At 41.1% G+C, this 60,948-nt stretch overlaps 1 protein-coding gene across 1 annotated transcript; it reads left to right on the top strand.

Moving 5' to 3' along the window:
* Positions 1-570: 570 nt before the first annotated feature.
* nuak1b (NUAK family, SNF1-like kinase, 1b) lies at positions 571-32,178 on the top strand. The gene is made up of 7 exons (XM_062993517.1): positions 571-1,621; positions 12,305-12,425; positions 20,045-20,196; positions 23,372-23,437; positions 23,531-23,650; positions 26,574-26,706; positions 28,042-32,178. Exons 1-7 carry the CDS (start codon positions 1,388-1,390, stop codon positions 29,088-29,090), a joined length of 1,875 nt encoding a protein of 624 aa, XP_062849587.1. The 5' UTR covers positions 571-1,387; the 3' UTR covers positions 29,091-32,178.
* Positions 32,179-60,948: the final 28,770 nt, after the last annotated feature.

Raw genomic sequence — 60,948 nt, 5'->3', positions numbered from 1 at the left:
AGGAAAGTGTGATGGAAAAGCGACCAAGCATTTTCTTTAAATGTTTAATTGTTTACTAGTGATGGGAATTTCTGGACCACATTTGGATTGGAGGTCCAGATTTGATAATCACTGCCACAGGGGTTTTTACAGAAGGAAAAAACATTAAGAATGCTAGCTGGAACCTTTTTAGGGGTTTTCCTTCTGACCTATTTCGAGTGTGAGTTCGACACCACAGAGAAAAACTGTCTTGTGGATTTTTAGCGTCAAGTGTGTTGACAAGTGTGAGGAAAAAACCATTTAGGGTGCTGGATGGAAACTTATTCTATGTGTTTAACTCGAATTTTTCATCTCACGTGTGTATTTGGGTGATTTAGGACGAGGCCCTTTGTCTTTGCTAAAAAGGTAAGCGCTCACTCGTGCGCGCGAGAGAAGCCCAAAACTACAACAAGACAGTGCGGACTACAAAAGAAGGCACGAGCGCAAATCCCGCCTCTCCTGTTCTTTAAATAGCGTAGAGACGGGTGGAGGAGAGCAGCCAGTTATACTGACAGAGAAAGAGAGATAGCGAGAGAAAAGACCAGGCAGGCGCTGTAATATGGCCATATTGAAGAGAGCGCTGCAGCTGTTTGGACCCTCCGCCACCTCACTTCAGTTATGGAGCGCCTCACGCACCGCAGCCGGACACCAACGCGAGCCGCCGACAGAATGAGACTAAACCGCAGTGTAGCCGCCGGTCCCGGCCATGCTTCACCTTCTGCTCTCAATGACGATTTAGCTTATTATTTCTGCTTTGGGTTTTTGCTGAATTCGAGCAATACGTTTGAGGCAATGCGTCGTCACAGGTAAACAAAAGATAGGGACGGAGGCCATGGTCAGATACGGCAAACGGACAGACACTAGAGGCTTGGTTATTTTTATTAGGAGAATAGATATATGGTCAGTGTGTGAGAGTGGATTGTATATGAGTAGGTTAGACTAGAAATAGACACTGGACTGTATACGTCCATAATTATTAGAAATATCATATTCATAATTTTCTATTCAGATTAATTAGTGTTTATTGTAATATGCCTAGTTACATGTATGTGGTATACCAGTTTACACACAATACCCCATACATTCATAATTGTCCAATATGGCTCATATCTTTTTAGCCCAGTAATAGCTTCAGAGAACCCTGATTACTTACCTTACCTCTAGGTAGACACCTTGGCGACAATGAGGCAAGTGAGCCATCACTGACAATCATAGGCTGCATTTTATATGTTAACCTATACCTTTCATATTTATTTATTTATTTATTGATCATTATAGGCTCTTATAACCAGGCCTATTAGTATTACAACCTATTATTAATATTCCAGAACTAGCTATTTAGATAAAATAGTTTGAAAACTGTTATCTGATGTCCTGTGAGGACATGGAGGTCGGAGCCGAGTGCTCTGGGGAGAAGCAGAGAGCAGGTCAGCTCAATTCGGCTTCTCCTCCGGCGGCGAGCAGCGTGGGTCAGCTCGGCTCAGGCGTCAAGAAACACCAGCACAAACACAACCTGAAACACCGCTACGAGCTGCTGGAGACGCTGGGCAGAGGCACCTATGGAAAAGTGAAGAAAGCCATCGAGAGGCATTCAGGCAGAGTGGTGAGCTATGTCTTTTTTTCTTAAACAGTGGTCAACTTAGGTAGCAGCCCAGCACAGCTTGTGATCAGCCCTGCTCAGAAACAACATACCTTATGAATCATATCATGGTCAATGGCGCAATCGGTGTGGTGTCGCCTGGATCCACTGGTCAGGGTGCAGGTACATCACTCACTCCTTCACACCTATGTGGATAACATGCCAAACTTCTCACATACAGTAACTGGACATTAAGGTCAGGTCTTCAGGACCAGTGTCGCATAGACAGCGGATTGGCTGATCGAAATTGTCCCCTAGAGGGAATAGTTTAGTGTGTAATGCTCTTTGATGGACTGATGCTCGGTCCAGATGGTGCCAGACCCACTGCATCACTGATCAGAATACATGAATTGTTAATGTTTATTAAATAAATGATTTATTGAATTCATTTTATTGGAGGTAATTAAGATGTTGGGTACCATGTCCAAAATAAGTAAGTGGAAGTGTTAAGACTCCTTTACTCACATTTGCTTAAAGGTAATCTTTTGAGCAATTTAATATTTAATCTGCTGAGCCACTACACAACTACTACCTAGTCATATCTATAGCTGTAGCTGATCATTGTTTACTTGTAGTCCAGTCATACAAATCATAGAAATTCATAAATATGGCTATATTTATATGTATTTGTATTGCATACCAAATCACATTCTCCCATTTTCATGGCATTTAGCAGACGATTTTATCCAAAGCATCTTACAATTTTTTTTTACTGAATACAAAGCAATTGATGGTTAATGGCCCAGCAGTGGCAACTTGTTAGTGGTGGGGATTGAACCAGCAACCTTCTGACTATTCTGACTATTTCAGTATTTCAATAATGTTTTAAGGCTATACTCATGAAAAAGGTGCACAACAGCTGGTAGAATCAAGTGTTGTGTTTTTCTTCTCCTGGGACATGTGCCCCACACCACATGCCTGATGACACTCTTTCACGAGCATGCACTTGATGTAACCAGCGCTTTGGCGTGTGCTCTGCCAGCTGTTTCCTAATCCCTTCTTGGTAAAACGAATGCCCCTTTAATAGTCTCGGGACCATGACTCTGCTGTAGTGGTGCCATCGGCACTTAAATGTTTTTGTGTTCTTAGAAATAGAATCTGATTAAACTGAGAATAGGTCTCTAATCTGCAAATCCATTAGGACTGACTCAGTGCTGATTGTACGGTAAATGGGTATTTGGGGCTGTGGGTCAGGAACATGTGCCATCTGTGTTCTTGTGCACAGTGGCTATTCTCCCATATGGTCTATGTGATCAAATAATAAAAGGTATGTGAGTACAACCTAGTTGTTCTGTTGACCTCTGGCATAGTGACCCCAATCTTAGAACCACGTTAGGGATGGAATGGCATGCAGATTTGCATTGATATACTTGGTTGTTTTTTTTCCCCAGGTGGTAGATGTCTGTGTGTGTTTGTGTGTGCACATTCTCCTGGCAGGTTTGTGCTCAGTTCCTGGCAAATTCCCTCTGGAATTAGAGCACTCGAGACTTATTGATTTTTGAAAGCATTGTCATTGTAGGACTGTCTAGTTATAGATAAGTGTTTGTACTGCACTATAGTAAAATCATTACAGTCATCCAAAACGCATGGTGAAGTAGAGTAAGGTTATTGTTCATACAGGACTTCAAATGCTTATTGTCTAATCATTAAAAGCAGACCAGATGTGGCATATGAATAAGGTTTAGCTATATGGCATGGCCCTAATTCAGTATGCTGATTTAAGGTATTTTGTAAGATTACATGACTACTTCTGGAATTTTGCTTTTAGCTAAACCTTTGACCTTACGGTAGACTCAAACAACAGTTTGCTCACAAAAGAGCTGATATTGAGAACAGACTATTATTTGCAGACTATGCTGAAAAGTCAGCTGATAAAAAGGTAGCAACTTGACATAACAAGCCATGTCTGTGTAGATGCCCAGCCAGCCAATAGCACTGGTTCTGGTTCTGCGTGGTACAATGTCTTATTAGCAGTCATATTGCAAAATATTTAATAAGATTTATGCTTTCAAATAATAATCAATGTAAAAAATGCAATAAACAGAGATGGAGTAAGGCAAAATGACTGCTCGATATAGATGGTAATAAAAGCAAGAAGAATATGAGTTGCATTTATGGTGTTCAGCAGATGCTTTTATTCAAAGCCACATACAGTTGTGACTGATTACAATCAGGGGCCCAACAGTGCCAACTTGGCAGTGGTGGGGCCTGAACCACTGACCTTTAGATTACTAATCAAAAGCTTCAAAGCTTGTAGCTCTCACTTATTCACACACACCATATTGACTTTATAGTGTGATGATAATTGTTGAGTTTATTCCTCTGGGTGGTGTGTGTGTTGGAAAGTCACACATTTCCTTGGAGCACATGTCACATATATAGCATGTTGTGGTGCTTTAAAATATTTCCAGAATGCCCTTTACCCTGCTCTGGTTGTGCACTCTGTTTGTTTTACTGCCTGTCTATTGCCGTCTGCTACAGATCCTTTCTGCCAAACACACTCACACAGCACACTCGGGCAGTGGTATGTTTTTAAGCCCAGTGCTAGGACCAAGTTTGTGTCAAGTAAACTGCTATCAGATAATAAAGCTAAATTTAAACCTCATATATACTGTACAAACGCCCCTTTCTCCTGAACAGCTCTAGGGTTTTTTTCTCTTTTTTGGCAGGAGTAGTTGAGTTACAAAATAAGTGGTGATTGTGTTTATTAATCACCCTTCTAAAGCCTAACATGTACAGTATTTTTTTGTTTTACTTTCACTATTGGCCAAACGTAGGGTCAGACATCATTTATCAATTTGTTGTTCTGCTGCTTGAGGATACGAAATGAAAAACAGATATGCATTGTTCTTGTATGTGTATTTGTCAGCCTGTGGGCTGTCATCCAGACAAGGAGTTATTTGTCTAACAGTTATTACTCACAGCTCTGCATTCCTTCTATATCTCTCAAGGACTAAAAAGCAACATACCACTATCACCTTCTTCCCAATTTCTTCTATTTCTGCATATTTGTCACACTGATTTATTTTAGCTTATCAAACTCCTTTTAATATTAGACTAATATAACCCAAGTAGACACAAAATGCTTGTTTTTAAATGATTCATTGAAGGACAAATGCTGTTCAGCCCTACCTGGCACCCTGTGAAAAAGTAATTGCACTTGTAGTGACCAATCAGTTAACCAAACTACCAAACTGACAGTTGGGTTGAGTTTCACCACCCACACCCTGGCATAATTATTGGCAGACCTGTTGAATCTAAAGAAAAAGAAGATATACTTTATTTGTCATATATACAGATACAGTTGTACAGTACAATGAAATTCTTTCTTCGCATATCCCAGCTTGTTGGAAGCTGGGGTCAGAGCGCAGGGTCAGCCATCATACGGCGCCCCTGGAGCAGACAGGGTTAAGGGTCTTGCTCAAGGACCAACAGTGAATGCATAGCAGAGCCTGGATTTGAACCGCCAATATTCCGGTTGATAGCCCAAAGCTCTACCCACTAGGCTACCACTGTCCCTAAACATCACTTATATAGAACCTGTCTGGACAGTTGTGGCCTAGCGGTTAAGGCCATTGCCAGGTTGCCACTGTTGGGCCCTTGAGCAAGGCCCTTAACCCTCAATTGCTTAGACAATAAACTGTCACAGTATTGTAAGTCACATTGGATAAAAGCATCTGCTAAATGCTGAAAATGTAAATGTCTGCCAGTGTCAAGCAGGCTAGAAGGTCTCAAAAAGCACACATTCTAGAGAAATTTAAATACAGTTAAACAAAGTCTCCAAGTCTGGAAAGGCTTTGGGGCTCCAGTAAATCACAGTGAGATACTATAAAAAGAAACAATATAACAGTTTTGGGGTATTTTGCTTTGACTGCCGGCTTGTCTTTACATTCTTTTACTTATCTATTTGTGTGTGTGGCTGTTTTGCCACAGTATTGCTTTACCTTGGTTAAGTATCCTTCATGTTGAGTTTATCTTTTACAACCTGGCATGTGTGGGGCTTAACCTACAATGGGTAAAGTTTACAGTGGTAGTTACACCTCTAGTGATTTGGGGAAACTTGGCCCACAGCTCTATGACCTCAGTGGTTGACAGGATCTCTTAACAGCGTGACTTTTCCATGTTGCTGATAAGTATAGTTCTGGAAGGGTGTGTGCTTTCAGATGATGCATTTTTAAATCAGACAGCTAAGTTTGACAAAGCGTTGAACTTTCATTCCTCACTTTTAATGACACACCAGGCTGCAATGACTGCAAATCATGCTGGTGTGAGTGTGCAGGCTCAGACTGGTACCATTTCCATGACCATTGACCTTACAGGAATGTATTTATTATCTTTAGTGCGTAGACCAAAAATAGCTTTTGCATAGTTTGCACCCAAGCAAGTGTGTTGTACTTCCAGTGCCTCGGATATACACTGATCAGCCATAACATTAAAACCACCTCCTTGTTTCTATACTCACTGTCCATTTTATCAGCTCCACTTTTACATTTACTGACTGTAGTCCATCTGTTTCTCTACATATCTTTTTAACCTGCTTTCACCCTGACCACCACAGAGCAGGTATTATTTAGGTGGTGGATTATTCTCAGCACTGCAGTGACACTGACATGGTGGTGGTGTGTTAGTGTGTGTTGTGCTGGTATGAGTGGACCAGACACAGCAGCGCTGCTGGAATTTTTAAATACCGTGTCCACTCACTGTCCACTCTATTAGACACTCCTACCTAGTTGGTCCACCTTGTAGATGTAAAGTCAGAGACGATGGCTCATCTATTGCTGCTGTTTGAGTTGGTCATCTTGTAGACCTACATCAGTGTCGCAGGGCGCTGTTGGCTGGATGTTTTTGGTTGGTGGACTATTCTCAGTCCAGCAGTGACCGTGAGGTGTTTAAAAACTCCAGCAGCGCTGCTGTGTCTTATCCACTCATACCAGCACAACACACACTAACACACCACCACCATGTCAGTGTCACTGCAGTGCTGAGAATGATCCACCACCCAAATAATACCTACTCTGTAATGGGAGAGTCCTGACCATTGAAGAACAGGGTGAAATAGGGCTAACAAAGCATGCAGAATAACCGATGGACTACAGTCAGTAATTGTAGAACTACAAAGTGCTCCTGTATGGTAAGTGGAGCTGATAAAATGGACAGTGAGTGTAGACACAAGAAGGTGGTTTTAATGTTATGGCTGATCGGTGTATATTCACCTACATGAAGTATAATGTGCTGGTATGTATTGATTTAGAGCTCTGAAATGTTGGCACTGGAACTCATTCTGTTATTAATAGGCAGGTATTAATGAAGTACAGTTCATGTGATCTGTCTTATGTCCGTTCATATGAGCCTGAGAAGCATGCAGTTCTTTGCATCTGCTGGTATGCTGATCAGGATTGGCCATGTGTGTATGTGTTTTTTCAGGAGATGGTGAAAAAAGGTTGTGCTGACAGCATGGCTGAAGCTGAATTGGGACACATGAAAGGGCATCTTGCTGAGGAAATGAAAATGTCACGGAAAATTAATATCATATAGTAGGCCTAAGACCGAGAGAGAAAAAAGCAGCTCTGTGGACCATGGAATTCCATCACTGTTGAGTTAGGGCTGATATCTTTTATTATTATTATTTTTAAAGAGCTATTCTTAAACAAACTATGGCTGGGCTAAAAAAGCAAATCATAAAGTTGTTACAAGAACAACAAGCAGGCTTATCAACTGTGAGGTATTGGAAGACTGACCAGCTCTAACTGGTATCTACCCATGTACACATACTGTATATTGAGTCCTACTCTTTTTTATTTTTATGATTTATCACTGCTTTTTCCTGGGCAGGGTTTCAGTGCAGTAACATACCCTGGACTAAAATATACTAATCCATGGCAGGTCATTGACCATCCGCCCCCTGAGACATAGCCAATCATGTCTTATGTAGACGCCTCGTCGGCCAATAACATCATTGGCGCTAATAACTCTGAACTGGTGTCTAACTGTGGCCCATTAAAATAAAATGGTCTCAAAGACTTATATTAATTGGGAGCAGACATTGCCCTGACCTAATTCCCTTTTTTAATATTCACTATTAAAGCCTATGTGTTGCTCACTTGGTTTGCAGGAATGTGTGTCATTACATGATTATTTCAGTCGGTAGTACAAATACGTACCTCTCTCTTGCTCTTTTTGCTTTAATTTATCAAACCTTGACTTTGGGATGTCAGGACTGTTGTCATACAGGTTACCATGATTTACCGTATGGCCAACTTTGCTCCATCAGAAGGCATGAAACAATTTGGTCATTATATCAGTTGTTCAGGAGGTAGAACATGACATGCTAATTAGATGGGTAACACTGTTCTGAAAAAATGAGATCCAGATGTCTTTGACTCAGTACTGTTAAATAAGGGCTACTTCTCATTCAGAATAAAAAATGCCTGATTATCCAGAAGGGGAGGTGCTGCAGCGAGAGACCTGTTCACACTGGGCCCCTGCGGAGTTTTTACATTCCGGCACTCTTATTGTGAGGCTGGCAGGAGGCACATACCTGAGCCTTAGATAAACTGTATGAGATAATGGAAAACAGTTTTCTGTGGCTTACCAGTAAATACCCGAGGATTTCAACTAGGCGTGCTGGCCCAGTTTATGTATTTATTTATGCCTTTTCATTCCACATAATCAAATTTTGAGCCATTCCAGTTGGGTTTCCTTATAGGGATGTGCTGCATAATTTACCTTCGGCTCTGTATAACATGTGGTTTTTGTTTCTCAGTGAAAAGCAGGACTCTCATGCGCTGGTATACGCCTTTGGCAAAGGGTGCAGTTGTCGAGTTCTTATCCTATCATTAGAAGAGAGGGGATTATTTTAATGCAGTGAAGATGGATAGGCAAGAGTTATGCTGCATGTGCTATTTAGGATACTGTACTGTATGCAGAAAAAGCTGAGATTTTTGACCTGAGAGGTTTTAATTTAAAAGTGTACCTGGACATGACATGTAATGAATGTGTATGTCATGGCAGTCTTGGGTTTACTATGATGTCTGCAACTCTGTTTTTTCTCTAATTAATGAACCGATCAGCCATAACATTGTTTCTACACCCACTGTCCATTTTATCAGCTCCACTTACCATATAGAAGCACTTTGAAGTTCTACAATTACTGACTGTAGTCCATCTGTTTCTCTGCATGCTTTGTTAGCCCCCTTTCATGCTGTTCTTTAATGGTCAGGACTCTCCCAGGACCACTACAGAGCAGGTATTAATTGTGTGGTGGATCATTCTCAGCACTGCAGTGACACTGACACTGGTGGTGTGTTAGTGTGTGTTGTGCTGGTATGAGTGGATAAGACACAGCAGCGCTGATGGAGTTTTTAAACACCTCACTGTCACTGCTGGACTGAGATTAGTCCACCAACCAAAAATATCCAGCCAACAGTGCCCCATGGGCAGCGTCCTGTGACCACTGATGGTCTAGAAGATGACCAACTCAAACACCAGCAATAGATGAGCGATCGTCTCTGACTTTACATCTACAAGGTGGACCAACTAGGTAGGAGTGTCTAATAGAGTGGACAGTGAGTGGACACGGTATTTAAAAACTCCAGCAGCTCTGCTGTGTCTGATCCACTTAGACCAGCACAACACACACTAACACACCACCACCATGTCATTGTCACTGCAGTGCTGAGAATGATCCACCACCTAAATAATACCTGCTCTGTAGTGGTCCTGTGGGGGTCCTGATTATTAAAGAACAGGGTGAAAGCAGGCAAAAAAAAAGTATGTAGAGAAATCGACAGTCTACAGTCAGTAATTGTAGAACTTCAAAGTGCTTCTATATGATAAGTGGAGCTGATAAAATGGACAGTGAGTGTAGAAACAAGGAGGTGGTTTTAATGGTATGGTTGATCAGTGTACGTATATATGTGTTAAAGCCATTAAGTCAGATGTTGAACTTATTAATTGAAATGTCCCTTACAAGCATGTAAAAATCGTTCACTTTTTTACTGTATATATTCTAGGGCTCGGGTGGCACAGCAGTCTAGTTGAGATCCATGTTTGAGTCTCAGTGATGATAGAGGCCAACTGGGCGCACATTCAGGGTGTTGGGTGACACTTTGCAAAGGATTGTCTTCCTGTCCAGGGTGGGTTCACACTTTACGCCCAATGATTCCGGTGGAACCAGACGTACCACGACCCTGGCTAGTATGAAGTGGTTGATGGAAGTGATATAAAAAGCATATAAGGATATAATTCGTACATAGGAATCATGTATTTTTAGCATGTTAGGTGCTTACTGTAATTGAACCTGATACTTAACAGGACATCACAATTTCAAAACAATAACTGATATTTTTCTTTATACAGTTTTGGCCCACATCTTGTTGTTCCGTCAGCTCTATGCGTGTCTTAAAGCTTAGGGGTGGGGATGTAGGTTAGCCAGGAAATCCCTGCCGCACTTCCTTTTCCTTTGCATGACATCACATACTGGTCAGCACTAAATCTCTTTACTAAAACAATCCAGATGAAACCCTGAGTCATGGTTCACTTGGAACAGCGAATACATAATCAGGAGTGGACAGTTTGTACGTCCAACGTACTGAATGTCCTGAGGCTATTTAAGGCCTGTATTACTTACTCTTCAGATAATTAACGGAGTAATTGTTTACTTGTAAGTGAAAGTAAAGATTGATAATAACACAATAAATGTGTTCGTTCAAGTATATTTAAAGCTGTAAAAGACCTTTTTTGAATGGACTGCTTTTGAATAATCACACTGTCAACTGAAACAGTATTTATCTGTTTACTAAAACTAGTAGCAGCATCTACATTTGGTGTCCTAACGAGATAAAAACCAGAATAGTGTACTATTTTGAACTAACTAGTCAGGTAAATTACTATACATACTGTATAGTATATTGGATAAAAACTTTAGAAGAAAAATACAAGTTCATATTGTCATACCAGCAGCCTGGTAAGACAATAGTAGATCATATCTGCTTGTCCAAGTAGTTCAGAAACCTTACTGGCTGTAAACGCAAGCCATGGACACACATAAGACCAGTATTAGTTACACACAGCTGCAGTGACTTTGGTTTATTTCTCACCATATTTTACCCAAATCTGTAGGAGTTTCTGCCAAGGTGGATTGTCTCCCTGACATGCTTGCATTCCCTGCTTGTAGCCATTATTTCCAGGATAGGCTCTGGACCTAGGGCAACCCTGACAACAATAAAGTGTTAACTAAAGATGAATGAATGTTTGATGAGAATAAGAAATGACAGAATAGTAGTACATTAGTACATCAGCACAATCAATAACTAGAGAACAAATGCCCTTCTCCGACGTATGAAACCACTTAATGTATTCTTCGCCGTTTTACCAAGAAATGTCAAGATGATCAGAGGAGGGCCAAAACTGATGAGATCACTGTACAAAGGTTTAGTATTAAAGCTCTACTCCCATGCAGAGTCACTGGCTATTAACATACCATAACCATTACGCTGCTTTAGGAATACGCTATCTCAAATAAAAAGATTTCACACTTAAACACTAATCATTTCAGTGAAGATGTGGAAACATAAAAACATAAGGAGTCTGTATGCTGCCTAGGCTAAGAACATGTGCTAACTGTTCTCTACACTGCAACCTGATCTGTCTATTAGAGGGAAAGCTGTTATGAGTCCTAAGTCTCAGCGAGAAAGCATTCGGCAAAAACCCGCCGCCCACAGAAGCAGAGTCAGGACATAGAGAGGGCCTCCATTACTGTAGCCTGGCCTGCCCCCCCCCTCCTTCCAACCTGTACACCTTCATCATCTGCAGGGAGGCTTGAAAATGACACACTGAGTGAAATGGATGGGTTTAAACTGCAGGCTCCAATCCTTACGTCTGCATTTGTTGAATCAGGCTCATTCCACTATCAGAGTCTTTGGGGTTCAGTTCAGGTAACAAAGGATAGTTTGAATCATTCTTATTTTATTTTATTCTGTATTTAAATGTAAGTAAAACATTAACATGATGGTTACAATAAAATGTAAGTTAATACATGAAAATAAGCATCAGCCACATTTAAATAGGAATGCATATTCAACACATGTTTTACATTTGCTTAGTTGCCATTGATTTCAGATCCAACCATACACCGATGGAACACATGCATCAACACGGGCTGACTTATAGAAATGACCTTTTTATTTATTCATCAGAGTTTCCATACCTCAGTGTAGGTCGGTAGGTAGCTTGGTAGGCTTGTTGGTTAGTTGGCAGCTTTATTATTCCCAGGGGAGGGGGGTCACATATATAACAGTGTCAGCCAGTAGAAGTCAAGGCTTTAGTCGTACACGCCAGCCATCTGAAATTACACAAAAATTCAAAGGCTATTAAGGCATGTTTTCTTTAGGGCACTGTCGTGGTACAGCGATAAAACACTCTAGCCCACTACTACAAAGATTTAGGATATACTTTTGCTACTGTTTTTAATACTACTAAATATGTCTTTTCAACATAAACAACATGCCTATGTCAATGCATATCAATATTTTTCGGACAGATACCTCAAGTTTCTTGAGAATAAAGCCATAGTCTTACATAGCTGTCTTTAGGCAGCTTGTTCAGGTAAATATGTGAAGACTGAGATCATCTCTTTTATTGTTGCAGGTTGCTATAAAGTCCATCAAGAAGGAAAAAATCAAGGATGAGCAGGACATGGTGCACATCCGTCGGGAGATTGAGATCATGTCATCCCTCCGACACCCCCACATCATTTCTATATATGAAGGTTTGTCTTTGTTGCATACATGTTGCTATTCCTGAATCTATTATCCATATTTTTTGTTATTATCTGTTTTTTAAGCTAGATTTTAATGTTACAGATCCAATGTAAGACAATACAAGTTGCCCACTGACATAAAATGCAAAATGTGATAGTGTGCACTGGACATAGTGAGTGTACGTGCCTACAGTGAATTCTGTGACCGACACCTTGCTTTTTTTGTACACACTGTATGGCCAAATGTATGTGGACACCACCCTCTTAATAATAAAGTTGAGTTATTTTAGCCACACACATTGTGTAACAACAATTATATGAAATAAACTATATGCTTCCCGGTGCTTGGGTTACATCACACAAGCCCAGGGTTCCAGGGTTAGAATCTCTCCAGTGCTATCAGCTGGTCAGGGGTCTACACAGACATAATTGGCTATGTCTGAGGGGGGTTTGCAGAACAGCCTAGCTGTAGGGAGGGTTGCATCAGACAGGGCATCTGGCATAGGTGTGCAGACAGGAATGATCCGACCACAAAATTTCACAAGCAGCTGAAAGTGAGTAAAAGATAAAGAATGATATGTTTCCCACTTGGAAAGTTAAAGGAAGGCCCTTTAGTGTTTCAACATGAATGTTCTCTTGTAAACAAAACAAGATTGATATAGATATGGCTAGACATAGTTGGTGTGGAAGAATCTATAATCTAAGGCAGGTGGAATTCCTTTATTTGTCATATACACATATACAGTGTATCACAAAAGTGAGTACACCCCTCACATTTCTGCAAATATTTTATTATATCTTTTCATGGGACAACACTATAGAAATAAAACTTGGATATAACTTAGAGTAGTCAGTGTACAACTTGTATAGCAGTGTAGATTTACTGTCTTCTGAAAATAACTCAACACGCAGCCATTAATGTCTAAATGGCTGGCAACATAAGTGAGTACACCCCACAGTTAACATGTCCAAATTGTGCCCAAAGTGTCAATATTTTGTGTGACCACCATTATTATCCAGCACTGCCTTAACCCTCCTGGGCATGGAATTCACCAGAGCTGCACAGGTTGCTACTGGAATCCTCTTCCACTCCTCCATGATGACATCACGGAGCTGGTGGATGTTAGACACCTTGAACTCCTCCACCTTCCACTTGAGGATGCCCCACAGGTGCTCAATTGGGTTTAGTCCATCACCTTTACCTTCAGCTTCCTCAGCAAGGCAGTTGTCATCTTGGAGGTTGTGTTTGGGGTCGTTATCCTGTTGGAAAACTGCCATGAGTTGAGCCAGTTTTCGAAGGAAGGGGATCATGCTCTGTTTCAGAATGTCACAGCACATGTTGGAATTCATGTTTCCCTCAATGAACTGCAGCTCCCCAGTGCCAGCAACACTCATGCAGCCCAAGACCATGATGCTACCACCACCATGCTTGACTGTAGGCAAGATACAGTTGTCTTGGTACTTCTCACCAGGGCGCCGCCACACATGCTGGACACCATCTGAGCCAAACAAGTTTATCTTGGTCTCGTCAGACCACAGGGCATTCCAGTAATCCATGTTCTTGGACTGCTTGTCTTCAGCAAACTGTTTGCGGGCTTTCTTGTGCGTCAGCTTCCTTCTGGGATGACGACCATGCAGACCGAGTTGATGCAGTGTGCAGCGTATGGTCTGAGCACTGACAGGCTGACCTCCCACGTCTTCAACCTCTGCAGCAATGCTGGCAGCACTCATGTGTCTATTTTTTAAAGCCAACCTCTGGATATGACGCCGAACACGTGGACTCAACTTCTTTGGTCGACCCTGGCGAAGCCTGTTCCGAGTGGAACCTGTCCTGGAAAACCGCTGTATGACCTTGGCCACCATGCTGTAGCTCAGTTTCAGGGTGTTAGCAATCTTCTTATAGCCCAGGCCATGTTTGTGGAGAGCAACAATTCTATTTCTCACATCCTCAGAGAGTTCTTTGCCATGAGGTGCCATGTTGAATATCCAGTGGCCAGTATAAGAGAATTGTACCCAAAACACCAAATTTAACAGCCCTGCTCCCCATTTACACCTGGGACCTTGACACATGACACCAGGGAGGGACAACGACACATTTGGGCACAATTTGGACATGTTCACTGTGGGGTGTACTCACTTATGTTGCCAGCTATTTAGACATTAATGGCTGTGTGTTGAGTTATTTTCAGAAGACAGTAAATCTACACTGCTATACAAGTTGTACACTGACTACTCTAAGTTATATCCAAGTTTCATGTCTATAGTGTTGTCCCATGAAAAGATATAATCAAATATTTGCAAAAATCTGAGGGGTGTACTCACTTTTGTGATACACTGTACATGTGTATAGTACAATGAAATTCTGTATTTGCATATCCTACTTTATTAGGCTCTAGAGTCCTGACCTTAACCCTGTTGAGCACATGCAAGATAAATTACCAGCATCTTGGCCAGCATCAGTGCCAGACTTCACAGATCCTTTTTTGACTGAATGGGCAGTCCTACAGACATACTCTAAAATCTTATGAAAGGCTTCCTGGAAGAGTGGAGGCTGTTATAGTTACTGGGGGGCGGGGTTGTCACATGTAGTAATAAGTTTTTACCTCATTGTGTAATAGTACTTGAATACTCAAATGTCCAAGTTTCCATTTGACTTTTTTATTACTGTGCAGTCTGTTGCATAAACGAAAGTTTTACTGTAGATCTGTGCTGTCATCTATTCTGTCATTAATTATCTGTTTGTCTACAGTACTTTTGGAGATGCTTGCAGGATATGTTCAGGCATGCCTGTTTGTGCTTAAAAGGAAATGTCAGTATTTTCGAGCGCACTGAAGTGGGGTGTCTGTGGGTAACTGTACATGCATTTAAGGGGTCTCTTCTTTTCCTCTTTCCATCCTCTTGATCTCGGGGCCAGACATCTGCTGGCGGTTTCAGAGGGAGCAGCTGGGAAGCAGACCTGACTCTGGGAGGGAGCGGGGTCTTTGGCTCGCCATCTCGTCCTCATGCACTAAAGCATCTGTGACTTGGCTATGAATTAAACATGATTGAAACGCCTTTTAACAATAATGAATTGCCAATACACGTCTGCGCAATACCGCATCTTTTTCTCAATGCAGTAATATGCGTTTGATTGAAATGGATGACTCCGGGTTGGTCCCAGATACAAACTGAACAGATAAATGCCTCAATAATGTTTGTCTCTACCCTGGGGTTGGGACCGAACAAAGGAATGCAGTGTTAAAATTGAGTTTTGGGGTGTCACTGTGGCATGGTGGGTAGCACTGTTGCCTCACAGCGAGAAGGTCCTGGGTTTGATTCCCAGGTGGAGCGGACCGGGTCCTTTCTGTGTGGAATTTGCAAGTTCTTTACTTTGTTTCCTCTGGGAGCTCTGGTTTCCTCCCACAGTCCAAAGACAAGGTGAATTGGAGATGCAAAATTACCTGTGACATTGAACTTGAACTGATGAATCATGTAACCTGTCCTGTCATGAATGTAACGAAAATGTGAAACTTATATAGAGTTTTAGACAGATATTTTACAGTAATGAAGGTAATGTTTGGTGGCAACCTTGCCATAGGCTATTTGTTCAGTCTGAACCTTGTCATGAAATGTTACCTGTTAGCACATCAACAGTACTAACATGTCACTTCTTTCATAAAGTATATAAATAAGAAAATCAGAATGCAATTATGCAAATTTTATAGAACCCAGGGTGACAGTTGGGTTTCCACCTCTGCCTTAAGTTTTTCTACACTTGGGACACATGATTGCTAAACTGAATTCCACATACCTAGCAGATCATTACTTCCCTTTCTAGGCATATTCAAATGTCTATTCCATGGAAACGTGGGTGGTTGTGTTTCACTTCAGGCCTTGCACATACCACATTAGTTAACTAAAGTGTTAGTCTGAAGACACTCTGTGTTTATTAAATGGTGAGGACTTGATGAGGATTGATGTTGGCCTCTGTGCAGTCTGATAACTCGGCCATTGTTGGGGTTGGCTCATTTAAAAGTGTCTAAGATGTTGATGAGGAGAAAACACCAATACAAATAGTCCTCTGGAGTCAGGCTAGTGTCTGTGTGTGTTTCGTCTGCCATCACCACTCCTACAGCTCTGTTGTTTTATATGTGTTGGCTGTGTGGTGTTTCTTGTTAAATTGTGTTTACTGTTGCGGATTGGTCTAGTTCCAAACTAGCACAGGAAATGTATAGACAGAGAAATTTATATCCGGCAACACCCTTGTCAACCATTAAGTGCATATGTGAGACAAAGCTAAACCAGATGTGGGTGTAAAATATCAAACAGCATACACACACAGCCTTGACGCTCAAGGGTAAAATTCATAAGTTGATCTTTTTACAGTGTATTACCATCCAAATGCCAGACTTCCATTCTTTTTTTCCATTTCAGTCTCTGTGGAGTTTTAAAGTGCCCCTGAATTTAAAATAGATGTTTTTTGGATGGATGGGAGGCTGATGGATCAAATTAGTCATCACAAGGCAGAAGTAACATTATTCTAGCAAAAACAAAGACCTTATGAGTATAAATAACAACATAAACTGATCTGTCAGTTGTCTGATGTTATCTTGGGGTGACCTCACTATTCAAGTGTCCAGCAATCTGGCTGGGAGGCCAACAGGCAAAAGGGTTTCATTGCAAGGAGGTCAAATGGGTTTTATTGCTGCTATCCAGTTGTACTCTTTGCTCTCTGGTCGAGGCATCTGAGGCATTAGCATAGCTCTCTCTACATGATAGGGCTTCAGCCTAGGATGGTGCCTATTTTGCAGGGGCTGCGTCATTGTATGAGCTCTCCTTGGCCAAGATTTGGCAATGTAGAGGGGATTTAGCTATGATCAAACTGGGAGAGAAAATGGGAGGGTAGAATTGCTAAGAGTGCATTGGTGTACATCTGGTGCCAAAATCTCATTCAAGGATCAAGTTAGCTAGCTAAAGATGTTGAATTGCAAATACAACACTAGTAAAAGGTAATTGTATGATTTAGGACACAGCCAATGTGGAAGGTTTTGCACTGCATAGGAGTTTGTGACAAATGCTACAAATGTATAGGGGTTAATGGCTGTGAAACAATAGTGCAGACAAAGAGCTTGGTACTGAAATTGCATTTTTGCTAGCTGTGATGAATGTACATTAAAATAGGGTATTTGCCCGGCATCTGTGTTGGTTGTGCAATTTTTATAATGCACATAGAGTGTTTCCATTTTGCACATTTGATTTGTAATGGTTTAAAACCCATTATAAATATTGAACCATGCAGAACCACAAGTACACTATTCTACTCAGTTACACAACACCCACTTCTAATTATAACTTTGCTGCCTGGGCATGAGTGCTGTGTGTAATTGTGTTAAAGAGTCTGAAAGAAATGAGTGTCACATGAACCGTGCCCAATAATTGCTGCATTGTAAGGAGATCTGCTGAACAAAGGAAGTAGAGTGATGGGCAAATGGAACCCAGTGGCCCATCACCAGCCAAGGATGTGTTATCTGGCTAATTATCCCCCTGGGGTGAAGAGAGAAGTGGGGATAAGGGGTCAGAGGTTGCATCTTATGAACACACTCATGAACTGGAACAGCCAAGGGGTCATGAGCCTAGTACGCCCTCCAGGCACAAAGGTCATATTCTAGTGGAAGTGCTGAAGAAGATTTGAAAACAGGTCAGAGAGGAATTTTAAAATATCTGAAAGGGATATACTGATGGTTTTGTGCACCTAATAGGGTTGGGGTGTGAAAAGTAGAGCAACTTGTATATATGCTGTACTTTTTATTGCAGTCTGTTGAGGGAACCTTCAGTGCTGGTAGGCTGTTTTGGAGACACACTGCTTTAAAATAGCATTAGCTAATTTTAGCTTATGAAATGTGCAAGGACACAGACAGTTTGTGGCATCTTTTAAAAAGTTTGACTCAGTTTTTGACTAAACATAGAGTGAACCACACACAGGCTGCCAAATTTAGAAGCAAATACAATGACGTAGTCTTATTTAGTCCCATAACATTCTCATCTTATGACGCTGGTTGTTATTCATTGTATTTATTCAGTGTATAAATAAAGTATCTAAATATGAATCAAAACAATCTAAACAACCTTTCGGGTTGCCAGTTGTCACTAGCGTATTCCCCTATTGTGCCCAGCACATGCTTCTTTGAAGACACATGAAGACAGCTATTGACTTTTATGAGCTGCGGCTTCCCCCAGTGCTGTTGGACATATGAACGTGTCTGGAGGAGATCTATTCACCTGAGCTCACAGGCATTTCAGATGGTTATGGTTGCCATAACATGTGGTAGCTTAGTTGTTAAGGTGATAGACTAGTAATCAGAAAGTTGCTGGTTCATTCCACACCACTGCCAAGTTTCCACTGTTGGGCCATTAAGCAAGGCTTTTAAGCTTCAATAGGTTGCACTGCAATCAATCACAATTGTAAGCAGCTTTGGATAAAGTGTCTGAATGCTGTAAATGTTACATGATTGGTAGAGAAGCCAGAAATGGCATGTCTTACACCCACAGAGCAGTGTCAGTCAGCTTTAACTTCTCAGCCACAGATGCTTGTGACGTCATTGCGACTATTATTAATGTGGTTGTGAGGGCCATTATGAAATATTAATAAAAAATGTGCACTGTATCATGTTTAAAATAATCACACAGGGAAAGGCCACACAGGGAAAATGCCAAACGAAATACACCTGTCACATATGATGAATAACAAAATATCACATGTAACAAATTCAATGAGCTGTTTGGAAGAGCTTCCTTAGTTTGGCCTTGAATTATGACTGCCCATCAACATGCCAAAGGTTTTACGGTGGTGTTGTGGAACCTATCAATTGCCTGCTATCTTCCCACAACAGTGTGAGAAGGGCATGATTTGCAGCAATGGGAACACTGACACGGTGTTCTTCCTGCCCTCTCAGCGTTCTCTTCCTGCGCTCTCCTGTTTTCTTATGGTTGCACAATTCCCAGAAGGCCTGCTGCTCCACCTCTCTGCCTTGCAGTCAAAGGCCACAGGAAAGTGAGGTGGAATGAGCTGATGCTTCTCTCCTGGACGAATGACAGACACTGCTTGCTGGGCCTCAGCACTGGGTGGGGTAGTCCTTAAAAGGAGATTTGGAAATTTTTGGGCTTACTAAGCAACAACCAGTTTCTGCTGCAGAAACTCTAGTGCAGCACTTCACTATAATTTGCTGTGTTGCTTGTCGTTATACCACAACCACAATGCTGGTTAGTGGTTTAAACCATAGCTCTTGTAAACCCTGCCAAATGCCCAGACAAAAATATTTACTTTGCCTTTCTTCTTGGACATATTTGTCCAAGAGGCCTGTACAATTTCTTATTTCTGATTCAAATTAACTGAAACCTAAGAGGATGAGGAATTTATATTGCATGACCGGAGGACTTCCTTAAAGATGGTTGTCTCTGAAAGTCTTTGTTCATGTAAACTTTGGCCAAACATTATGCACCTTGTACTTGTTACATGACATGCTGTATGAACACATTAGTGGAAGTACACAGCAGATAAGAGCTGTGTTGTATTTACGCTGCAGGCAGAAAATGTTTCGAGAACTGTTTTGACTGAAGAACTGTTTGGTCTGCTCTTCATTATGTTGCAGTGTTCGAGAACAAAGACAAGATTGTGATTGTAATGGAGTATGCCAGTAAGGGAGAGCTGTATGACTACATCAGCGAGCGCCGACGACTAACCGAGAGGGAGACTCGCCACTTCTTTAGGCAGATTGTGTCTGCTGTGCACTACTGCCACAAGGTATTGTATAGGCTTTCCCTACATTTCATTGTTTTCTCCCTATCATGAGCTCAAGTATGTGCAAACTGGGTGAATTTTGCCTTTTCAATATATGGTTGTAAGTAAGAAAGCTTTACATAGTATGTAAAATGTAAATATGAGCACAGTATCAAAAGCAAAATGATGCAGTCAGGCAAATGAACCTATAAGCCTATAAACATTACTCCAGGTCTGATTGGCACAAAAATATCTCTGATCTAAAGATCCAATTTATTACTGATAGGCTTAGCTATGTAGGTAGCACACTCTGGAGACAACAAGAGCACATGACGTCATACCAGCATGTCAACGCGGTGTTTTTCTGCTGCAATGGAACTAAAATTTCATCTGAGGGTCAACTTGGCCCTGGCTTTTAGTATTAGTAATTATTTGTTATCAGGTAGCATCTTTTAGAATTTGACCAGCACATGCATTGTTTTGATCTCAGTTCAAGTTTTTAATCAAACAGTCCAATATGGAGGAGGCATCACATTTTACACCAGGCTGCTCAGTGGCAATTTGCCACAGGAAAAATACAAGTGATCTTCAAAAGGTTTCCGCACTTTTATATTTTGGTTGGAGGGCGGGATGAGTAGTAATTGGTCGTGTCTGAGAGACTAAGAAAGAGCTTATAGTCTGGATTTAGCGCCATCTGATTTCCACCTTATTGGAGCGCTCAAAGAAGCTTTAAGGGGACGAAGATTTTCATGTGATGATGATGTGAAAGCAGCGGTGCACAAGACGCTACACGCTCAACCAAAAACATTTTTTGCTGATGGCATTAAAAAGTTGGTACGACGCTGGGAAAAATGCATCGGAAGGTGACTGTAGAAAAGTGATGTAATTTGTTTTTGAAATTCTTAATAAATGGAGTTTAAAAAAGTGCGGAAACTTTTTGAAGGACCCTCGTATGTATAGAGAAAGTCAGGGACCTATGGTGTCCCATGCTTTAGACCAATCATTTTTCGGCTGGACAGTTGCAGCCCCTGCTGTCTGGTGGAGATGGCTGCACTAGTAGTGGATGAACTTGAGAGCTTAGTGTGTCTTTCTTTTTTTAAATTTTTTTTTTAAATATTTTTTATATATATACAATTTTTATTCCTCAGTCTAGTCGTGTCCAATTACCCTGATTGCGTCCTCTATACTGATTCGACCCTTCACCGCTGACTGAGGACCCCCTCTGGTACACACAGTCAGTACAGATAGTGCATTTTTCATCTGCACGAGTCGAGTTCATACACTTGACGGGCACTGTGTACGGAGGGCCACACCCCCATCAGCATTATTCCTCAGCCCTGTGCAGGCGGCATCAGTCAGCCAGCCAGCAGGGGCCGCAGTCGCACCAGTTATGAGGACCTTATGATCCGACTTTCTTACCCTCTAACCCTGAACAACAGCCAATCGTTGTTCATGCAGCCGCCCAGCCCGGTCGGAAAGGCAGAGCTGAGATTCGATACGATGTATTCGAAACCCCAACTCAAGTGAGCTAGTGTACTTTACCGCTGCGCCACCTGAGCGGCAGTGTGCCTTTCTAAACACGATAAACTCTCTCTAAGATTTCATTGCGGGCAGGTGAAAAGCGTCATATTCTTAGCCCTCTTTGGCCAGCGTGGGGGGTGGTTTCTAGTGGCATGATTCCAACAGGCGGGAATTGGAGATGACTAGATGGGGAGCAGACTAAATGGGGAGCAAACTGGATGGGGGGGGGGTGTCTTGTTATTAATGTGCTGGTTTGCGTCCGTTACTATTTTTAACGTATTAGTACTGATATTGGTTGCATTGCATTTGTGGTGTTCTACAGCTGTTTTCCTTCAAACACGTACTTGACCATCAGCAGATTTAAGCGGTTAGTGAAAATAAATGTGTTGCTATTTCAGGATGAAAATAAAATGAGCCAGTCAAGTGTACTCATACTGCATTTCAATTCTTTTGCTAGACACATACCAAAGTGTGATTTCATTTTGCTATTCAAAGAGGCAAGCTATTCTTTGATGAAAAAATTGATCTGCAAGGCAGCCAGCCAGTTTCACTGTAAGAAAATGAAATTGGAATCTGCCATAAAATTTTATGATCAGTGCACCTCTGGTGTTGAAGCATATTTTAACACGCGAGGCACTCAGGAATACATCAGCTCTGTAAGCATGTTGTCTTTGGCTACTTCACACTGAGGAGTAATCTCTGAATGAGTCTGATAGCTAACAGCTTTGGATCTTGACTTGAGCTTTTAAACATTCAGCTCACTTTTCAATGAGTGATTAGCTAGTATATTAAACATCATTTTACATCATGATTAGATCAGTTGCCCGAAACGAAAGAGAACAGAGCAGCCAGCACTTTCTGTTTGTAGGTATGGTTGAAAAATGTTTCCTGGCCAGTTTTTAATTATTACCACCAGTAAAGATTTGGATCCTATTCTGTGTTCCATTTGAAGCAGAGTCCTATCACAGCCCTAGATTCTACAAGCACATGAGATCATTTTTCCTCAACCCATCGATGAATTATAATAACCCATGTGGTACCTAGTAACTGTCCTTCACCTTTGGCATTGGAACGTGTGTTCTTGGCTGGGGTTGGCATGTATAGAGCAAGAAGTGGCAGGCTTGATTGTCTACTGTGAACTCATATGCACCAGCAGGAAGCATGCTGAACATGTGTTCTCCTGCCATGCCGTCCAAGTTGGAAGTGCACGGTGCATAGCCACATCGCTAATGATATCAAGTATAACTTGATTGTTACTATAATCTTGAACGGCTGTGCTTGGGGCCACACTTTCCACATGTCGGTTGCTGCTTTAATGCAAAAAGTAATGACACAGTCACAGGTGTGTGAACATAACTCGCTGTAGTCCTAAATTACAGACGTGTGTTTATGGTGCAGATGTTAGTCAGCTGATCTCAATACGTTGCCAATGACCTCAGTAGATATAATGGTGCAGGCTGTCGTATTTATTCAGCTACATACTTTCGCTGTTAGAACACCAAATAATACTTCTTTGTGTTTGCGTGTCTACGCATAAGTATTGTAAGTAGGCTGGGAAGGTCATGGGGCAATCACAGCTGTCCTCAATGTCCCTAGAAGACATGCACACATAATTAGGCACCGTAGGGCAAACACTAGTGAAAAAAAATAGGTGAAATAGATATTCTTTCTTTTCCAGAATGGTGTGGTGCATAGGGATCTAAAACTGGAAAACGTGTTGCTGGATGATAACTGTAATATAAAGGTAAGCTGCATACATTTGGAGCAGACTGAAATGTTATTGAATGTGCTCTTATGTGTTACATAACACGTTTATGTTGGGTTTGTATCCGAGCAGATTGCTGACTTTGGTCTGTCCAACCTGTACCATAAGGACAAACTCTTGCAGACCTTCTGTGGTAGCCCGCTGTATGCATCTCCAGAGATCGTCAACGGAAGACCTTACCGAGGCCCTGAGGTAGGCCAGTTTAATCTATGCACTGCTTATTCTTTACGGTGCAGAGGAGTAACAATCTCAGTTAAAGTGATGCTGTTGATAGTGGGTAAAACCCTTTGATATAGCAGTGTTGGTTCGATTGTCGGTCAAGCGTGCTCTACAAAGCCTATGTCTTTACCACTATTTATAAGTATTTCCTAGAAAATCACCTTTGCAACTAGGACACCTAGTACCCAAATCTGACTGGTTTCAATGGGGAGAGAATTAGGAATGCGAAAACTGATAATCAGGCTGGAGTTTCAATAACATTAGAAATAATGTATAGATATTTAGTGTTCTTCGGTTCATTCAACACAAACAGACCAGGTTGCATTGGCTACAATGCATGCCTCAACCCCCCAAACACAGACATTCCAGGCAAGGTCGAATTCCAAATGGTTTTGCACTGTGCATACACCAATCAGCCATAACATTAAAACCACCTCCTTGTTTCTACGCACATTGTCCATTTTATCAGCTCCACTTACCACATAGAAGCACTTTGTAGTTCTACAATTACTGACTGTAGTCCATCTGTTTCTTTGCATGCTTTGTTAGCCCTCTTTCATGTTGTTCTTCAATGGTCAGGACTCTCCCAGGACCACTACAGAGTAGGTATTATTTGGGTGGTGGATCACTGACATGGTGGTTGTGTGTTAGTGTGTTGTGCTGGTATGAGTGGATCAGACACAGCAGCGCTGATGGAGTTTTTAAACACCTCACTGTCACTGCTGGACAAAGAATAGTCCACCAACCAAAAATATCCAGCCAACAGTGCCCTGTGGGCAGCATCCTGTGACCACTGATGAAGGTCTAGAAGACGACCAGCTCAAACAGCAGCAATAGATGAGCGATCGTCTCTGACTTTACATATAGGTAGGTAGGAGTGTCTAATAGAGTGGACAGTGAGTGGACACAGTATTTAAAAACTCCAGCAGTTCTGCTGTGTCTGATCCACTCATACCAGCACAACACACACTAACACACCACCACCATGTCATTGTCACTGCAGTGCTGAGAATGATCCACCACCTAAATAATACCTGCTCTGTGGTGGTCCTGTGGGGGTCCTGATAATTGAAGAACAGCATGAAAGGGGGCTAACAAAGCATGTAGAGAAACAGATGGACTACAGTCAGTAATTGTAGAACTTCAAAGTGCTTCTATATGGTAAGTGGAACTGGTAAAATGGACAGTGAGTGTAGAAACAAGGAGGTGGTTTAAATGTCATGGCTGATCAGTGTATATACACACTTTAATTGATACATTAATACTTTTATATCCTAGGTAGTGCACTACCAATATGTTGCTTTGTTTTTTAGTTATGTAGCTAACTAGTTACTTACTAGTTAGCTAACTAGTTACCAACTGGTTACCATACCAAACATAGTTTATGCCAAAGCTAATCTGATTTTATAGATTGTAATAATTTGATTGGTCCACTTGGTTACAAGTGTAAGATTTTCTGTAATATGTTGCAGCATTGAAAAAAAAGCTCTTTAGTACAAACAATATAATTCTACCCTTTATGATACAACATACAACAGTGGTCATTCCATCACCTTTACTTTCCCAAATAAAGGATAGTAAAGATAAAATAACAGTACAAATGACAAGCTTTGCTACTTTTCCTCACAGGTTTGATGAAAGTCATAAGAAAAAGCCACTATTATACAGTCAGTAAGAAAAGGGGTGCAGAAATGCCAGATCTTCTAAAACAGATCTGATTTCAATTCCTCTGTATTTGTCCATTGATAGCCTAGAATTAACTTCACATCTCTGCCTAAACTTCCATAAGTGCTTCATCCCCTAAACTGGGTGTAATTTCAGAGAGCTGATCTGAAGCCAAAGTTCGCCGGTACTCCTCCCGATGAGCACATATGTTTGAAAGGAGCACTCCTACTTGGAGATGCGTTGGGGATGGTCTTTGAAGTTTTATGATTGTTATTGCCTGCATACGTCCTCACAAAGGCATTCAAATGAGTTCCACAGGCGATGGAAGTTTTTCCCTATCATTAGTTCTTCCGCTCTCTTTTGTGGCAGGTAGAGAAAGATGGGCTTCACTTGCTTTCTACCCTATTTACAAAGGATTTGTTAGGCGTTTCCAAAATGCAGCCGTTGAGTGTTCTCCAACAAGTGCAGTTTATATTTTTAGACCCCCAAAACAGAGGCTTTCAATTTGCTGTAATTTGCAGCAATTTTCCTACGGTTTGATTTTAATCAAAATTATGGTGCTCTTATGGGAAAAGCCACTAATTACAGGCAGCAAGGAGAATAAATAGCAGTGGCACATACAATGGCTGTGTCACAGTGTTATGATCAGAATCTCTAGACCTGGGCCCGTGAGAGGAAGGCCTTGAGCAAAATAATTTGTGAGGAAGTCTAATCAGTCGAGAATAGCTATCTGATTTCCTGGAGCTCGACACTCATACGGGGCTTGGCAGGCTCTTTAGGTGGTGGTTTGTTTAGCCAGTCCTGCTGCCTATGAGTGAGTAAAATTGGCTTTCCAAGTACTTTGGATTTGGTTCAAGTCTCCTTCCGCTGATTCCCTGTACCACAGCAGCTTCAGGCCTTATGTAAGGTGTCCTGTGTTTAGAGTTGAGTGACTGTACATAACAGGAGGTCCAAAAAGCAGGAGGAAGTAACTGATAGCATTAGTGTGCCTTATCTTAGTGTGTCCACACTGATATATAGTCAAATTATTAGAGCAGAAGAGGAACCAATCACTATGACAATACAGCATGCACTAATGTAATGCTAAGTAGTTCTGTGGCTGGAGCATTTTTTTCTCCTTCCATGTGACTTATGTTTAGACTACTAAGTACTATGGAATGTGAGTTTCTTCAGCCTTTCGTTGGTCTTATTGTTGAAGTTTGCACATACCAGTGTTATCTCTCCCTTGCAGGTGGATAGCTGGGCACTGGGAGTGCTGCTTTATACTCTGGTGTATGGTACAATGCCATTTGATGGGGGAGACCACAAGAATCTCATTCGCCAAATCAGCAATGGTGAATACAAAGAGCCAACTCAATCATCAGGTACAAGGCTGAAAACACATCATACGACATGGTTTGGGGAAGCTTATGGTGCGGGCAGGACACAGGATGAACAAAGCCAGTATAGTGCAAGTCCTGCACAGAAATCTAATCTAAAGAATCAAACAAGCTTTGTTTACGATAACATAAAAGAAATGGGTGCCAGTAGCCTTGTACTGAACAGGGACAGCAATGTTAAAGTGTGGAGTTTTCTTTTGGTGCTTTCTCACACGCGGAGTGTGCCAACACTTGTAGTGTTCTAATTTGGGGTTGTAATACTGACTAGTAGCAGGTTTTGAGATCATCAATATTATGTAGGGGGTGAAAATTGTGACATTCTGTTATACAACATGTACATGCAATATTTTGCTGCTTGTGTAGCTTGTTCAAGAATCTAGTTCAACAGAAAAGTATAAAGTTATACACCGATCAGCCATAACATTAAAACCACCTTGTTTCTACACACATTTTATCAGCTCCACTTACCATATAGAAGCACTTTGTAGTTCTACAATTACTGACTGTAGTCCATCTGTTTTTCTGCATGCTTTGTTAGCCCCCTTTCATACTGTAGAGCAGGTATTATTTGGTTGGTGGATCATTCTCAGCACTGCAGTGACACTGACATGGTGGTGGTGTATTAGTGTGTGTTGTGCTGTTATGAGTGGATAAGACACAGCAATGCTGAGGAGTTTTTAAACACCTCACTGTCACTGCTGGAGTGAGAATAGTCCACCAACCGAAAAAAACATCCAGGCTGCAGTGCCCCGTGGGCAGCGTCCTGTGACCACTGATGAAGGTCTACAAGATGACCAACTCAAACAGCAGCAATAGATGAGCGATCGTCTCTGACTGTACATATACAAGGTGGACCAACTAGGTAGGAGTGTCTAATAGAGTAGACAGTGAGTGGACACGGTATTTAAAAACTCCAGCAGCGCTGCTGTGTCTGATCCACTCATACCAGCACAACACACACTAACACACCACCACCATGTCATTGTAACTGCAGTGCTGGGAATGATCCACCACCTAAATAATACCTGCTCTGTAGTGGTCCTGTAGGGGTCCTGACCATTGAAGAGCAGTGTGAAAACAGCCTAAAAAGATATGTAGAGAAACAGATGGACTACAGTAATTGTAGAACTGATTGGTTGATTGGTGTTAATCCCTTTTCTTTGGGGGTTGGGGGGTGGGTGAATATTTCTAATGGCACCTGTAAATGAGCAACTAGTCCCTGAGATTACATATTTTAGTCCTTTTCTTGAGCTTTCATGATTCTTTGTCAAATAATCAAGATTCTAAATCTGTTACTGACCTTTTCTCCTTCTATTTCAGATGCTCGTGGCCTCATTCGCTGGATGCTAATGGTAAATCCAGATCGGAGGGCTACAGTGGAGGACATAGCTAACCACTGGTGGGTAAACTGGGGCTGGAAGACCAGTGTGTGTGACTGCGAGAGCCAACGTGACACCGGCTCTCCCATGCTGGCTCGCCTCCTCGACTGGCAGAGTCGCACAGAGCCACGAGTATCCAAAGGCACCCGGCCTGAGCCGCTCCTGCACATCCGTCAACGGCCTAAGAAGAGCAAAAAGGAGAACGATGCAGGCGTACCCCAATGTGACGATGACGACAGCCTGGGCCTGAAAAGACCGAAGGGCATCCTCAAGACAAGGACTTTAGAGGAGCAGCACTCATCCAGCCAAGAGGACATTGAACTGATGCCTGGAACTGGCGACGTGGAAAAGGAAGTGGGGTCTCCAGCAGGCCAAGAGGAAGAGGAATCCACGCTCACAAGTGGAACTGTTTTCAAGGTGGCGTCTGTCCTTCCTAAAAAGGGCATCCTGAAGAACAAGCAGCAACGGGAATCAGGGTACTACTCCTCTCCTGAGCGCAGCGAATCCTCTGACCTGCTTGGTAACAGCAGCATTACACCTCTGTGTGCCAGTTCACCCCCGAAGCGCGCTGTAGGCAGGAAGAGCATTTTAAAACGTAATGGGAAGTACTCCACCTACAGTGCCGCACCTTCTGTTTCTGCTCTTGGTGAGACTCCATCAAGTGATTTAGGTCTGTGGCGTAGCCAAAGCCGACCATCCAGCATCGTCGGAGAAGACAGCAGCGTACTGACCAACACCTCTTTCAGCGGAGCAGAGTGGCCCCAGATTAGCCAGAGGCCCAACATCCGAGGCTGTGCGTCTGCTGATAACCTGCTTCAGCTGGCCAACTTCAAGGGTCTGCAGGCAGCTCCGACCCAGCACGGAGGGAAATTTGGCCGGGGGCCACACGGCTCACCTGGGGACAACAGCAGTTTCTCCCTGCTGGGAGACCTGGACGATGTGACTCAGGTGTACCAGCAAGCCCTGGATATTAGCAGCAACTTGGTGTAAGAGAGCAGGTGAGGGTGATACTCAGAGAAGGCAGAGAGAATGTATGCAGGTGTGTTTGTTTTGTGTATCTCTGACGACCAGTTGCGATGCTGGGATCTGATTAAGAGGCTGAACGGATTGAATTGAGGGGGTTATACACTGCCAAACATACACCATGCCAGTTTAGAGATTTTGTGAAGTAAGGAGGTTATAGTTGGTCCTCTGGTGCCCTCAATCCTCACGAAGACCAGTGCTGAGTACAAATGTTTACATGTTAAGCAAAGGTGAGTTTGAATCACACATACAGTTGAAGGCTCTGAAGCCAAACCAAGAGCCAAGCTGAGTTTACAAAAGCACCTTAAAACTCACAGAGCACATGTTGTGATCTTTACTTCCTGTAAAAAAAAAAAGAAAACCAGGGTCTTGCTTAAAGAAGAACTGTCTTTGTCATTTATTTATTATTATTTTGCGGTATTTAGCGATACAGAACTGGTGTGGTCTGACTGTACTGGAAAAGTAGGAAACTCAGTCTCTCCTTTGGAACTGACATATATAATGCCATAATAAGGCCATATATATTACGACCGACTCTTACAGGTCTTATATCCAGACATGTATGTATGGGAATATGTAAAAAGTGCCTTTTTAACTGATATGAAATTATGTATGTCATTTCCGTAAAGCGGAGAGCACGTAAAGCCATCCCCAGATGTGCTAAACTGCTTATATGTTGAATGTTAAGAGACCCAGGACCTTAGACAACCTCTGGAAGCCTTTATGTTGGCATACATGACCAGCTAACACATCTTTCAGGTCCGTATTAGTTTGAGGAAACATTGCTTTAAGAATGATCATGAGTGGGCCACAGTTTCTAAAGCTTCTAACCCATTTAGACCTCTAAATACTACACACAATGACCTTTTCATATTCTGTTGCCATGCCTAGGGCTAGCATTGTATTTTCCTCTATGGGTTCCTGCCTGAGCTGCTTCTTTATGGATGTGAATTGATGGTTAATACTTCTGGATGCAATCATTTTTGAAGAGTCTTTATACAGGGTCGAATTCTCGGTTTCCAAAGATGTAATAGGTTAAAGCAGTCCGTTTGGACAATTCCATTGTTGTTCAGGGACAGCTTACTATCTAAGAAATCCCCTTACTGACTGAAACATATAGACCTTAATGCATTGGTGCAACTTGTAAGCCCAGCTTTTTACATTATTGTGACAAGGTTAGGAACCAGTGATACAGAATCCTAGGTTTTCCTTATTATCCAATTGCAGTGCTGAATGTAACCCTATTGATCAGATCTACCAAAATGTCATGCAGTTAGTAAATTATCTGTAAATGCAAACACTCAGTGGTGATTTAGCAAATACCAAAGACTCACAGTTGTATGTGTTGTATGTATTTTTAATCTTGTATCAGTTAAGATGATGAGATAATGAGGAGGATGTTGATTTATTTGAAGTGTACTTGTGAAGATTTATTTGGTTTGGAGTTGTAGAAGGTAAGTAAGTGGATATTTTGGGAAGATTTTGAGAAGTGTAAGCGTAAAAGATGGTTAATGAAAGTCATGTTTGCAAGTAAGCTGGTTTTCTGAATGATTTGCTGGAAGTGACAGCTTTACATGAAGAAGGATGTTAGCAAGTGTTAAAGTAGCACGAAGAGTTAGGTAGGAATAAGTAAGTAGAGAGTCGTTATGTTTGATGCAATGTGTGGTGAACCAGACGTTCGAGACAGAAGAATCTATGCACCATGCCTGTGTTGAAGATGAATGAGATTTTTCTATTGACTTGCTCAGTTTATGTTTGTTCAGCCCCAACACAAGTCCAACATCATTAATAACAGTTAATATTGCTTGCAGCAGCACAGCTGAACGAGATGAATATCTAGCCCAGTGTAGGAAGTGCACGTATCACATTCATTTCCCACACTACAAACTGACTAACATCTGTAGGACATATGAAGGCTTTTTGTGCAACAGAGGTCCTGGGTACTTGTATTGCATTTTTTTATATTGCATTGTATTGTCAACTGGATTCACAGTGAAGAAATTATACTATGTTAGTATTTCATTTAATTACATTTCAGTTTTTGATTCTCCAAAATATTGAATCATTGAAAATATTGAAATATTATCATTTTGTGTTGTTTTAAATGGCAGAAACATGGATGCAGCAGTCACTAACTTGTCTACAATCAATATTTCCTAAAATTAGAGTAGTCTCAGTTTTTTCTATTTCATTTTCATCAACTGTGTCATCCTGGGTAGGGTCATGTCAGGTCACAAGGTAGAAATTACCTGGACAGGGTGCCAGTCCATTACAAGGCTTGGCCACCATTCTCCCCTCAGACTTAGCCAATCATGTCTGTATAGCAATAGCGCCTCTGAACCTGAATCCCACCGGTAGTGCCGCTAACCTTATAAGACATGAACAATTCTATAAATCACCCTAAAGTGCCATACCACTGTGTCATCAGTACACAATTCAACAAGCAAGAAAATCAGGCTATGCATTAGTTGATTAGCTACAAACATGCTTTCTGCCAAACTGGAATTAACTGGTGCATATCTGTTAGTTAGCAGAAAGTCTACTTATAGGAAAACTTGACTGGATGTTGTTATTAACAATAAAAGATGGTATAATTGTTATTTAAGTATTATTTTTGTTATGATTTATTACTATTGTTGGCTAAAGCCAAAATTATCTATTTTTTCCCATTTTATTATTTGAAAACTTGGACTGCCAAGGTGTTTTGTTTAGTGCCTTTGCTATCTTTATGATCATTTTTAATTTTTGATTATAACAATTATGTTTTTATACTGTATTTATTGGTAGCGAAGCCATTTTTTTTCATCTAATGCCACTCCATGCTTTGTCTGTGGTTGGATGTCAGTATGTTTAGATACGAACAGACTTGACGGCCTGTGAAAATGGCTAGAAAAGAAGAGGGGAGTGCATGGAATGCAGTTATTTCATCGTGGTTTTATTTCAGGTTTTAAGTGATGATGAGGCCTATGTTTAGGTGGGAAATTATAAACATCTGTATGTCCAAATTACGCCACTGTAAAACCAACTCAGTAATAAAATAAATCATTTTAAGGTAGATTGTGTGTCTGTGAGTGTGTTCATTCTCATGGGAGTATTTTAAAAACTGTATTCTGATATGCTTTTGCTTCAATTCTTTTCTGTATGCTTTAATTGTGGTGCAGTAAAGCACAGGAAATATGGCTCGTGGGTATTGTCAATAAATAAATCTGAGCCAGTGACCTATGTCACAAATGCTATGTTACTAACCGCAACAGAACTGCCGCTTGGCTATTCTAAAGTGATGCTATTGTGTTCACCCAAAAGCATTGGTTCATTCATAAATCTGCTTTATTCTGATCACCATGAAAAATTGTGCAGAAACCACAACTACAGTCACATATCACTTTCTTAATTATGTATAGGGGTAGGTGCTCTAGTGGCACAGCAGTAAAATATGCTAGCCCATTACCACCTAGATCCGAGGTTTGAATCAAAGAGGCGCAGTCGGCCTGTCAAGTGTCTACACAACCTAGCAATTTAGAGGTGCACATGTCCGTGCACTCTCAGTGCTAGTCCAAAGCCAGATTAAAAATAAGGAAGATCTGCTCACAGGAGACCTGGGTTCAAACTAGTTTTTGTCTACATAACCTACCATGTTCTTTTCATGTCTACAACATGCCATCAGATTTTTCCATAGGGGTTAAATAGGATGTATTCCTACACTATTTTTGGTGTGCAGTTAAAACCCTGACCTTGAAGAGAGCCTGGAAACACTATATTTAGATAATACACTGATCAACCATAACATTAAAACCACCTTGTTTCTACACTCACTGTCCATTTTATCAGCTCCACTTACCATATAGAAGCACTTTGTAGTGTTGTCCATCTGTTTCTCTGCATGCTTTGTTAGCCCCCTTTCATGCTGTTCCTCAATGGTCAGGACTCTCCCAGGACCACTACACAGCAGGTATTATTTAGGTGGTGGATTATTCTCAGCACTGCAGTGACACAGACATGGTGGTGGTGTGTTAGTGTGTGTTGTGCTGGTATGAGTGGATAAGACACAGCAATGCTGATGAAGTTTTTAAACACCTCACTGTCACTGCTGGACTGAGAATAGTCCACCAATCAAAAATATCCAGCTAACAGTGCCCCGTGGCCAGCGTCCTGTGACCACTGATGAACGTCTAGAAGATGACCAACTCAAACAGCAGCAATAGATCATCTCTGACTTTACATCTACAAGGTTGACCAACTAGGTAGGCGTGTCTAATAGAGTGGACAGTGAGTGGACACGCTATTTAAAAACTCCATCAGTGCTGCTGTCTGATCCACTCATACCAGCACAACACACACTAACACCACCACCATGTCAGAGTCACTGCAGTGCTGAGAATGATCCACCACCTAAATAATACCTGCTCTGTGTGGTCTTGTGGGTGTCCTAACCATTGAAGAACAGGGTGAAAGCAGGCTAAAAAAGTATGTAGAGGGCAGTGATAGCTCAGTGGTTAAGGTACTGGACTGGTAAACAGAAGGTTGCCGGTTCAAGCCCCGCCACCACCAAGTTGCCACTGTTGGGTCCCTGAGCAAGACCCTTAACCCTAAAATTGCTCATTGTGTAAGTCGCTTGGGATAAAGGCGTCTGCTAAATGCTGGAAATGAAATGAAATGTAGAGAAACAGATGGACTACAGTCAGTAATTGTAGAACTACAGAGTGCTCCTATATGGTAAGTGGAGCTGATAAAATGGACAGTGAGTGTAGAAACAAGAAGGTGGTTTTAATGTTATGGCTGATCAGTGTATCAGCTGTATCAGCACTATACCTTGGGCCCATTGCAGTGGAAGCGTAGTGCAGCTAATTCATATACAGGCATGTAGGCATGTGTTTGAAGATAGGAAACCAACATGGACACAAAGAACATAAAAAGAGCATTCAAACTCCACACAGAGGTTAACCAGCAAGATCAAAATAGGGCACTGAGCAGCAACACGCAACTCTCATTGTGAGAAATTTCTCAAGCATTCCTAAATAATTCCTTCTTGTTTTCCATAAAACAAGAAAAGCCAAAGTTATGGTTCATGTACATGTAGAAAAAAAGAGATCAGACCACTAGTGGAAGGAGGAGTCAGCGGTAGAGGGAGATTGTGGCCTTTGCTGTCTTTAATTTAATCCACATTTTCAGCAGCAAGAGGAGGAGGCGTGGCTGACTGGCCCAGCCAGTTGGTCTCTGGAGGCCAGAGCTGTGGAGCAAGAGAGCACTTTTGGCTCGTGCAGCACGAGCGAGGAAATGCTGTGCTGGACAGACCAGGGAAGAGAGTCCAGCAGGCCTGGCTGATGTCCCTGAGCTAGCAGAGCAGATCCCTAAACAGCACTAACAGCACTATGACCTTTCAACTTTGGTCTAAGTGGCTGCTTTTTTCCGGGTGATGTAAAGTTAAATTTATTGTAGACAGTAAACCTGTCTAGAGCAGGCCTGTGTTAATGAAACTGATTTGGAACTGAACAGGCCCCAGTGAATATGGAGCATAATGTTAAATTGTAGTGAAAGCTAACCCTGGAGGACCACAATTCCCTACTGTTAAGTGTGCGAGCTCAGATCTAGGGTCAGATTGTTCACTGTATAAGATGCCTTGTGATTCAGCCTGACAGCCCCTTCATTGTTGATGAAGTCTTAGATTTTCTAGACGTTCCCTTCTACCTGATATGAGTCTAGAATTGCACAAAAACCCTCCAGGTGCTAACTAGCAGTGATGTATTTCAGAAATGTTATAAGCAGGGACAAGCCACTTCAAATCCATTTTTGCAATGACCCTTGGCAGTAATTTTGGGTAAACACAGAAGATTGGGGGTGTCTATTTTTAGAACACTGTTTTTTTGGTTGGTACTGTCCTAAAATGCTTAATCACATGAAATTCTTTTGATCAGATTCACTGACACTTTTTCCTTACAAAGTCTCAAACCGCTTTGTGTCAGGGCGCATTATCCTGCTGAAAGAGGCTACAGCCATCAGGGAATACAGTTTCCATGTACATGGTCTGCAACAATGCTTAGGTAGGTGGTACGTGTCAAAGTAACATCCACATGGATGGCAGGACCCAAGGTTTCCCAGCAGAACATTACTCAAAGCATCACACTGCCTCCACCGGCTTGCCTTCTTCCCATAGTGCATCCTGGTGCCATGTGTTCCCCAGGTAAGCGACGCACACGCACCCGGCCATCCACGTGATGTAAAAGAAAACATGATTCATCAGACCAGACCACCTTCTTCCATTGCTCTGTGGTTCAGTTCCGATGCTCACGTGCCCATTGTTGGCGTTTTCGGTGGTGGACAGGGGTCAGCATGGGCACCCTGACTGGTCTGCGGCAAGGCAGCCCCATACGCAACAAACTGTGATGCACTGTGTATTCTGACACCTTTCTATCAGAACCAGCATTAACTTCTTCAGCAATTTGAGCTACAGTAGCTCGTCTGTTGGATCAGCCTTCGCTCCCCACGTGCATCAGTGAGCCTTGGCCACCCATGACCCTGTCGTCGGTTTACCACTGTTCCTTCCTTGGACCACTTTTAATAGAAACTGACCACTGCAGACTGGGAACACCCCCACAAGAGCTGCAGTTTTGGAGATGCTCTGACACAGTCGTCTAGCCATCACAATTTGGTCCTTGTCAAACTTGCTCAAATCCATTTTTCCTGCTTCTAACACATCAACTTTTAGAATAAAATGTTCACTAAAGGAAATCTGACCATTTGTATTGATAATATAAGTGGATATAAAAAAAAATTACAATCCAAAAAATGTCAAACAGAAGCCTGTAGACAACTGGTTTTAGATTTTGACCACAAATGTATATTCACCATTTAATTAAAATTGTTGTTGCCAATATTTACACATAAATCTGCTGCTTTCTTACTGTCAACAACTTTTCTTATCTTTATTTCCTTTATTTTTTATTTTTATTTTTTTTATATATATAAAATATATTAAAATATAGTTATATTTAATGTTATGCTCTATTGATTCATGTCAATCAATCATTATTAGACCATATATGTGTGTGTAGTTGAAAGCAAAAATACATTAAAGGAAAATACTTTCTCTTTACTCAAGGGTGTTCTGACAATATTTGTACTTTAATTAAGTACATGTATTTCTGTAAGATATTTCTTTTTAAAAATGTGGAACTATATCTTTTATTTTTACAGCAGTATTATATATTTCTTTCTAAGAACTTGATTGCTGAATATGCTTCACATAGGTATGACTGGTAAAGGGTTTGTGATTGTGGCAGGAGAAAAAACAGAAACCCTTTAATCCTGATAGGATTCCAGGAACACTGGGGCATGACCCACACACTCACTCACTCACTCACTCACTTGTTGACACCTAATTTAGAGTAGCCAATACACTGACTGACTGACAAGTTTTTGTACCGGTAAAGTTTCTGGAGCTGTAGGATATTAACACCACCTCCCACACTATCATCATCTATCAGATTATCTTAATTAGTTTGTTCATTTTTCGCTTACCTGTTTATGTGGGTCAGTGTTGTGGTAGATTTGAAACTAAGTCGGTTACACCCTGGGCAGGGCACCAATCCAACATAAATCAACACACACACACACACACACACTCACACATTTGCTTATTTATACCTTGAGGCATTTTAGAATATCCAGTCCACCTTCTGAATGTTTTTATAGGCGGGAGAAAATATTTAAACCTGACGGACATGCACTATAGACAATGCCAATAGAAGACTATGACTGTGGACCCATGTTAACTCAACATGTGCCATTATACCCCCCATTTACTTATCATAATATTATTATTTGGACATGCACGGTGGCTCAGTGGGTAGCACTGTCGCCTCACAGCAAGAAGGTCCTGGGTTCGATCCCCAGGTAGGGCGGTCCGGGTCCTTTCTGTGTGGAGTTTGCATGTTCTCCCCGTGTCTGTATGTGTTTCCTCCCACAGTCTAAAGACGTGCAAGTGAGGTGAATGGAGATACAAAATTGTCCATGACTGTTAGATATAAACTTGTGAACGGATGAATCTTGTGTAATGAGTAACTACCGTTCCTGTCATGAACGTAGCCAAAGAGTGTAAAACATGACGTTAAAGTCCTAATAAACAAACAGTTTAGCTATTGCTATTGTTCATTTATATTTTCACTTAGTCATGCAGTATGAGTTTCAGAATGGACTTTGCTTTTATAGGTTAGTCTTTTCTTTATTAAAAGTTTAATTATTACCAAAACACAATGGACTTTAAGCCATATTTACAACATCCTACTCCTTGTCAATGTTTCTGATATAAAGTAGTCTACTTTTGATACTTAAATGCATATATCATACGGAAAACAGCTACTTGACCTGCTTTGGGGAGCTCATGGATCATTTTTCAAAAGTATATAAATTTAAATCATGTAAAGTTAATCAAGGCATTGCTAAATAGTACAGGTAAACTGACATTCATTTTTTCATTTCTGATCTTCACCACCACCACGCAAAAGAATAACCTGAATTTGACCCATTTTCTTCTTTTCACAAACCCTATGTCCCATTGAGCTTTGATAAAAGACAGCAGCTGAAGCCTTAACTCACTGAAAGCCGCACTGTTTCTGATACCCCATTAAACATGGAGTGTACTGTTCACAATCCGGCCACAGATCTCCCTCCTGGACTTTTCTTATTTTTATACGGACATAGAGGTCTGCACTTAATACATCAGTACTCACGTTAGCTTTGAGTAAGACATCAAAAGAAGCCTCATATTTCAGCAGGTTATCCATAAAAGCCTGCAGGCATAAAGGTTAAAAAACGCGAGAGACCTTTTGCCTGGCCCATGAGAGTGGACAGGAAGGCTGTTCTGCAACTATGCAATTCCAGACAAAGGCTGGAATTCAGTTTAAAGATGATTTAAATGGTAAATGAATGCTTAGTGAACATGATAATGTAGTTTTTGTGAGTTTAAAAATACACTGTACTCGCTCCATGAAAACTATGTGTGTACTCATGCACCTTGATACAATTAGCAGTGATATCCGTTTCTTTCTCTATATGCCCAGAGAATAAAAAGAGAGGGTAGAACTGTGCCAAACCTCTGTACAATCAGAAACAGAGTCGGCTTTCATTACCATTTTAAAGTAAATCTGTTCAGGACATACCATGTCTATTTTAATTTATTTAGTATGCTATAAGATAGAGTGGAAGCAAAAAAAATCACAGCAAGTTGAAGTAGAAGTTTACTGCTAATGTTTACAAATTTTACTGGGTCTAAAATATACACACAGCAACCTAAATTTGTTGTGTATATAGATGTGTAATACACATTAATGTGCATTAATTATTTAATTTGTTTAATAGCACCCATAAAAAGTAAACAGAACAGTAGTCTTCTGCCAAGGTCAGAAAGAAAACACCAACTGACTCCTTATATTTATGGACATAAACAGAGAACACTTTTCTGGATGGTCAGAGATGCAGCCGAAGAACCACCAAAACAGGTCTGCAATGAATTCAAAGCTGCTGGAACATGAGTGACATAGTCCATAGTCAAGCAAGCTGTGTAGGAGAGTAGCCCTTGTTTTAAGCTTGCTTGGTTGCAGACTGTAACAATCGTAAATATGAAGAACATACTTGAGTATAAGCAAATTTAAACAAAATATTTAGTAAGAAAACATGAATGATACGTACAAAACTGACAAAATTGAAAGAAGTATATATATATATATATATATATATATATATACACCAATGAGGCATAACATTATGGCCACCTTCCTAATATTGTGTTGGTCCCCCTTTTGCTGCCAAAACAGCCCTGACCCGTCAAGGCATGGACTCCACTAGACCCCTGAAGGTGTGCTGTGGTATCTGGCACCAAGATGTTAGCAGCAGATCCTTTACCTCCTCTAAGTTGTGAGGTGGGGCCTCCATGGATCGGTCTTGTTTGTCCAGCACATCTCACAGATGCTCGATTGAATTGAGATCTGGGGAATTTGGAGGCCAAGTCAACACCTTAAACTCGTTGTTGTGCTTCTCAAACCATTCCTGAACCATTTTTGCTTTGTGGCAGGGCGCATTATCCTGCTGAAAGAGGCCACAGCCATCAGGGAATACTGTTTCCATAAAAGGGTGTACATGGTCTACCACAATGCTTAAGTAGGTGGTACGTGTTAAAGTAATATCCACATGGATGACAGGACCCAAGGTTTCCCAGCATAACATTGCCCAAAGCATCACACTGCCTCCGCCAGCTTGCCTTCTTCCCATAGTGCATCCTGGTGCCATGTGTTCCCCAGGTAAGCGACACACACACACACCCGGCCATCCACGTGATGTAAAAGAAAACGTGATTCATCAGACCAGGCCACTTTCTTCCATTGCTCCATTTCTGCCCATTGTGGGCACTTTCGGTGGTGGACAGGAGTCAGCATTGGCACCCTGACTGGTCTGCGGCTATGCAGACCCATACACAACAAACTGTGATGCACTGTGTATTCTGACACCTTTCTATCAGAACCAGCATTAAAATTTTCAGCAATTTATGCTACAGTAGCTCGTCTGTTGGATCGGACCACACAGGCCAGCCTTCGCGCATCAATGAGCCTTGGCCGCCCATGACCCTGTCGCCGGTTTACCACTGTTCCTTCCTTGGACCACTTTTGATAGATACTGACCACTGCAGACCGGGAACACATCAGTTTGATCAGAGTAATTTAGGTCACACAGTAAGTTAAAATGTGTCCAAACTGCTGGTAATATTCCAGTTTAAACTTACTGTATTGCCACCACTGTAAATGTAGACAATGCGCCTTTGCATGTTTTATGTTCATTATTCAGAAATGCAGAAAATATCTGGTCACTATCGTGCATACGCATTTGCATGGTTTTTAGCATCCCAGTTTAAGGTGCTGTAAGAGCTTTTCAGTATGGGAGAAGTCTGCATGAGGCAGGATGTTCCACAGTGAGGGGTTCAGTCCAGAAGGAAAGCTGAGCAGGCTGCCTTGGGCAGGACAAATAAATAGTGGAACAGTCTGAGACTGGCTCGCTGCAGTGTGGTGGGAGTAAGTACGTGTGAACGCAAAAGCTGAATGAATGTTTTAATCTGAGCCAAACCACTCAGAAAAAAAAGTCACAAATCCAGAACCTCACTGTGATCCATGTTTTATGCTGAGCTGTGATAACACTGTATATGGCTATGGAGTCAGATCTCGTACTCCTCGGTGCTCTCTGCACTTTCCCTTTTTTACTTTCTTTGTTTCCTTCTCCATGATTTCTTTACCACTTGTTCCCTCCTTGTCTCTATTTTTAGCCGTTCACCCTGCTATTCTGGAATTTGTTGCTGACTGGCTGCTGCTGCTGGTTGTCTGGGCAGCGATCCTGTCAGGAATGTCTGGCTTCCTCTCAAAACCACTATAGAGGCCCGTCAGGGAAGGAGGGAGGAAAGGAGAGAGACTTAGCCCTGGGAGGGAAAGACAGAAAAAAAGTACAGAAATGTCTGTTTTTTAGTTGTACATGGCGGTACAGGTTTTATTTTTAGCTGCATTTTTGAGTGAATGCAATAAATGTTACCAAATGTTTTTGCTTTAATTTCATATGTAAATGTATAATGTATGTATGCTTTATAAAGCTCATATTTTGTATGTATGTGTGTAATAGTAGATCTGCATGCATGTGTCTTCATCAGCATAACTGTGTGTTTGAGGAATTCTTCATGTGTGTGGCCTGTTTAAAAGAAAATAATCAACTGTAATCTTACTCTTTTCCTAGATCAGCCTAACAGCTTCAAAGAAAAGTGTAAAGTCAATAAGAAGCTGCTCTCCTGTTGTTCTTGTCTCAACAGTTCTATTTATATGTCTAAGTAAGCCTCTTTCACACATGCATGTTTACCTGGGTATTAACCGGCAATTTAAGCGCCAGAGTCGAAACACCAGGTAAGCCGATACTGCAATTAACCAGGTTGACACCTAGTACAATTGCAGGGTACATACTAAGTCACCTCATTTGTGGAAAGAAGCCAATCCTTACCAGGTAAGAAATCTGCTAATGTCAGAGATTTAAAAGATCTCTAAAGTGGATTGAAGCAGATCACAGTATAGGACCTAATTCTGATATCATATTGGCACATCTGATATCATATTGGCACATTGCCCAAACACGGCTCCAGTGGATCAAAGGGAGGAGAAGGACAACCGCTGTCTAAGCGCAAACCAGTGGTGATTCCGTATGTGGCGGGAGTAGCAGAGCAATTGAGACGGATATTCTCCAAACCCCAAAACACGCTACGGCAGAAATTAGTTCACCCTAAGGACCAGGTTCCTCGACACAAACAGAGTAAAGTGGTGTATGCCGTTAGGTGCTGGGAGGATTGCCGGGAACTGTACATCGGGGAAACTAAACAGCCACTGGCGAAACAGATGGCCCAACATAGAAGATCGACCTCTTCTGGCCAGGACTCCGCGGTTTACACTCACCTGCAAGCCAGCGACCATTTATTGAATGATGACGATGTGCAGATCCTTGACAAGGAGGGACGCTGGTTTGAACGGGGAGTCAAAGAGGCCACCTATGTGAAGAGGGAACGACCATCCCTGAACCAGGGAGGGGGCCTGAGAGTACATCTCTCACCATCTTACAATGCCATAATAGGAGCTATACCAAAATCATGTGTGAAAGGCACACATGGCCATTGTAATTAATGGTCATTGTGATTTGCATATGGAACTGATCACCGGTTCCATTGTTATGCAATGGGCGGTGATCGATCGCTATGCAAATTGGCTGCATATAAGGTTGGAGTATTCACCACCAGCTCAGACTGAAGAAGTCACTTGGATGAGTGGCGAAATGTATCTCTACAACAAACTTGTGTCCAGATGAACTGATTCAACTTTGTGGATTTGTGTACCTGGATTATTGCATCAACAGATTGGCACATCCCTTTCTTATAAGTGTCTTAAATGTGTTATATTGCTAAGGTATTGCCATATAGTAAAAATATAAATTACTGTATTCTGATTTCCCTCTACATACTGAAAATTGCATTGGTCACTGCACCTGGTTAATATCTGTAAGAAGTTTAAGATTGTTGAGGTTAATTGACTTTTGTACTTATCAAGTGTAAATGGATCAGTAAATGTGTTATACCTTGTGTGCTCTGTCCAGGGTGTGCTTCTGTTACAGGGATATGTTCTGCACTCGATATAATCAAAGTGGTTTCTGAAGAGGAACAAAGTTATACTTAAATAAGAAAACATCTGGAGTGAGCTTAAGGCTAAGGCGTAATTTGGATAGGACTGGTTATAGCAGGGGTGGCACGGTGGCTCGGTGGGTAGCACTCACCTCACAGCAAGAAGGTCCTGGGTTTGATCCCCAGGCGGGGCGGTCTGGGTCCTTTCTGTGTGAAGTTTGCATGTGTTTCCCGTGTCTGTGTGGGTTTCCTCTGGGAGCTCCGGTTTCCTCCCACAGTCCAAAAACATGCAGCCAGGTTAATTGGAGACACTGAATTGCACTATAGGTGAATGGGTGTGTGTGTGTATGTGTGTGTGCTCTGCGATGGACTGGTGCCCCGTCCAGGGTGTTACCATGTGCCTTGCGCCCATTGAAAAGCTGGGATAGGCTCCAGCACGCACCTGTGTCCCTAATTGGATAAGCGGTTAAGATAGTAAGTGAGTGAGAGTGGTTATAGTAGCTGGGACACCTTGGCTGCTGAAGTAGGATAATATACAGTATTTTAAGACTAGACTTTTCTCAGTGTTTTAGCTAAATGATCTAATGTGTTGAGTCAATGATTCATTGTGTCATTGAACCACACAAGTCAATTGAATTACTGCAGCTACCTTTCTTCTGTTCTATTTCAATCCTCCAGTCCTTACTTGAAAAAAAGTTTTTTTTTCAATGTTGCCCGGCAATAACAGTCAACAAAGAAAACATTAGATCAGTGTGCGGTATGTCAGTTAGCTAGCATCACTCTGTAGCCACAAAAAGTAAAACAAGCCTGTTTAGAAAAAAATAAAAATGATCTCCAAGGTATTTGGTAACCACAGCTGCTCAATGCATGTTTTATTACTGCATATGCTCCATAACTACTGTAGCTAGTGGAAATTCTATACCTACATGAATTTTGTGGGCTTTGGTGGACATGGCTTGTTTAAGGGGCTCCACAAAGTGTTGAGAGTCATTGTGTTATACACCGATTAGGCATAACATTATGACCACCTTCCTAATATTGTGTTTATTTTGCTGTCAAAACAGCACTTTAACTGCTGTAAGCTGTGACGTGGGGCCTCCATGGATTGGACCAATTTGTCCAGCACATCCCACAAATGCTCAATTGGATTAAGATCTTGGGAATTTGGAGGCCAAGTCAACACCTCAAACTTGGTTTTGTGCTCCTCAAACCATTCCTGAAGCATTTTTGCTTTGTGGCAGGGCGCATTATCCTGCTGAAAGAGGCCACAGCCATCAGGGAATACTGTTTCCATAAAAGGGTGTACATGGTCTACCACAATGCTTAAGTAGGTGGTACGTGTTAAAGTAATATCCACATGGATGACAGGACCCAAGGTTTCCCAGCAGAACATTCCCCAAAGCATCACACTGCCTCCATCGGCTTGCCTTTTTCCTGTAGTGCATCCTGGTGCCATGTGTTCCCCAGGTAAGCGACGCACACGCACCTGCCATCCACATGATGTAAAAGAAAACGTGATTCATCAGACCAGGCCACTTTCCATTGCTCCGTGGTCCAGTTCCTCCTGCTGTCACTGTCATTACCTCCTTTAAAAACATATCAGTAGGTGAACTGAATGATCTGAATTTGTCAAACGTGTAACTCAGTGAGTGAATAAAAAGGATTAATGACCTGTGCTGAATTGGCTCCCTGTCGAGGGTGTATTGCCACATAGTACTCAATGTTTCCAGGATAGGGTCTTGAAGCTCTGTGATGTTTATCAGGATTAGGGTTACCGAATATTAATGTTTGACCACAAATCAACAACATATTTCATTTGAATGGTAGATAGTCAGATAAGCTTTTAGGTAGCATTAGCTCTCACTGAGAACTTGTATAATACAATCAATAGCAATAATTTGAGTTTTGTGATCTAGCAACCAATAACACTGATAGAAATCTGAAATGTAACAATATTAGTTTCTCACAACAACACTGACTTACTTAAACTTTCTTTCTTCATTAGGGTCCCTAATAAATTCACTTTAAATTTATTCAAGTGCTAGCTAGCTTGAGTATTACCCACCAATATAAGAAGTTCATTGTTGAACAAAGGTCCGTTTAGTAAATCTGTTTTAAAGCATTTTATCCATACAAGACCAAACCTTTACCCAATCAGGAGAGATCTGTAACAGGGTGTGAGCAGATTTGCCAACAAAGGAGCTGGCAAGTGTGAGAGGGAGAAACCATGATATATAGAAACACTCCCACCTGCAGTTATTTAACAAGGCACAGGTTACTGTCAATAAAGAGAAACTGATGCATTAGTCATTAGCACTAACCTAGAACCCAAAAGTCACTAAACTAAGTTATGAATAAAAGAAACAAAAAACAGCCAGCAACAGAGAAAGTAGATAGAACAGGGATAGTGCAGAACTGAGAACTGGTTGAGATAACGAGCTGCTCTGACTGTCTGCAACAATTCAGTTCTTGGAGAACAAGTAAGATAGAAAACCATCAGAACCATTCTGAAAAATTGAAATGTCTAAGGCATTTGGGTGGTGCAGCACTCTAATATGCTTGCTCAACACTATAGAGAGATGGGGTGGGTGCTAGTCTGTGGCTTTCCTTGGCCAGGATGGGTGTGGTGCAAGTGGCAGAGGATTTGCAGTGGGGAATCGAAAAAATAAATAGATTTAAATATTTGTTTCGTAATGCTAGAACAGAATTTTAGTAGAAACAAAGATGTGTTATGACTGAGCCTTCTTCATAAAAAAAACTTGAAACAACCTGACCAGTTGGCTTCATGGTAGAAATATTAAACTATATCTATATTAGAATGCTGGTTTATTGACTGATAATGCAGTTCCCAGTATATAGAAGATGACTCCTATATCATATTGACAATACTGTACTGGGTTAGATTTTTTTTTCAATAATGGTATAACATACAGTGGTACCTTGAAACTCAATGTCAGTTGGTTTAAAATGTGTTGAGTTTCAAGGCATTTTTTCCCCATAAGGATGTATGTGGGACAGTGGTAGCCTAGTGGGTAGAGCTTTGGGCTATCAACCGGAAGATTGGGCGTTCAAATCCAGGCTCTGCTATGCAGCCACTGTTGGGTCCTTGAGCAAGACCCTTAACCCTGTCTGCTCCAGGGGCGCCGTACGATGGCTGACCCTGCGCTCTGACCCCAGCTTAAAAAAAAACAAGCTGGGATATGCGAAGAAAGAATTTCATTGTACTGTACACCTGTATATGTACAGTATGTATGACAAATAAAGTATATCTATATATTTTAGGCTGATGTAAAATAATTGCCTTGTTTTTGACACTTATGCACTGAAAATAACACAAATATAATATCAAAAAAACTGAAATAAAAAGCTGATTCTTACAATTTTTCAGAACCCCGAGCTGTAACACAAGTTTAAAAGTGAAACAGTGAGGAAAATCCAGCTAAACACAGATACATGTGGGCACTTTCAGAATTAATCTGACGGTTATTCCACATAAATGCAGATTCGTCTCATAGTCGCACTTTGATGATGTTTTACTGCACTGCTCAAGCCGAGCACTGAACAAATCGGCTGTTCATTGTTAATTTGAAATTAAATAACGTTTAGTTTAAGGGAAACGTTGAGTTTAAGGGTACACATTTCTCGACAAATGCCGTTGAGTTTCAAAGATTTTGAGTTTAGGGGACGTTGAGTTACAAGGCACCACTGTACTTTAATGATTAGTACAGGTATAATTAATCTTGACAATCACTTATAAAATGATCTGGAAACAAGCTGAATGTCAAAATTGTGTCAGAATGTACAATTGGTAAATGCTTTTCCACACCAAGCAATCAAAGTGTGTATTAGGCTAGTGGTTGTCATGCTTAACCTTTATCCCAGTCTTCCAACGTCTGTGTGTTTTGGCGAGCTACGCTGGACCTGCTGTTGTGAATATGTGAGTCTCTTTGCTCTCCTCAAGTCTTCAGGAATTCCATTAGCACACTTCATTATACATGTTTAAGTTTGGAAGACAGAGGTCTGCATTGTTTAGGGTGTTGGTCATGTTGAGACCAAAAAAGCTCCTGGCAAGGGAATCACCCCTGAGACAAATTAACCTGTAGCCCATGTCTCCTCAGTCAGTAAAATAAATAAATTCACCCTATAGCTAAAACACTGTGCTGCCAAATTGTCACATTTAATTTTTATACAGCAAAGTTAGTGTGGACATTTACTTGGTTGTATTATACTGTAATTCATCCTGCCTGGGAACATATAAAGCTAAAGCATTGGCATGTTTGCACTCCAGTTGTCGAGTGCTGGACTGCAGTTTTAGTACAAAAAAAAAGAAGTGTTTACAGTGGGGTAAAACAAGTATTTGACCTTTTTAGTTATTTAATATACTTTCATTGCATATTTTCACTCTACATTTACACAGAACGTTTTTGACGTTGTAAAACAAATATATGTGGAAAAATTAATGCAACAGGGGGAATATGTATATATTTACTACATTAAAATGTACACTGATGAGCCAAAAAATTAGGACTACCCATCTAATATGCTGTCAAAACAACTCTGACCCACTGATAGGTGACAGTCCCATAGTATCTAATACCAGAACATCAACTTCTGTATGTTGCCATGTGGATCATTCTACAGTGCATCCTGGTGTGGCCATGTCTGTGGCTAAATGGGGCATACACATCTGGCCATCCACATGATCCTGGAAAAAAAAACAGGATTTATCTGACCAGTCATCCTTTTTTACATAGCCTTCATGTGTTCTGGCATCAATGAGTCTTGGCCTCCCAAGGACCTGTTGGTGGCTTGGGGCCTGTACCTTGGACAACTGTCAATGGGTATATACCAGGGCTACCCTTTTGCATGGTCAAACATTTTTTAGCCCTTATCCCTTAGTCACTCAGGTGTTTATGGCTGGCCATATATCCATATAAAATATCTTGAACCATGCATATTTAAGAGGTCTTTACATTTTGGCTAATCAGTGTATATATAGAGTAGATGTATATTACCAATAATTTTACAATGTTATCTTAGACTAATGATAAAAAAGATAAATGAGAACTCAGCAGTCACTAAACAAAGTAAGAAATGAAAGACACAAAAACATCCACAGCCAGCAACAGTGATGCTGGATAGAACAGGGACAGTGCAGAACAGTGAACTGATTGTCATAATATGACAGGCAGCTCTGGCTGCCTGCGACAAGTCAGTTCTTGGAAAACAAGAAAGATAGAAAATCCTCAGAACCATCCTGGGTCAGCAATGCACCAGAAGCATCACAACCCCACCAACTGGCGCACATCAGTGGAAAACCAGACCAGAGCAAGCCTGTTTCATGGTTTCAGAAAAATAACAGCTTTGCCAACAAAGGAGGTGGCAAGGGGGAGAGAGAGAAACTGTAATATATAGAAAGATTTCCACCTGAAGCGAATTAATGTTAATGAGGTGCAGATGACTGTCAATCAAAATAAACCAACACATCAATCATCTACGCCTCAGTGCCTTCTCTGCTGGGCAAAAATGGCAACACAGCAGGACACAACTCCAACAAGGCTCACTGCTGAACAAATTCAGCAGCTGGGCCACATTACATCTACTGGTAATTTTTGGAGGATTTCTTGGCCAAGAAACTAAACACTGGTTCCTAAAACATTGTGAAAAGTTGATAGAATATTCAAGTTTTTGAGCTTTGGGGTGTTAAAACAATTCACGATAATATTGTAAAAACATTGAAGGAATTCGACAAAGTTTTTGTAGGGCAAGACCAGAAACCACTGTTGACTTTGCATGATCTTCAAGCCCTCAGTTGACACTGCATGAGAAACAGTCTTGATGTTGTTATAAATATAGCCACATGGGCTCAGGAGTACTTTGGAGAACCCCTGCCACTTAACACAGTCCACCGCTGCATCAAGTAATACAACCTGAAACTGTATTACACAGTGAGATAGCCAAACATCAAATCTATACAAAAACACTGCCAAGTTCTCTGGGCTTGAGCTCATCTTAGATGAAAGACAGTGAAAACATGTGCTGTGGTCAGGTAGGTCCATGTTTCAGCTAAAAATAGATATAAAAGTTCTCTGTGCCAAAGATAAAAAGAACCATCCAGACTGTTATCAGTGAAATCTGTCATGTTATGGATGTGCATCAATGCCCATGGCATGGGTGACTTGCATATGTGCGAAGGTACCATTGATGCAGAGGTATATACAGTGTATCACAAAAGTGAGTACACCCCTCACATTTCTGCAGATATTTAAGTATATCTTTTCATGGGACAACACTGACAAAATGACACTTTGACACAATGAAAAGTAGTCTGTGTGCAGCTTATATAACAGTGTAAATTTATTCTTCCCTTAAAATAACTCAATATACAGCCATTAATGTCTAAACCACCGGCAACAAAAGTGAGTACACCCCTTAGTGAAAGTTCCTGAAGTGTCAATATTTTGTGTGGCCACCATTATTTCCCAGAACTGCCTTAACTCTCCTGGGCATGGAGTTTACCAGAGCTTCACAGGTTGCCACTGGAATGCTTTTCCACTCCTCCATGACGACATCACGGAGCTGGCGGATATTCGAGACTTTTGCCACCTTCCGCTTGAGGATGCCCCAAAGATGTTCTATTGGGTTTAGGTCTGGAGACATGCTTGGCCAGTCCATCACCTTTACCCTCAGCCTCTTCAATAAAGCAGTGGTCGTCTTAGAGGTGTGTTTGGGGTCATTATCATGCTGGAACACTGCCCTGCGACCCAGTTTCCGGAGGGAGGGGATCATGCTCTGCTTCAGTATTTCACAGTACATATTGGAGTTCATGTGTCCCTCAATGAAATGTAACTCCCCAACACCTGCTGCACTCATGCAGCCCCAGACCATGGCATTCCCACCACCATGCTTGACTGTAGGCATGACACACTTATCTTTGTACTCCTCACCTGATTGCCGCCACACATGCTTGAGACCATCTGAACCAAACAAATTAATCTTGGTCTCATCAGACCATAGGACATGGTTCCAGTAATCCATGTCCTTTGTTGACATGTCTTCAGCAAACTGTTTGCGGGCTTTCTTGTGTAGAGACTTCAGAAGAGGCTTCCTTCTGGGGTGACAGCCATGCAGACCAATTTGATGTAGTGTGCGGCGTATGGTCTGAGCACTGACAGGCTGACCCCCCACCTTTTCAATCTCTGCAGCAATGCTGACAGCACTCCTGCGCCTATCTTTCAAAGACAGCAGTTGGATGTGACGCTGAGCACGTGCACTCAGCTTCTTTGGACGACCAACGCGAGGTCTGTTCTGAGTGGACCCTGCTCTTTTAAAACGCTGGATGATCTTGGCCACTGTGCTGCAGCTCAGTTTCAGGGTGTTGGCAATCTTCTTGTAGCCTTGGCCATCTTCATGTAGCGCAACAATTCATCTTTTAAGATCCTCAGAGAGTTCTTTGCCATGAGGTGCCATGTTGGAACTTTCAGTGACCAGTATGAGAGAGTGTGAGAGCTGTACTACTAAATTGAACACACCTGCTCCCTATGCACACCTGAGACCTAGTAACACTAATGAGTCACATGACATTTTGGAGGGAAAATGACAAGCAGTGCTCAATTTGGACATTTAGGGGTGTAGTCTCTTAGGGGTGTACTCACTTTTGTTGCCAGTGGTTTAGACATTAATGGCTGTATATTGAGTTATTTTGAGGGAAGAATAAATTTACACTGTTATATAAGCTGCACACAGACTACTTTTCATTGTGTCAAAGTGTCATTTTGTCAGTGTTGTCCCATGAAAAGATATACTTAAATATCTGCAGAAATGTGAGGGGTGTACTCACTTTTGTGATACACTGTATTGGGATTTTAGGGAAACATTCTGCCATAAAGGCAACATCCTTGCCTGAGAAGTCCAAGGTTATTTCAGCAAGACTGTGCCATGCAGTGTGGCTTTGTAGACACAGAATGTGGGTGCTTGACCGGCTTGCCTGCAGTCCAGATCTGTCTCCTATTGAAAATGCATGGTGCATCATGAAGAGGATAATCAGACAACAGCGACCATAGACTGTTGAGCAGCTCAGTTCCCAGACCATTAAAAATTCTCCTAAAGAGGAAAGGTAATGGAACACCGTGCTAAACACGCCTTTAACCCAACATTTTTCAGTCTAAATTTACTCACGGTTTACTCAAAATTTGCTCACAATTTACAAAGTTACATCTCCTTCTACTGTAACATCCTCCTCAGTCTCCCCCTGAGTGCTGTCACCTCCATGGCAGCGGTCTGCGTGCATTCTGTTTATTTTCAGCTTCTGTTTTCCTAGTCCTGTCTACACTACTTGTCTGTGATTGTCATTGTCTGTGACAATGTCATTATCTACACCTCTTTCCCACTGAGTGTCTGATTAGTTTGTGTATTTATACCCCTTGTGTTTGGGTTGTTCCAGGTAGACTAGTGCTCTTTCTGTATGTACACCAAGCATATTCCATAAGTCAATTCCTTGTTTCTCATGTCAAGTATCATGTGTCATATCTTGCCTGTCTGATTATCTTGTTTAGTTCCTTGTATCCTGGTTGTGTAATTGTTCTGAGTACCCTTGTCCAGTATCTTATTTCTTGTCATGCCTAGTCCTGTGTTCCAGCTCTAGTTTCCTGTTTTCTACCCTGTTTCTTGTTCTCTGTGTGTATTGATCTATCTCTATGTGGTTTTGATCCATAAATAGACTTTGATAATGGAATCCATGTGTAATTATGCTATTGTTTTACCAGAAACAAGGTTTCTGGTAAAACAGTCCAGGATGGCTATTAATAACTGATGGCATAACACTTTTTTAAAGAAAAACAACACTCTGTATATTTTTTCTTTCAAAAAACATACAGAAGGTGAATTTAGTGCTTTTTATTGTCCCTAGGTGTAGTATAGGTTTAGAAATGTGATAAACTTATGTGCTACTGTGATTTTAACTATAGGTTACTATAACACAAGGATGACTATTTATGACTACAATTATAAAACATTTATTACAGGCTAAAAACCACTGAACTAAATGATCGAGACACTCTATGTGCCCCAATGCATACAGTGGTACCTTGTAACTCAACGTCCCCTAAACTCAAAATCCTGAAACTTAATGCTTTTTGTCAAGAAATTTGTACCCTTAAACTCAACATGTTAACTGATTTATTTAATTTCAAATTAACAATGAACAACCGCTTTGTTCAGCGCTTCACTTGAGCAGTAAAACCTCATCAAAGTGCACATATGAGACGAATCTGCATTTGTGTGAAGAAACCATTAAATTCACTCTGAAAGCATCCATATGTATCTAGGTTTAGCTGTATTTTTCTCCTGTTTCACTTTTAAACTTGTGTTGTGGCTCGGGGTTCTGAGAAATTGTAAGAATCTGAAAACGCTTATCGTTTAAAAAAAAAAAGCTTAAAGTGACTTAATGTATTAAAAGAACAAAATAGGAACACTGAATCTCTCTTAATTATTACTGCTCATAAGTTTTCTCCACTAATGAAATTCCTCGCTCGTTGTTTTAGTACAATAAGTCACGTTAAGCTTTGTGCGCCACCACACTCCATAGGAAAGCACAGCCAGCGCAAAAGCTATTGTGCCGCTTCTCACGTGAATGCGCTCTTACTGAACGGAATATGTTATTCCAAGATCAAGCATCTCCATGATTAAGAAGCATAAGAAAACAATAATGAAGTAAAGGTAAAGTGCAGGTGTTTTTCAATTGTATTTCAGTGTTTTATATTATATTTATGTTGTTTTCAGTGTATAAGTGTAAAAAACAACCCGATTATTTTACATTAGCCTAAAATATATGCAGAGCCATGGGACCATGGAACACATTAACAGGTTTCCCATACATTCTTATGGGAAAAAATACCTTGAAACTCAAAGTCCCACTCCCAGAACCAATTGACGTTGAGTTTCATGACACCACTGTATTACCAAAATGATCTTAACTCTTAATTAGGTTCTTGTTATTAATATATTGCAGGACTATATTTTTTGTCCATGCTGTGTATATATACGTATATACAGTATATAGCTTGCAACAGCGTGGCACTGTTGCTCAGACATAATCTTATTATCCAAAAGCTTTCTAATATCACTTTTTATGTATTAATGTGACATCAAGAGCCTGACCAAGTGAGAACACTATGCAGACAAGGAAAGACCAGGAAAAAATTGTAAAAATGAGTGAGATCATTCCTTAAGGCATTTTCACAACACTGTTACATGATGCTTTTTTGCTCATTCTTTAATTTGTATGGAGCCCCACCTTCACTCTCTTAAATTAAATACAGCATGACGGTCTGAATGTGTCTCCCAGCTGAGCTGCATTCCTCACCTCGCTGTCTAAGTCTGCCTGACTGTTTTTGTGGGGCGCCAATTCTGTGATTAAAGCTCCTATTCTCCCTTTCTTCATTCCTGCTTTCCATTTACTTTTACTGTCTCCTGGGCTTGGTCCATTTTCAAATGAAGTTAAATGTCACAATCTGAAAGGAAAATCATTTAGGCTGGGACCAATCTGGAGAGGGTTAACAGTGGAATTTCTGAGATTTCACTCATGGGAAAGTAGTGAAAGAAAGATGTAGTGGTTAATATAATGGATTTTACATGTATCATGCATTTTATGGGTAATAATGGACCCAGCTGGCATAGACTGGCACTGTTTAAGTCATTTTCACCAGGCTTAATAGTGATTTAAATATTTGATTTTTTTCATTCTAAGTGCCAGCAGTAAAGGCAGCAAACATGATTTGATTTTTTTTATTCTAAATGTGCTACAGTAAATGCAGCAAATGTGTTAGCATCATTCATTCTATCATGCACTCAACATTGTTTTTCTCTGGCGTGCAATGCTAGCATACTTATCACTTTCTGGAAACTCACTCGATATCATGGCGATTTTAGGCCTTACAATGAAAACATGCTGGGAGCACTTATTGCCCTAGGGGTGGTGTGACGTTTCTTTTCCGAAGTGGACTCTCTGAGTCTGAAAATCCATGCATGTGTGGGGTGTGTATCCCTGTTCTATCCACTTTCTCCATTGCAGGCTGCAGATGTTTTCATGTCTTTCATGTGCTACTTTGTTTCTGTTATTTTGGCTACCTTATTTATTTGCAATTGTCCACTTTTTTGTTAGAGGCTTTTTGGCCACAGTATACTATATCTTGGTCAAAAAAACTTTAACTTGCACTTGCTCTATTTTCATTCTCGCAGGTGCAGGGCTTCACCTCACAAGCGAGGCGCAAACTGCCCCTTTACAGGTTCACTCTTTTACACCAAGGTCTTACTTCATATATAAATGTTTGGAACAGCATGATTTAAAATCATATTTATACAGTACATTTTGTTGATTGGATATCAGAATTTAACCTAATATGCTAGTTAGATTCAAGTCCACTTTTTCCACTGCTGCAGTGGAAGTGTAATGGATCCAGATGTCTATAAGGAATTTAAAAAGGGTAGTATTCATAGTGCTTATAATATGGCTGCTGTTTGTCTCTTACTTAGTAACTCAGTAGTGAAACTAAATGTAATTTGCATTACATTAACTAGCAGACTAGCTGTCTGGAGGTACGAAAAATGTAAAACAATGAATGCTGCTTTTTAAAAACATATTTAGGTAGTATTTCCCAATTAAACTGGAGATATTTTGCTCAGGCTCCTGCACATCAAACCCAATGTATTTAAATTTTTCTCAGAATTACATTAACAAATTTCAGTATCATATATCCTGTGTTTGAAACCTTACCCAACAGAAAAACTTACTTTGTACAAAAAACACACATGCCTTAAAATATTTACAAAATTACACACACACACACACACACACACACACACACACACACACACACACACACACACACATACACTCAAATATACACAGTGACAACCACTTCAATTCCACTCATGCAGGCAACTTAACCAGGCAGTAGTCGCTGTTGCAGTGGCACTTAGGTAATATTCCACGTGGCCAACCCTTCCTCAGACATGACCGACTGTGTATGTAGTGCGTCCAAGCAGACTGGTGGCACAATAGCACCTGGAGGGGATGGTTGTTAAAAGAGAGAAGAAAACACATGAAATAAATAGGTAATGAAGGTCTTTAGTCCTCTTCTGAATATAGCAAGAGACAGCTTTTTAAACAGACAGGGAAAGTTCATGCCATCACATGGGTGCTAGCACAGAGAGGAGCCTTGATGCCTGTCTTCCTTGAGTTCTCATGAGTATATCAACATAAGGCTCAAGGAGGGTTCTTACAGAACAAGGTTTGAAAAGTCTCTAAAGAAGGTCATGGGGGTGTAAATAAGCATTGTTGATTTAAATTGAATATGGGCAGCTACATTAAGCCAGTGATTAACGCATAATGCTGCCACCACCATGTTTTACTGTAAGAATGGTGTTCTTTTGGTGTTGTGCAGTTTTTGTGCCAAGTATACCTTCTAAAATGAAGACCAAAAAGTTCAACCTTGGTCTCATCAGACCATAACACATTTCCCACATGCTTCTGGCAGACTTGATGTAGGTTTCTGGCTTCTGGCGTCTTTAGTCCTCTTCTGAAGATAACAAGAGACAGCTTTCCAAACAGACAGGGGAAGTTCATGCCATCACATGGGTGCTAGCACAGAGAATAGCCTTCATGCCTGTCTTCCTTGAGTTCTCATGGGTATATCAACATGAGCCAAAGCTGTGGCTTAAGAAGTGTTCATATTGAACGAGGTTTAAAAAGCTCTCTAAGGTGGTGGGTCAATTCAGCTTTAGCTTTGTATATGAGCATTGTTAATTTAAATTGAATATGGGCAGCTACGTTAAGCCAGTGATGAGAGCACAGCAGTTGGGTGACCATAGCAGACCATAACACATTTCCCACATGCTTCTGGCAGACTCGATGTAGGTTTCTGGCTTCTGGCAGACTCAACGTAGGTTTTTGCAAAATGTAGCCGGGCTTGGATGTTTTTCTTGCCACCTACCCCACAGCCCAGACATGTGAAGAATATGGGAGACTGTTGTCACATTTAGTACACAACCAGTACTTGCCAGAGATTCCTGCAGTTCTTTTAATGTAGCTGTAGGCCTCCTAGCAGCCTCCCAGATTAGTTTTCATTTTGTCTTTTTATCAATTTTGGAGGAACATCTAGTTATTCACTTGTTGATGACCGTCTTCACTGTGTTTCTTGGTCTTTGTAATGCCTTGGGAATTTTTTATACCCTTCTCATAACTGATACCTTTTAACAATGAGTTTCCTTTGATACTTTGTGAGCTCTTTGAGGATTGTGGCTTTTGCTGTAAGATGCAAGTAAATATCAGGAAAATCCTACTAGAGGAGCTGATCTTTATATGGAGTTAATCAGAGTCACTTTAATTGATGGCAGCTATCATTGACTGCTACTTAACATGAGTGTTAATGTAACTGGGTCATTTAACACAACCACATCCCCAATAATAAGAATGCACACTTATGCATCCACATGATTTTAGTTTTTTATTATTTTCTTTTATTATTATTATTATTTTTTTTTTATTGAATTGTACAGATTATATGTTACATTAAAGGTGGTAATGAATCTGAAATTATTATCTTGTTTTGATTTTTACATCACAAAAACATGCCATTTCAAGAAGGGTGTGTAGACTTTAAATCCACTGTATGTTGCTTCTTTGTGATTTTTTTAAATTATGAAATAGCACAATTTTACATTCAGTGTTTTATGCAATCTGAGATCTATTGTTTTGTATACAGATCAGTTTTCATCCACTGTATGGATACATTAGATGTTTTTGAATTTTTTGGCTCCAGTATATTACATGCAAACTGAAGTGTCTCATTCAGAACTTTGACAACCACAGGTGTGTTACATTTGCTCCAGTGGAGACTGATTTATTTACTATGAATGGCTCTGTAACATTATAGTACTGCATGTCTGCAACATGAGTTTCCTTGAAAGTGGCAGACAAAAGTGGTGTGAGAGGGAAAAGCAGACATATTCACATACGCAGACTTGAAGATAAAAGAAAGGGAAAGATGAACACATAAGTATGGTATGGCTGTAGGTTTAGGTGTCTCACTGCTATGGTAAAGCTACATATCATCCTGTTCTCATGGTGGTCTATACCATTAACCAGTAAAGCACTTTTACTAGTCTTGACTTCTGGAGGTAGTTTTAGTGTGGCCCTGCTGTCTTATAAAACAACATGAGGCTAGATATGATGAAGTGCTGAGGAGTGAGGTTATATACCCCAGGCCAGATGCTTTTTCATCCCTACATTATCTTGTATATTGTACATAGCACACATTGCAGTACCATACACACTCAATAGATAACCTAGTCTCCTTGCTTATGAACTTAAGCTTCTAGCAAAGACTTTGCCTAACTATTTTTTCATTATTAGATGTATCCAGTTAGTTTGCATGACTGTATAAGTTTTGATAATTTTTTAAAATCAATATTCCTTTTTTGCCAATTGCAGTTTGGGTGGCATGGTGGCAAAGACATGGGTCATGGAAACCTGCGTTTAATCCTCACATCCCTTGATGGTCCTTGTAGGTTTCCTCTGGGTACTTGATTTTCCCCTCCCAAAACATGCAGACAGTGTTGCCTACTCAGTATTGTCCCTAAGTGTTAATGATTAAATGAAACACACATAGCTCTTTTCCACCAAAAGAACCCTGATTTTTGAACCGGGGTTGAACCAGTTCTGTTCAGTGCTGGTGGAAAAGGGGTAGCAGTGTTTTGAACCCTTCTGTGCATGGGACCGCGCTGTTGCAGGCTAGTTAAAGTGCTCACAATGGGCACGCAGCATTGACTTGGACATCAGATCAGTGGAAGAGTTCTGTTTTCTCCAGGAATATGTGGATGGAATTGTCAAGCTGCAGAAAAAAATGCACCAGGATGCCCTGTAGGATCAACCCCCTTGCGATGTAGAGAAGTTAAAGGGCCTGCTTTTAAAGTCCTGGTACCACGACCAACATGACAATTTAGCACAGCCAGTCCAGAACCTTAAATTCTGCCTCAGAGGAACATTATTTTGTTTGATTTTGTTTGGGTTTCGGACAGACATCTCATCGAACTAATGTCTACCAGAATATGAGGAAAAAATCTATTTTGCACAGGGCAGAGTTCCAGAAAAAGCAATCACTTGGTGACAGTTTGAACCTTTACTTAAGTTCATTGAAGGTAAAAGCCAGTACACATTAATACATCCCTGACGGAGATAATATCTTCCTAAAGCTTTATGCCAGAAATCAAACCTTTCCCACAATCAAAGCGGAGATGCCCCTGAAAACATCCTTTTACACTCCCCTCTCTTCCCTTTAGAGGAGGGGATCTTTTTGCTCTTAACCAGCAGTGAAATGTTGAGGAAAAACAAATGAAAAGATATCTCTTTGAAAAGTGATCCTCGTCTCAGTAGCTTGCCACCACCACCCACACCCCCCTTTCACTTGTGCGAGCCTGATGAAAGACTATCCCACTCTCCATCGCACGCAACTCCTTCAGGCCTGTCTGGACGTTTGAAGGGGGGAGGGTCAGAGAGCAAAAAATGAAAGAAGGTTCCATGGAGAGTGTGGAGTAGAGGAGGACAGGTTGGAATTACAGGAAGAAAGAGAGAAAGTGAAGATAAGGAATAAGAAGTTGAATGGAGATCAAGACAGCTTGGAAAGAGATGATTCAAACATAATGCTGGGTAAAATGTTGGTGAATGAAAGAAATAGGGAGGTGAAACTGTGGTGCAGCAGTTATTGATGTTACACAGCCCCAGGGCAAGGCTTGGATTCTTACCTACAGTTACTGTATGTTTGGCATGTATCTGTGTGGGTTTTCTCTTTGGACTCTGGTATCCCTGCAAATAATTTTACATGTGATTCTTTATTTATTGTTTAAATGCAAATAAAAACAGAAAGCAGTGATATGTTACAGTTATTTAACTGAAAAAAAGCAAAAGGATAAACAGATCCGCCATAACATTAAAACCACCTCCGTGTTTCTACACTCACTGTCCATTTTATCAGCTCCACTTACCATATAGAAGCACTTTGTAGTTCTACAATTACTGACTGTAGTCCATCTGTTTCTCTGCATACTTTGTTAGCCCCCTTTCATGCTGTTCTTCAATGGTCAGGACCCCCAGAGGACCACCACAGAGTAGGTATTATTTGGGTGGTGGATCATTCTCAGCACTGCAGTGACACTGACATGGTGGTGATGTGTTAGTGTGTGTTGTGCTGGTATGAGTGGATCACACACAGCAGCGCTGATGGAGTTTTTAAACATCTCACTGTCACTGCTGGACTGAGAACAGTCCACCAACCAAAAATATCCAGCCAACAGCGTCCCCTGTGGGCAGCGTCCTGTGACCACTGATGAAGGTCTAGAAGATGACCAACTCAAACAGCAGCAATAGATGAGCAATCGTCTCTGACTTTACATCTACAAGGTGGACCAACTAGGTAGGAGTGTTTAATAGAGTGGACAGTACGTGGACACGGTATTAAAAAAACTCCAGCAGCGCTGCTGTGTCTGATCCACTCATACCAGCACAACACACACTAACACACCACCACCATGTCATTGTCACTGCAGTGCTGAGAATGACCCACCACCTAAATAATACCTGCCCTGTGGTGGTCCTGACCATTGATGACAGGGTGAAAGCAGGCTAAAAAGATATGTAGAGAAACAGATGGGCTACAGTCAGTAATTGTAGAACTACAAAATGCTTCTATATGGTAAGTGGAGCTGATAAAATGGACAGTGAGTGTAGAAACAAGAGGTGGTTTTAATGTTATGTCTGATAAGTGTATATATTAATTGTTAATGTATTGTTTGCAATACATTTTTTTTTTAAATGGGGTGGGGCAATTTAAGACTGGGGAGTTTGCAGAAAGATAATGACAAAAACAACTTATTTTGAACATTCCACAGGTAAACAGGAAACCCTGCACAGTGCACCAATCCATTGCAGGGCATTAGCCATCAATCCTCAGACACAAAAGTTCTTGGAAGTCTTTAACAGTTGAATAATACAGAAAATGAACAAAGAAATTAAATGACAACATACTGTGTTAATACTGCTGTCACAATTATTCAACCCCTAGGTAAAATGCGGTTACAACCATGGTGAAAACTAAGAAGCTGTCATACAAGCTGAGAGAGAAGATAAATTCATTGCATCAGAAGGGCAATGGATATATGAAGACCTTAAACATTCCAAGAGACACCATAGGGAGCACTGTCTGGAGGTTCCACACTTTTGGCTCAGGGATTAAGGAATGGAAGAAAGCCCTAAATTTCATACAGAAGCCTTAGCAATCTTGACGACAAAGAAAAACCCCCATGAGCTTGGGCCAAGAACTGGTCAGCGTTTCTGCAAAGAATGAATGTATGGATTTCTCTTTGTGTAAAACAGCTACAGTAGTACAGTACAGTACAGTTTCATGATGCGTGGTGTGCTGCATTAAGTGACAAGAGTTTTCCAAAGTACTGCTGAGCCCACATGGCTATATTTATTACAGTAGCATGAGATTTTTCTGGATCCCCTAAATCGTTTTAGACCTATATTTGAAATCTTGTTGTAAAATGTCTCTCACAAAAATTTTGACCTTGCCTTACACAGTGTGAGATTTCAAAGTCATTTTAAAAGATTGTGTATTATAAAAGGTGAAAGACCTAAATTATTTGTAGTCTTCTGTTAAGAACTGATTGACAATTCTTTAATGAGTTTGGCAGAAAGTGGTGATCCACAACCCATCTGGATCCTCTTTTTATACCCAATCATGATTCCCTCACCTGTTACCACTTCACCTGCTTATTTGGGAATGGTTTTTTTCTCTCTTTTTCTCAGAATTTTCCACCCAATTTTCCCCCCTAATCTAGTCATATCCAATTACCCTGATTGCATTACGCTTCACCTCCACCGATTAAACCCTCCACTTCTGACTGAAGAGCTTCTCAACTAAAACACGCCCCCCTGAAACATGTGTGCAGTACCGACTGCCTCTTTTCACCGGCACGAGGCGAGTTCATATGTGGATCAGCTTTGTGTACGGAGAGCTACACCCTGATCAACGCATTATTCTTTGTGCAGGCGCCATCAATCAGCCAGCAGAGGTCGTAACTGCATCAGTTATGAGGACCCGTCCGACTCCCACCCTGTATGAACAACAGCCAATTGTTGTTCATGTACACGACCAGCCTGCGGGATGGCATGTATGGAGTTTCGAACCGACGAGTCTGAAATGTCAGCTCTGGTGTGCTAGCGTGTTTTACCGCTGTGCCACCTGAGCGCCCCCTAACAGAAGCATAAGAAGCATATTTGCTATTTACTTACACACCATATTTCTTTTGCTTCTGATGGGATGAGACACAAACAAGATATTATGAACAGTTTAGAAATGAGTAATTTATTATATAAACTTTTTATTATTTATTATTTTTAGAAGCAGAAAAAAACAGAAAAAGTGTAACTGCATCATGAAGACCAATAAATCAATTCATAACTTTAAGTAGAATGTTTTGCAGTTCTCACTTCCCCCATGTCCGCACTTTGTAGAGATTTATGTCTCTGTCTCAGTCAACAAGGTTGTGAGGCTGATTGGTAGGTAGTTATGTGCTCCACTTCTG

The sequence above is a fragment of the Trichomycterus rosablanca genome, chromosome 1, assembly GCF_030014385.1.
Source record: "Trichomycterus rosablanca isolate fTriRos1 chromosome 1, fTriRos1.hap1, whole genome shotgun sequence".
Classification (NCBI taxonomy): Eukaryota; Metazoa; Chordata; class Actinopteri; order Siluriformes; family Trichomycteridae; genus Trichomycterus; species Trichomycterus rosablanca.
The sequence above is the reverse complement of the archived record's forward strand: the minus strand, read 5'-3'. Positions and strand labels throughout refer to the sequence as shown.

Coding starts and splice junctions, on each gene's coding strand:
- nuak1b (XM_062993517.1), top strand. CDS start 1,388: ATGTCCTGTGAGGACATGGAGGTCGGAGCCGAGTGCTCTGGGGAGAAG. Junction 12,426..20,044: donor CATCATTTCTATATATGAAG/GTTTGTCTTTGT, acceptor ATTATGTTGCAG/TGTTCGAGAACAAAGACAAG. Junction 20,197..23,371: donor CTGTGCACTACTGCCACAAG/GTATTGTATAGG, acceptor TTTCTTTTCCAG/AATGGTGTGGTGCATAGGGA.